Here is a 72,089-nt window from a genome sequence, read left to right as displayed (position 1 = left end):
TTTGACACCTTCCCTCGAGCAGCGCCGCTCGTTCCCAGACTATCCAGAGACCTTGAGTGCTGAGTAAGAGCCTTACACATTTCACTATCATCATCGCAGCCGTTAAGGCTGAGCAGTTGGTGGGTGTTGGGGAGATTTATCTGAGCGAACAGTGACTTTTCTGTTCGCTCCAACGTTTCCTCCGGGCCAAAATCTCACGTTGATCTTAGCTGTTGTATCGTCGTTGTCGGGTGGAAACCTTGCATGTCCCAAACCGTTTGTATTTATCATTTTAAAAAATGATTTAAACGGGGGTACGGTGGCGCAGTCAGTAGTGCTGTCGCCTCACAGCTAGAAGGTCCTGGGTTCGATTCCCGCCGGGGGACACTGTGGGTGCTGGGGGCGTGTTCCCTCCTCCGCGTCATCAGTGCCCACACCCTAGGTGGGTTTGGCAAAAGGGCCTTTCTGTGTGGAGTTTGCATGTTCTCCCCGTGTCTCCTAGGGTAGATACCCTCACAAAAACATGCAGTAATCCTGGTCTCTATAAAGCCTCCCCCTGGCCAGCCGGGGCGCCTGATGGAGGGGAATGGAACTGGTTGGAATAACGTGTTCCTTCCACGCGCTACGTCCAACCGGGGAAGCTCCCCCTGTCAGGTGATAAGAAGCGGCCTGCTCACTCCTCATGCATTGAAGGAAGCATGAGCTCAGTTCGGGGCTCTCCCCAGGTTGGCAGAGGGAGAGTAGAGCCCAGGATTACAGCTTAGGCAATTGGCACCGGGTGAAAAAATGGGTTACAAAAATCGTGGGATAAAAATTTAGTAAAAAAAAAAAAAATGATTTAAACTAGTGAAAACAGCCGATCTGCAAGCACACAACGCCTCGCACCGCGAGGCGTTGTGTGCTTGCAGATCGGCTGTTTTCACTACTTTTGTGTGGCGGCCTTGTATGATGAAGCAGGGCTTTACTTTGCAAAAAGAATTACGACTTTGAAACCTGGAGATACGAGGTTTCTGCCCGACAGTGACGATATGTGAATCGATGTGAACTCTCCACTCCAGACATATGTTTAGTATTTAGTCTTTTTTTCCAAGATGCAATGATGACAACGACCAGTATTTTAACTTAGTATTTGTTTTTAATCTTAAAACATCTCCTGGGGTTCTGTTTAGAGATGCTCCGATTGCAGTTTTTGGGGCCGATGCCGATCAACTGGAATCAGTATCTGCCGATACCGATATTCCAGATCACAGCGTCAAATCCATAAATTCTTCTATTTATTGTGTTACTGTAGCAGCATTTATATATGTAATGATTCTTCTTACAAAACATTGACATTGTACATTAAAGTGCCAGTTCACCTCTGGGACAAACAGATCTTATTTTATTGTTGTTTGGGACACGATCAACACAATCCTTATTGAGTTATTTTTTTGTGTTCAATCTGTGTTTTGAGATATTTTAGTATTTCAGCATGAATGATGATGCATTTTGCATCATATGAGCAAAAGTGTGACGTGTGACAACACGTCACACTTTTGCCCTGCTCATACTGTATCTCCACACACACTCCTTGCCTGCCAAACCACAACCTCCACCCATCAATTCTCACATGGCCTCTTCTAGCGCCACCTTGAGGCAGATTCTTGCAAAACACATTTTTGGACACTGCTCCTGCAGATTTTGCCCTAAAATCACACAAATCGGTACACAATATGTCTACACTCATGTCACCAACATGGATCTCTCCCATATAGCACCACCATTAGGCTGATCTTTTCAAACACATTTTTGGACACTGCTCCTACACATTTTGCTCTCAAATCACGCTGCGACCTGGCGGTCGCTTATCTCCCGAATAGGGAGTCTTACTGGTACAGTTGAAAATGTATTTTGGTGTTTTACACTTGGTTGCATGCTGAAAATAGCCGATCTACTGTACAGCTCACAACTAAATCACTTATTTAGCTCTTATTCAGTCAGCCTGTGCCATGATTTCCCATTCAACCCAGAGGAAACCCCCCCAGGCAGGTGCCAGTACTGCTCCCCTTTCGCCTACAATGTGAAAACATGGCACAGCGCCACAGGCTGACTAAATAAGCCATTTAAACGGTTGTTTCACCCTGTCGTAAATGTTTTAAACCTCAAACATCCGTAGGTGTCTGGGACAACCTTTACTTTTTGGATATAATCTGTGGTGTGGTGCAAAGTAACCACGTACATTACTTAAAGCTATACTGTGTAAGTTGCTCAACTAGTGGTCAGTAGCTCTATAGCAAACCGCGGTCGCGTCCGCGTCTTTCGGCCGTTTTTCGCCGCGGACCGGGCCTCACACCCCCCCGTCTGCCTCCACCTCACCTATCTTTAGAGGGATCCCTGGTTCCTGTGCGTTCAGGCATTCCGGAGAAACGGACTCCTTCACCCAAGTATATGCTGTTGTTTTGTTGAGGCAAGCTACTTCCTGAGAAGTCAGCAAGATGCGCTGTGATTGGCCGGCAGTGTATAACCCTCGCTGTGATTGGCCGGTAGTGTATGATGACGTAATTTTTCCGCGAAAACCGGACCCCGGCGAGGATCACAGAAAACATATAAAGAGAAGGCTTTAGAAGCTGAAAATAACGGAGTGGGTGTTCTAAAACTTTAGCGATTTAACAGTTAGGACAATTTTAAGATTTGTTTTATAAAAAAAGTTACACGGTAAAACTTTAAGTACAATTTTGAGGTATTTGTACTTTAGTAAGTAAGTCCATTTCCAATACTTTTACTTCTACTCCACTAAATCTCAGAGGCAAAATATTGTACGTTTACTCCACTACATTTATTTGAAAGTTTTAGTTACTAGTTACTTTGTAGATTGAGTATTATTATTACAAAACATAATAACCACAATAACTCTACCAGTATATACGTTTCAGCCATTTGAAAATAGACAATCTACAGGCATCTATTCGCTTCCATAGACAATGTGTCTGTGCCGCAATGTGACGCATTGTGAGCTTGTAGATCTACTATTTTCCAAAGACTTGTACGGTATGCGTTTATGTCATTTTATCGTCAGGCTTTTGGGAACACCCAGGATTGACTGTTTTTTTTTTTTTCTTCATTCAGTATTTAGATATTTGATGTTCATTTCCCCCCATTTTCCCCATTCCAGGACCTTCCTATACAAACCCATTGTAACTTCAAACTCTATTAATCTTTTGGGGAAATGAAAATTATTAAATACAATAAAAGATTATAAAAAATAAATGAAAAAAGTTATTGAAAAAACACGTATTCGGAGGGTGTCAGGAGTCACCAGAAAAAAAGGATGGGTGTTTTCATTGAATAATCATGGTTAAAATAGAGTTTGAAGTTATAATGGGTTTGTATAGGAAGGTCCTGCAAGGGGGAAAATGGTGGGAAATGAATATCAAATATCTAAATACTGAATGACGAAATTCAAAATCTGTCCTGGGTGTTCCCAAAAGCCTGATTAGACAATAAAATGACAATTGGTGTTTTTCAGATATTTAACCACTTGAACCGTCAATGCTTAATAAACTTGACCTTTTACTCTGTACTTAGTCTTTTTCCCCCCTTAAACCCCTTTGCCAATAATAGCCGATCTACAAGCTCCAGTTGTGAGCTAGTAGATCGGCTATTTTTGGCTACAGTTCTCAGAAAAGTCAGAATATGGACACTAGGGTTCAAGTTGTTGACATACAAAGGATTGGAAGATTTGGAGGACCCCCTGTAGTAACTCTGAGGACAACCTAGGGGTCCCGGACCCTCTGTTGAAGACCCCTGGTCTAGTGTGAATGAGTGCAGCATAAGCTGACATTTACTGAATGTGTTGCCCTGTGGTTCAAGAATAGAAGAACAGAAACACCATAAGGGAGGGCTTCTCTCTCTTGCTCTCAAGCGCAAAAAACTCTGTTATTATTTGAACTCAGAAACCGGTGCCAGCTGCTCAATAAACACAGATTGATACAAATATGGACACGGGGAGTAAAGCGAACAGATACTTTATCACACTAACCTGAAACATCTGTCATACTGTACATACCTTCCCCTAACAGACGGAGTAGAACACACTTCCATAGCGGTTCCTCTAAATACCTGATACCTGAGATGACGGAATGCAGAGGAGCCAGACGCTGATTTAGAACCAGAGGTCTCAATATGATGTAATGTCAGCTTTAAGCCAAATAGAACGGCAACGCATTAATACACAATATACCGGGAACGCATTAATACACAATCATTTATCATCGTTGTCAGGTGAAAACCCTATAGGCCTATGTCCAAAACCGTTCGTTTTGCATTTTTCATTTTAAGAATGATTTAAACAGCCGATTTAAACAGCCGATCTACTTTTGTGCAATGGCCTTGTACAATGAAGCAGGAGATACAAGGTTTCCACCCGACATCGACGATATGCTTCAACTATTGAAAAATAATAATAATATAAGTGTCTTCTAAATCCGTTTTTCAAAACATAGGTTTTTTGAAAAACCTATGTTTCTAAGTCAGTGGTGCTCCAACCTTTTCATGTCAAGGACCCCCAAAATGATATGTATTTGGCCACGGACCCCCATCTAAAAATATTTTTTCCAGGGACCCCCCAGAAGCAAAATTTTAGTTACAAATGTTGCTTTCAAAATTATTAAAATATTCAGAGATTTGCACAAATGTTCACGACTTTTCAAAAATAGCAGATCTAAAAGATTGCAGCACGGCACTCGGTGCCGCACTGTGAGCTTGTAGATCTGCTATTTTTCAATGTTTAAAGCATTAAATAATTCTATGCCTAAATGGGTTAATTCCACCACGCATGAATGCATGCAATGCAATGCATTTTTTTATTCCACTTGCGTGTACTTGGGGCTAAACATGAGCTATGTTTTTCCAAGCCCCTGGCTTTAGAGTCTTTGGAGAATAAAGCCAGACACCAATCAATCCGCAGAATTTCGAGGAAACCTGAATTGCAGTTTTTATAATTTCCTGAGAAAGAAAAAAATGTTACAAGCACGGAGCGGTTTGACTTTGAAAAAATGCAAGTTCACCAGAAAGCATAACTCTTTATCACGGAGGCAGGGTAAAAAATGTTTCCTTTGATGTTTTTCTGTTGCTGTGATTTAAAGTTACCTTTAAAAAAAAGTGAGGCTTTTCTGCCGCGTGGCCTCGAGGGCCGTTCGACCCCGGTTCTCAGGTTACCTCATTGCAGAAGCAAAATGCATCAAAATGCAGGCTAAAACATGGAACCAAGTCAACAGAGAGAAATATGTATTCTTACTGGACACCATAGACTGTAAAATTTATGGACAAAGCGAAGCCATTGGTTTCTATGCAGCGTAAATGACACATTTTGGGTCCTTGGCATGGGTGTCGCCATCATAGATTGTAAAAGCACCAGAGGATGCTATTGGCTGCCAACAGTCACGTGCAACCGCAGAGATACATGGGAGAATGTGGTTGGAGACTCCCGAAATACAGCACACGAAGAAGAACACAGCCGGCTGGTATCAGTTTAGTTGGCCACGCCCCTCGCAACTTTATCATCAATTTTAACATAAATGGGATCTTATTTTTACAAAACGCATATCATCGTGATTGAAAGGCAATGTTTAACTAGCGATGGGAACCATAAAGTATTTATGAAAATGTTAATTAAGGTTAGGGTTACGAAAGGGAAAATGAATGGGGTCCAATGGAGAACAATTATTTTTGCGATCGGCCGGGGGAGAAAACAGCGCAACTAGCGGCCAATCATAGGAAGTTTTAGTTCCGTATTGGAATCATTTTAAATCGGCGGAACTATGCCCCTGCTGGACACAGATTATCTGTCTGTTTTTCTCATCCCAATCCCGAGCCATTCGGAAACCCTGCATTCATACGTATTATTTGCGCACCGGTGCAGTGCCTGACACTGAAACCCAGCATAACGCAGGTTGTTATACAGTAGATGCTCTAAGTAGGGACTTCCCGATCACGTTTATTTCCCCCCGATCCCGATCTCGATCACATATTTTTGCTCCCGACTCGATCCCGGTCCTTCCCGATCCGATCTTTTGGCAATGCATTAAGGAAAACGAAAAGAAAAAACTTTTTTTGTTTTTTTTTATTTAAATAACAGTATCCATTACATCCAAGATTCATTTTTCACTTAGTGCAGCATTGTATGAAAACAAATTAAAAATAAAGCAAATCAGCTTATATCTTTATTAAATATATAAAGACAAGATGTTTCCCGATCTTTTTCTCCCGATTCCGATCTTTTGAAATCGGCCCCGATCTCCCCGATTTCCGATCTCCCGATCCGATCGGGACATCCCTAGCCTCTACAAAAGCATGTCCTAAGGCTGTTTGGTACAAAACACTGATGTTGGCCTAAAAAACAATAACCAAAGGTATGACACCCCCACATCTTCAAAGCCTGATGCAACACTACAACCCGTCCCGCTCACTCACAATTTACAATGTACAATTTAGGGATTTAGCATTTCGGATCCAAATATTGTACTTTTACTCCACTACATTTATTTGAAAACTTTAGTTGCTAGTTACTTTGCAGATATAATATTGTAAATTGTATATACAATTATAATATTATAAACCATACATTAACTGCTTTAGCCCTATTTATAGGCTATTTGAAAATGTGTCGCGATGCGACACGTTGTGAGCTTGTAGATCTGCTATTTTCAAACATTTTGTACTTTTACTTTTGGTACTTTAAGTACATTTTCATGCCAATACTTTTCTACTTTTACTCAAGTACATTTTGAACTCCGGACTCCGCAACCTGGCACACAGCCTATTGGTGTATGTGTTGAACAGGTCGGGCAACCATGCATGAATTAAAAAAAAAACATTCTTGGAAAACTTAGCTCTTGGCTCTGCACTGTTCCTGCCCCCCCCCCCTCCTCCCCCCTCCCCCACCACACACACACACACACACACTAGCAGACCTTTTGTTGTGACTCATTGTGTGAGTGGATGTCTGTTAATGATGTCTGATGCTTAAAGACTGCACAAAGTGTTTGACTGCAGCCTACTGCTTTGCCCAAGTCACAGGAGGACACACACACACACACACACACACATGATGCAAACATGCGCGCACACCCATTCAGAGGAAAGAACACATTAGATCAGGGACGTACTGGCCATTAGGAAAAGGGGGACAACTCCTGAAAGGCCGGTCCATTCCCGGACGGTCCAGGCCGGCCATTAAAAAAAAATGGCCGGCCCACAAAGTAAATATAACTGTAATTGGCCCACTGGCTTGTCTCTCATGATCTGAAATGGCCGATTTTTGAGTAACAGCAACGTTATGGAGAGAGATCTCTCTCTCTACAGCGCTGAGTAGCAGCAGCCCACAGAGCCATCACATTGGCCCCACTGGCTTGTCTATCATCTGAATACCGGCCCACTACTCCCTAGCTTCCTTGACTACTCCTGGACAGTCTACAACACTCTTTAGGCCCTTTTCCACCGGCAGCGATAACGATGACGATAGCCATAAAATATCACAGCGATAATTATGCCTTCACATTGATGTCCGATAAAGTTAACGGACATCAATGTGAAGAGGCGCCAATTAACAGCCGCTCGCGCAGAGCGCACCTCGAGCTGTTTGTCAGAGACCCAGTTCCATATCACTGTGATCGTAACCACATCGTTGTTGATCCTAACGATGTAGTTGTCGGCTATCGTTGTCTTTATCGGTGTTGGGTGGATGCTACCGATCCACTTCAATTGAAAACCCACTTTTTTAAAATCGTTATCGTCATCGTTATCGCTGCCGGTGGAAAAGAGCCTTAAATTAGCACGATGAGACCTAAAATCACAGTAACCGGTTAGTATTTGGGGCCTCGCAGCGTGTCCGGAAGGCGAGAAAATCTGGCGCGTGGCCGATGGCTGTGCAACAACAAGGGCCTCTCCAAGTCCTTTTCCCGGGCTGAATCAGGGGCCAGCACGTCCCTGCATTAGATGTTTATAGGACATTAGTGCTTTTAAATGAAAGAATAAAGCAATTATAAAGAACATGTCAAGTTGTCTCCAGCTGAGATAGGAGACATGATGGAGTCCAACACAGTCATGATGAAGATCCTTTAAACCTCAACTCCCAAAGCAACAGGTTTGAGATACTTTTACTCTACTCGAGTTAGGGATGGGACGATATGAAAAGCTCATATCACGATTATTGTGACCAAAGACATTGCGATTTACGATATTATCGCGATAATCAAAATCCCAACATCCATTATCCTGGTGCGGGTCGTTTGACCAAAAATAGCAGATCTACAAGCTTGTTGCGACACGTTGTGAGCTTGTAGATCGGTTTGGGAGAGAGTGAAAAAAAAAGTTATTTCCAGGTCTGTTTTACCAATTGTAGATGGTTCAAATGGTATGCAGCTCAGCAAATAAAAGGTGAATTGATCTCAATGCATGACGGAGGACGATTTCAAGATAAATTAAATCTCCACGATACGATTATCGTGAGTGTTTTTTATCACGATAAACGATAATAGAGATTATCGTACCATCCGTAACTTGAGTATGTCTATTTTTTATTTTATTTTTTGCGGGTGGGTGGGTGTGGAGGCAAAAAATTTAATATGATATGTATTCATATATTACTCTTGATTCCAAGTAATAAGTAATATAATATTATTCCTTTTTTAATATGTTAAAGCTATACTGTGTAAGTTGCTCAACAAGTGGTCAGTAGCGGTATTGCTTTTTTCGGCCGTTTTTCGCCCGGAGTCGCCGCGGACCACCGGAGCGGGGCCGCAAACCACCGCGACCGATACGAATCCGTGGAGGGGTAGAACGTAATTTTCTGAACAAGATTTGGGGAGTAAGAGGTTAAGAATCCTTCACCATCGTAAACACAGCTGCTGAGGGAGGCTACTTCCTGAAGAGACGGCAAGCACGCTGTGATTGGCCGGTAGTGTATCATGTGTGTATGATCCGCGATGTGATTGGCCAACGTATACACAACGTATAAGGATGATGCAGATGACGTAATTTTGCCGCGAAATTCTCCCCCCCCCCTCACGGCTCATAGAAAACATATAAAGAGAAGGCTTTAGAAGCTGAAATTAACGGAGTGGATGTTCTAAAACTTTAGCGATTTTACAGTTCGCTAAATTTTAAGATTTGTTTTATAAAAAAATTACATGGTATAATTTTAATAGTACTCTCCTGAGTAATATTGCCCAACACTACCCCCAGTTATTATGCCATCAACAGTAAGTTATTTATTCTGTCTTATGCAAGAGGAGGCTAATGCAGTTCACTGAGATAAGAGCACCAATCTACCATTCATGTTTATAAAACTCTGATAAGGTTAAAGGTTTGTATATACAACCATTAAGAGGCCTATCTCGAACATGAAATGTAATGGGTGGTTTATCAAAAACAAATAAAATGCTTCTATAAATCCAAATGCCCTTTAAAAATAAAACTCTGGTCATGTTTGTTGATCACTGGTTCAGTGCTACAGGAAAAAAGACTAATTTATACTTACAGTATGTATTTATGTAAACCAGGGGTCTTCAACAGGGGGTCCGGGACTCCTAGGGGGTCCTCAGAGTTACTACAGGGGGTCCTCCAAATTTTTTGTGTGATGGAAACCTTTTTCCCCCTCCTTTTATATATTAACCACTTGAATCCTAGTGTCCATATTCGGAGAACAAAATTAGCAGATCTACAAGCTCACAACGCCTCGCAGTTTGAGGCGTTGTGATCTTGTAGATCGGCTATTTTCGGCAAAGAATTTTGGTGTAGAGGGGAAAAAGAGCAGACTAAGTACAGAGTGAAAGGTCAAGTTTTTAAAGTATTGACGGTTCAAGTGGTTAAATATCTGAAAAGACAAATTGACATGAATCCAAAATACACTGATGATTGTGCTGTCAAAAGATGAAACTATATGGTATCTATGAAAAGCTTGTAGGGGGTCCCTGCTTCATCTCTCTCTCTACTAAGCGGTCCTTGGCCTGAAAACGTTGAAGAGCCCTGATGTAAACTATATGTATTTTATATATGCATATACATATTTTATTTATACAAAGGATAATCTCTCAAGAACAAATTAAAAGGAACTTTGTTTTGACGATAGTTAGAAATACTACCATGATGAGTTTTTGTGTATCAAGGGCTGGAGTAACTCTATGGAATAGTCTGAGTGAGGAACTAAAGCAATGTCCAAGCATCAAGCGGTTTAAAGGGTTGTATAAATGTATGCTGTTCACAAGATACAGGGAGGTTGGGAATGGATAAGTGATTGGTTATTTGAGTTATTTGAGTGAGTCTACATTGGGTAGCAGGATTAATTACTGTATTATGGGATATAATATCATGTTATACTATATAGAAAGGGTATTAGAAAGTCTAGTTTTTGAGGAAGGTGTACATTGTATGTATGTATGCGTGTATGTAGTATGTGGATGTGGATATACATGTGGATATACATGTGGATATACATGTGCATGTGCATGTGTGTATGTGGGTGTACTGTGTGTATATTAGGTATGTAGGTATGTACAGTAGGTATGTGTTTAAATATAGGATATATAACTTGATATATATTTATATATATATATATATATTTATTTGTATATACAATTGAGAATTTTTAAGTTTATTTTGAATTAAGTCAGGTACAAAAGGGGGTGGGAGTTTATACGTTTTTACTTCTCACTCCTTTTCGGATATGTTATTATTTTTTGTTTTTTTCGTGTTTTTACTTGCTATGTTTTCATTTTATATTCTTTATTTGTTGTCTTTATGTTTGGAAGTGCAAAATTGTACTTTTTTTGATTTGACAAATTCGAAATAAATATGACTAAACTAAACTAAACGATAGCTAGCTACTTGAGCATACCGTCTGTTGGCTGTGGATACCTCCTATGTCCAAAAAGCCTTTCAAGATTCAAATCCAGAAATAACAAAAGTAGCAGATCTACAAGCTCAAAACAAGTGGTTTCGAGCTTGCAGACCGAGTAGGACGTTAATTTACACAAAATGTTTGAATATGGAGATGGTAAGAGGTTTCTGCCCTGACAACAACACTATATTCTTGACAAATCTGTCCTTTCCCTTCAAAAACACAGCCGTGTTATAAATGAGGCTCAATAATCTAACAAACTAACCACTTACACCATGTATGTACTTCATTGAGAGGGGCACCCTCCAGGGGTCTCTACTTGGGCCCCCTTCTATTTTCTCATCCAACACCAAGTCTCCCTGACACAAATAGCCAAATGTACAAACTCACTGTGAGCATACAGATCAGCTATTTTCAAACATTTTGTACTTTTACTTGTTGTACTTTAAGTACATTTTGATGCCAACACTTTCATACTTTTACTCAAGTACATTTTGACTTCCGGACTTTTACTTGTAACCGACTATTTATATAATGCAGTAGGCCTATCGATACTTTTACTTAAAGGGGGCGTGACACGGCCAAAACAGCTAATTATGGCTATCAAATGAGCCATGTACTGAAAGTAGTACTTTCTGTACAGTAACGGCAATACATTATTTTGATTGGGCTAATATGGGCGGAGGGGCGGAGACTCGCGGAGTCGAGTATCCATATCATTATCTTTTGAAACTGCCCCAAAAAAAGCTGTCCGAGGCGTGTTTCCGACTTTCTAAACCAACTTTAAAACTATCAGTTCTAGGGGTAAAAATTATACACCATTCGCTATAAAATGGTAAAAAAGTACATGCCTTCTTCAAAAAAAGGTGTCAGAGATTCGTTACGAGGGTCAACACGCTTCTCCCCGTCTAAGGGACGGTTTTGTCGGCCATACCCTGCTGTGTCTTCCGCTAAACCTGACTGGAGGACCTGGCCGGGACGCGAGTTTCTAAATTCTAGGCGCACTGGGGGAAAACCGCGCCCGCACGGCTGAACTGGAGGTAGGGAGGCGAGTTTCTAAACTCTAGGCGCACTGGGGGAAACACCGGAGCAAGCTTAGAACGAGCGTCCAGCCATCTCCTCCTCCTCGGCAGCTTTGAGCCCTTTTAGCAGACATATGTCCTGCTGTCTCGGAGGACTGAGGTCCGTGGCTCATACACTCTGTGTGTGTAGCCTGTGTGTGTGTGTGTACACACACAATAGCTCTCGCAAATAGCCGTGCGGTGCAGCGCTAGCGGCTAGCCACGCTACACGCTGACAACAAGGTTGTGCGCGGCACCGCACGACGGACAAAGTATGCATTGCGCGGCACCGCACGACGGACGAAGTATACATTCACTACCAACTGATACGGCCCCGCCTCCTTCTCAGACTGTTTGAAGAAACACCACGTGACCTACTGTATCATAATGTTAATTTTCGTCCGGTGTCGCCAGTCCTTTAAGTAAAATATCTGAGTATACTTTTTTCCACCACTGCTAAAAGGAAGGAAGGAAGAAGGCAGTCAAACAGGGTCAGTGGAGTGAAGCAAGAAAAAAAAAGAAAAAAAAAGAAAAACACCTGACAATCACTACTGCCACCTGCTGGTCTCACACCTGTCTGCCTGTCAGTCCATCCCCTTTGTTCTGGACAGATTCTATGCATTCCATGCCATGAATGGCATTCCATTCACTGCTGTCCAGCGTGCAGTGCAGTGCAGGATCACACACACACACACACACACACACACACACACACACACACACACACACACACACACACACACACACACACACACACACACACACACACACACACACACACACACACACACACACACACACATATAAGTATAAGAGAAATGGAGAGAGAAGCCACATGTGTGTGAGAGTTATATTAGTGTCTGAAGCCAGGTTCCTTTCAGAGCAGGTCTGGTGCCATGGCATTGGTCTGAAATCTCATTGTTCCTACAATCCCATTAGTCAGAATCTGGTGATGTTAACCTGGTGAAAAATACTATGCCTAAACCTAAACCTAACCCTGACCTCAGCAAAACTATGCCTAAACCTAACCCTAAACCTAACCTCAGTAAAACTATGCCTAAACCCAACCCTAACCTCAGTAAAACTATGCCTCAACCTAACCCAAACCCTAACCCCTAACCTCAGTAAAACTATGCCTAAAACTAACCCTCAAACCTAACCCTAACTAAATTCGGACTAATGAGATTTCGGACTTATGGGCAGTCCTCCCTGTTATCAGGGACATGCAGAGAAAGTTAAAGAGGCATGGCATGACATTTCTAAAAAGGACCTTTTCGTGAATATATCGAAAATAGCAGACCTCCAAGCTCATAACGCGTCGCGCTGCGACGCATCGTGAGCTTGGAGGTCGGCTATTTCCGATGCTTGATTTCTACACAAAGGGGTACATTTTTTCAACATAAGATGCTGCATTCAAGTTCAGGAGAGTTTGGACAAGGCAATTCTCTTGAATGCTGCCTTCCGGTATGGCATGGAAAGAGGGCATTTGCATTTCTTTCACCATAGTAAAAACTGCACCCTGGAGAGGGCACTTTTTACAGATAGATAAAAGGGCAGGGGCTCAACCCCCCTTTGATGTCTATGTGTGCAGGTGCCTGATGGGGAGGGTAGTCTCTAGAGCAGGGGTCTTCAACGGGTCTTTAGAGGGGTGCCACCAGATGTTTGTGTGATAGGATTTGCTTTTCTTTTTGAGCGGTGGTAAACCGCTCCATAGAGTCAAATCCTAGTCTGAAGACGTTATGCAAGCACGACCACCGCTCACTTCACATTGGGTGTGATTTTTTTTCCTTCATGAACCACTTTAACCCTATAGCACCCATTCTCCATTCTCAAACGTTTTTGTCAAGGACCCCCAAATGTATCTGTTTTGGCCATGGACAAACCTTAGTTTGACCCCTCACATGCTACTTAAAGCAGATGTTTGGGGGGTATTCCTTATAGTATAGTGTATAGTAAGTGAATGAGACACACACTTTCAGCACCTTTCAAAAAATCCCCTAGGGATTTTGCAAATGGAATCATGGATTTTCTGATTTGTTATACTCTGAAGTGTTCAAAAATGTATAGTTTTAAAAATCCCCCGAAAATTTGAACGAACCTTTCGTGTTTGGACATATTGAACTGGACTGGAAATTGCAAGTGTGGTTGCCGTGAAGTGAGTCACACTTGCAAATTAATTTTGTCCTACCATTTAAATTCTCCCCATTCAAGTCAACGGGGAAATTAAATTCAGGGAGGGAGCGAGCACAGCAGGGAGGGAGCGAGCACAGCAGTATGTATAGGACAGAAGTGGGCACTCTTTTCTGGTGCCATGCAGATGGAAAACGAGGATAGGAGCTCCTCGGGCGAACGGAGAGGCGTACGTGTGAAACTGTGGAATGGACGTGCCGGGAGGGGCGTACGTAGACTACGTACGTGTGAAACAGATACCATCGGCTCCTCTGGAAAACAAACGTTGCATTTCATAGGCGCCGCCGGTGCAGTTCTGCACGTACGCCCCCTCCCAGCCCACCCGGCCATCCCAGCCCTTCCAGCTTTGGAGGGTGATTTTGGCTGGATGGGGTGGGGTGGGGGGTTTGGATAACCTATTTAGACCCGGGAACACATCTGTGCCACTTTAGATTTTAACCACTTTATTTTATACTTTAGCTATTGAAAAATAGCAGATACAGAAGCTCATAGCGCGGCACTTTTGAAAAAAAAACATGAACATTTGCGCAAATCTTTGAATATATATTTTTTAAAGCAAACATTTATAACTCAAACCTTTGCTTCTGGGGGGCGGTCCCTGGAGCAACATATTGTGAGATGGGGGTCCACGGGCCAAATACATATAATTTTGAGGAGTCCTTGGCATGACAAAGTTTGAGATCATAGAAACATACGTAGATTTTTTTTCAAATACCTTAGAACAGGGGTTCCCAAACTTTCTTGGCTCAGGGCACCCCTATAAATATTATTTTCATCTGAGGCACCCCTACAATATATTCATAATTGTCACTCCCAACACCTTATATGTATGCCTTATTTTAGCGATTATGTTAAGAGGAAAACGTTGAGATAATAGCCATTTTGGTTAGAACTGACTGAAAATAACTTTGTACTTCAAGTTTAAAATGTAACTAAATATGCTTTTAAGTCTCCAAATAAATTCCAAATATTATCAAATTATCTCGCGGGACCCCTGAACTACCCAGGGTGCCCCGTCACCGACTTTGAAAACCCCTGCCTTGTGCTGCACTCACACTGAGAGAAGCCAAGCTTATGGTTTGCTTAGTAATTCAATGTATTCTCTATGCAAACCAGCTTTGAAAAAAAAAATTCCAAGCTTTTTTTCCGGCTTGGAAATTTTAAAAGCTGGTTTGCATAGAGAATACATTGAATTACCAAGCAAACCATTAGCTTGGCTTCTCTCAGTGTGAATGCAGCATTAGAAGGATTTAGAAGACATGTGTAGTGTCGGCCACAGGTCTAAGTGGGATAAAGAAAGCGACTGATGGAGGAGTTGAGTGGGGGGGCTTGTGCTGACACTCTGACGACGGGCGAGGTCTCACGTCTCGCTGGCAACGCCGAGAGGCGACGGCGGCCAACAAACGTACGACGACATCCAGGGACATGCTGGGACCCTGATTCAGCCCGGGAAAAAGAGTTGGAGAGGCCCTCATTGGGCGCTATAGAGAGAGATCTCTCTCTATAGCGCTGCTGCTATTCAAAGATTTGCCATTTCAGATCATGACAAGTGACAAGCCAGTGGGCCAATTACTGTACACAAGTTATATTTCGTCGTTGTCGGGTGGAAACCTTGTATGTCCAAAACCGTTTGTTTTGTATTTATCATTTTAAAAATGATTTAAAATAGTGAAAACAGCCGATCTACAAGCACACAACGCCTCGCGGTGCGAGGCGTTGTGTGCTTGTAGATCTGCTGTTTTCACTACTTTTGTGCGACGGCCTTGTATGATGAAGCAGGGCTTTGCGAAAAAATTTACAAATTTGAAACTTGGAGATACGAGGTTTCTGCCCGACAGTGACGATTTACTTTGTTTGCCGCCCAGCCCCCAAAATGGAACGAATGCCGACATGTATTTATTTTTTTGTTCCTAATGGCCGGCCTGGACCGGCCGCGAATGAACCGGCCGTTCGGGAGTTGTCCCGCTTTTCCCAATGGCCAGCACGTCCCTGACGACATCAGAGGGAAGCCAGCGATGAATGCCCACTGTGGAAGGACTGAATGTCATCATTCACATCTCTCTTTATCTGGGGCTCTTTGGAAGCCGAGCCCAAAGCCAAGGTTGTTCAAGGGAAGCTTGGCTTCACTGCTGCTGCTGCTGCTGCTGGGTCTATGCAATGTGTGTCTCTCAGGCACATGCACACATAGACATCAAAGGGGGCTTGAGCCCCTGCCCTTTTATCCGTCTGTAAAAAAAGAGCCCTCTCCAGACCATGAATGCAGTTTTTACTGTGGTGAAAGAAATGCAAATGCCCCCCTATCCATGCCGTACCTGAAGGCAGCATTCAAGAGAATTTCCTTGTCCAAACTTTCGTGAACTTGAATGCAACATCTTATGTTGAAAGAATTGCCCTCTCAATGCGTCGTATTTGCAATATATTCACCAAAAGGCCATTTTAGCAATTTCAGCCACTGCCTCTCTAACATTCTCTGCATGTCCCTGACAGACCTGCCCTTAAAGGAAAATGGCTTCAGACACGAAACTCTCACAAATGCAAATGCCCTCTTTCCATGCCATAGCATTCAAGAGAATTTGTCCAAACTCTCCTGAACTTGAATGCATGCATCTAATGTTGAAAGAATAGCCCTATCTGTGAAGGAATCCATGCCGTTACACCACATCTCCAGTATTGACCAGTATACCACACTGAACTAAGCATAATCGATATGCTTAGTTCAGTGTGGTATCGAGCACTGAAAATAGCCGACCTCCAAGCTCACGTGTCGCAGCGTGACGCGTTGGCAGCGCGAAGCAAGCGTTGTGAACTTGGAGGTCTGCTATTTTCGATATTTCCACCAAAATACCTTTTTACAAATTTCAGCCCCTGCCTCTCTAACATTCTTTGCAAGTCCCTTGTGTGTCTGTGTCAGCCTGTCTGTCTGTCTGTCTGTCTGTCTGTCTGTCTGTCTGCTCTGCCAGGCTTATCCCGTTCACCAACGGTGGGGGCTCCTTTTCTCCCCAGAGCCCCTTCCTTGAAATAGGCTAATTGAGTTCAGCTGACTTCCTCGAATGCAACGGCCCTTACAAAAGTTAATCACCCGGGAAAGCCTCTTATGCTTCATATTAAAAAAGAATTGCAAAAAAAGTAGCTGATCTGCAAGCTCACGAGGCGCTGCGATATGATACCCTGCAAGCTTAGTAGATCTGCTATTTTTGCCACGCAACACAGTGGTACAGAGAAGTGTAAATGAGGCTTTAGTGACACTTAGGTCTTAATTTTGCGTGGCAAGAGTGGCGGCAAATCCAGACATTCCATCTGCACGGGAATTACATCAGTCAGGGTGACGCACCTGTCTTCTCACTGAGGTAAATCCTGCTCTAATACAGAGCTCTCTGATTCATCATCAACCAGTCACGGAGACTCACTTATCATCCCAATTATTGTGACGCTCATGACAAGACCTTCAAACTATAAACACAGATTCCTGGAGAGCATACATTAACTCATCTGGTGCCGATCCCGAACTAGTTCGGCTTTATTTCAATCCAATACAATCTTTTTTTTATTAATTCACTTACCCCGAGCTGCTTGTAGAGTCGTGGGTGGTCCTGGCTCGCTAGCCGCTAGCCAGCTAGCCGTTCTACTCTGTCCGACGATATATTCCATTAAAAATGGTTTAAAATACATTTTTGAGCTCCCCAATGTTCACCCGATGTTCGGCGCCGCTTCCGATGAGTACACGAGTGTGCCGATCCCGAAGTAGTTCGGCTTTATTTAATTAAATGAATAAAATGATAAGAGGCCTTCTGAAGCCTGGCTTGATTTTTGTAGCTACTAGCCGAAAGCTAACAACGTCCCGGCCGGCCATAATTTGCGAACGCAATCGCCAATCTCCGCCTAATCCAATGAAAGACCGCATCTTTAAAGGCTTATATCTCTTTTTTGTGTTTTAGGGAAGCGGCGCGAGGTTTATTTACGGCGAAATCGCCCAAAAATGATCTTTTAGATGACAAAATGGGAATAGCCATTCTGTTAGCATCTTCATCCGGGACATTTCCATGCCGTGCATGAACGTGAGCACGTCAGGTCCTGGAAGCTGAAGTCCTGGAAGCTAAAGCGCTCGCCTATGAGAGATGCGCTGGCATTCTTTGGCCCCTAGAGGGCGTTGGCACTCAAAGAGTTAACATAAATGATCACAACTGTTGATCCACAAATTAAAAGTGAACTAAATGAACCCTACTTGATCATACTATAGCGTCCCCCCAGAATATGGATGCTGGGATTCAAGTGGTTAAACGTCAAGTATAAAGTCATATTCAGTTAGTTCTGATGGAAACAGACATTTCTCTGTGACATACCATATCTCAGGGGGAAAGATGTGCATGCAACTAGGTTATTTACAGGGGTGCCCTCAGTCACACCGGACACCTAGGCTCCAATGTAGCCTGGCAGCACGTCACAGGTTCAAGTCCTGTTCCCGATGATCTTTGGTGCACGTATCTCCCCATCTCTCTCACCCTGCTTCCTGTCTCTACCATAAACTATAAATAAAGGCCCCAAAGCCCAAAATATATTTTAAAAAAGCGGAATGCCCTCCCACAAGCCATCAAAAAGTACGACTCCCTATCCTCCTTAAAACCACCATAAAAGACCATCTGTCTGCAAATTGCAACTGGACCAAGACAGGTCTTCTAGCTTGCCAAAATAAATTACCCTCTAACGTTTTTCTGTAAAGTAAATATAATTTTACTGTATGTCAGAATTAATTTAATACATCAGACGACAATGGAAACAAGTCCTCTCAGATTCACAGACAGACAGTGTAGTGTGTCTGTGTAAATGTTAGAATGATACAATGATAGCCACTCTAGTGAACCAAAGCCACGGTGGCACAATGGTTCAGATTGTGTAGATAGGCGTACCTTTATTATCCCAAGGGGGAAAATCAGTCGCCCGGAGGCAGCACAGCAGTTTAAGGATATTTACAAAGTTACAGAGAAGTATGAAAAGAAAGGAATTGTACAGTGTACAGTAAAAGAGCAAGGTACACCAAAAAAAGGTAACAAAGAATATATACATAAAGTGTCAATAACAGTCAATGCAAAGTGTAATAGCCATACTTAAAAAACAAATAGCAATATTTAAGCACAACTTATCAATACAGTGCCAAACAAAAGTGACGTTATCATGGGGCAAAGTCAGAAGAACCACAGACTGAGCCCATGAATGCATTGATTCCAGGACGGTTCCCATAGTTTGACTGTTCTGAGCTCCTTGCCAGTGTGTTCTCATAATCATCCTCTCTGTCGAGTGGAAATGTCTAAAAACTGTTACTTTACAGGATTCAAATTCAGAAGTAGCAAAAGTAGCAGATCTACAAGCTCAAAACAGGGCGCTTCACGCCTCGTTTTGAGCTTGTGGATCTATATGCTACTTCTGATGCTTTTTTGTGACACTGTAGGGCGTTCATTTTGGAGAAAAAAACACAAAAGGTTACAATATGGAGATAGGAGTTTTTTGTTCAACAGCGACGATATAAAGAGCTTGGCTGACATGACTGCCTGGCTGACGTACAGTACTCACTGTAAGTTTTAAGAGTCTTTAATAATGAATAGCAGCAGCAGTGGCCTATGTCCAAACAAGACAGACACATTTCGGAGTGTAGGCCTTCGTAAGTGTCAGTAGAACTAAACTGATTTACTGACACTGACGAAACGCGGCTGTTTTGTTTGGATATATAGGCCACTGCTGCTGCTATTCATTATTAATAAAGAGTGACTCTTAAAACTGCTGGCCTACTGGTCCAGGCGTATACCACTTAGGCTTTGCCACATAGCATGGATAGCACATAGCATGGCGGCGGCGACGGTTCGATTCCCGATCTTAAAAAGACTCTAAAGACTCTTAAAACTTACAATGAGTGTGGATTTAACTTCCCTCTATAGGGCAGGCCATATGTATTGTCTGAATCTGCACCCAATATACCCTTCAACCTGGTGTTATAGGAGAAAATAGGTTTTAAAAGAAAAATAATACAGTTGATTAGCAGCAGCGGCACATTTTTTCATGTGTGGTAGTCAGTTGTTTACTTGTGCCTGGGGTAAAATAATACTATCCACTGATAGTAATCATCATCATCAATTCATCATCAAGCCTGTTGCTGTCATGCACGCGCGCAAACCAGTCATGTTGCCATACCTTAGCTTTTGCTGAACTGACGCCTGTGCTATATATGCTATTTCTGGCCTTTTTATCTTGAAAAGTAACAATTTTGGACATATACTATGTATGCGGGTTCCACCTGGCAGATGCGGTATCGTATAATTCGTATTGTATATTGGTCTCTTCAGCAGGGGTTATGACCACACGGCTCCCTCAACGTAAAGCGCATTAAAAGGCAAAACAAACCGTTCAGACCTCAAAGTGACAGAGAAAGCTGGTAGGATGGGAGGGCTGGGGGGGGTCCGGCGTGCGTGTGGCCCTGACCGCGTACACTCATCCTTGGGATCTGGTGGTCTCTGCTAGTCTGCTCATCCCATGCTGTGTTGTATAGATCAGTGGTTCTCAACCTTTTCAGGCCGCGACCCCCAAAATAATCATATTTTAATGGGGACCCCCCCACCCTGACGAGCACTAAGAGTTGAGGCATTACATTTTGTATGGCACGGTTCTATTGTGAAAATAGCAGATCTACATGCTCACAACGCCTCGCAATGGTTTTTTCCCCCTTTTCGTTTCAGCCATTTTAGCGATTTTGATTTCAGTGAGTGGGGGCATGTGTACAAGTGGCTAAATATGTTTTGTTAAGACATAAGCCGGCAGGTTTTTACAGTAACACTACTAGCCCCCATTATTGTGTCTAAAAATACATATTTAGCCACTTCTATGCATGCCCCCACCCACTGAAATCAAGATCATTAAAATCGCTAAAACAATAGAAAGCAGTAAATGAAAGAAATTAACACTCATGTTTTCTTTTCTCCAATTACAACATTCTAAAGTATGAACCCTTGTTGTAAAAAAGTTGTCCTTTACAGTTCCAAAAATAGAAAGTATGCATTATGCAGAATGTCCCACATCACAAATTTTCAAATGTATAGCTATAAAAGATCATCTGAAAATAGGAGATCTTGTAATAGTAATCTTGAAATAGGAGAGCATGTAGATTATTTTCAAATGTCCAAAATAGTAGGGCTGAAGTGAGTAATATATGTTTTGTAATAATTATCAAAATATACAAAGTAACCAGTACTGTAAGACCCGCTAATCGGGAGATAAGCGACCGTCAGGTCGCATGTATGTTGTCTGCAAAAAGCAACCTCATGGTGGCGCTAGAAGAGGGGCACGTGAGATTTTGTGGTTTGGCAGCCAAGGAGTGGGTGTGCAAAGTTTGGCACGGATAGGGGCAACGATGCCAGAGATAAGAGTAGGGCCAAAAGTGTGACGTGATGGACAGACAGAGGTACTTACTGACTGACTGACTGACTGACGGAGGGACTGACAGACAGCCGGTGGAGGTTTTCATAGTGACTTCTATACTCCAGTATAGTAAAGTAAAAATACCAGTAAGACTCCCTAATCGGGAGATAAGCGACCGTCACGTCGCATACACAAACTTTAAAAGGCAGTCGTAGCCAGTCAGCCAGTCAGCCCGCATTGCGTGATTTTAGGCCAAAATCTGTAGGAGCAGTGTACAAAAATCCGTTTTGCAAAAATAGGCCTGATGGTGGCGCTAGAAGAGGGCAATGTGAGAAATGAGGCGGAGCGGAGGTTGTGATTTGCCATCCAAGGAGTGTGTGTGCAAAGTTTGGCATCGATAGGGCCAACGGTGCCAGAGATAAGAGTAAGGGCAAAAGTGTGACGTGACGTGACGGACAGAGGGACGGACAGCCGATGGAGCTTTTCATTGTAACTTAATACTGTACAGTACTTGAGTAAATGTACTTAATTACTTTACAACACTGCCATGGAGCTCGTAACCTCACGCCAAGACATCCCCATCGGACCAATAACATCCCCCTGCCATGAAAATGTAAAAAACGCTTCTGATTCACCCGCCTTTCTCCTCAACCGAGGCTCCTGTTTGTATAGCGCCGTGTTCAGGGACATGCTGGGCCCCTGATTCAGCCCGGGCAAAAGAGTTGGAGAGGCCCTCATTGCGCGCTATAGAGAGAGATCTCTCTCTATAGCGCTGCTGCTACTTTGCCATTTCAGATCATGACAAGTGACAAGCCAGTGGGCCAATTACATGAGTTATATTTCGTCGTTGTCGGGTGGAAACCTTGTATGTCCAAAACCGTTAGTTTTGTATTTATATCATTTTAAAAATGATTTAAACTAGTGAAAACAGCCGATCTACAAGCACACAACGCCTCGCACCGCGAGGCTGTCGCACACTACTTTTGTGCGACAGCCTTGTATGATGAAGCAGGGCTTTGCTTTGCGAAAAAAAAAATACAAATTTGAAACTTGGAGATACGAGGTTTCTGCCCGACAGTGACGATTTACTTTCCCCAAAATGGAACGAAGGCCGACATTTTATTTGTATTTTTTTCCTAATGGCCGGCCTGGACCGGGAATGAAGAGACGGCCGTTCGGGAGTTGTCCCGCTTTTCCCAATGGCCAGCACGTCCCTGCCTGTTTGTACTGCGCCGTGTTCCCATTTGAATATCAAAGCCTTGGAGACGGCGTCCGGGATGATTTTACACGACATTTATATTTGGGACTTTCTTTCTAGGAAAGGAATGTCACTGACTGGTTAAGTGTCACTTGACGAAGTGAGCGTGTCCGTGGACACAATGGCGTCTTTGTAACTCTCTCTCTATATCGCTCTTCCAGCACTCCGCTGCACTGATGAGACGATTAAAAGGAGATGGTGTTCATTTGCATCTGAGTGGGCAAGACAGCTCTCTGAAAGCATCACACGATGGCAATCTGGGAAATGGTTTACATCTATGTCCAAAGGACAGCCAAAGAAACCCAAGGCAATGTTGATTTGACAACAGATTTCGATTTAGTTTTAGTCAGTCTTTTGAATAAAATTCCATTTAGTTTGTCATATTTTAGTCATCTGAAAACTTTTAGTCTTAGTTTTAGTTGACTAAATATCCTAAGATTTTAGCCAACTAAATCTACAATTTCTTTAGTCAACTAAAATGTATTTTGACACTTGACAGGCCTTATAATGGCTTATTTTACACTTGGTTGCATGCTGAAAATAGCCGATCTACAAGCCAACAATGTGTCGCACTGCACACTGCTCCAAGGACTCACTTTATACTTTGATTGTCACTCTTCTCTGTGGTGTATAAAATGTACAACAGGTTCTGGACAGCCACAAGTTACACCTGGGAGATTAGAACTGAACTATGGACAGGTGCTCATGGAAGGAGCTAAGCGCCAACATCTGGCTTTGTCCAAAGTTTGTTCTGTTGTATGCCCTGGGTCACATTGGCCAGGCTTAGAGGGACACAAAGCGTGGCCTACATCTGGCCTACATCTTTGCACAAAGCGGCCAAAGTTTGTTGTACGCCCAGGGTCACATTGGCCAAGATGAAATTAGCTCATCAGAAATAAAACCACTCACTTCTTCACAATGTGTGATTTTTTGATGTCTTTTCCATTCCTTGTCATTGTGTATTAACTACTTAAACGCTTTATAGCCTACTTAGTTGACCCCAAGGGCACGATCTACAAGCTCACAATGTGCCGCGTTGTGAGCGTGTCTTTTGTGGCTCTTTTTCGCCAAATATTAAATAATTCCAAGTCTTAATGGTTTAAAAGCAAAGGCTCAGGGGGCACGGTGGCGCAGTCAGTAGTGCTGTCGCCTCACAGCTAGAAGGTCCTGGGTTCGATTCCCGCCGGGGGACACTGTGGGTGCTGGGGGCGTGTTCCCTCCTCCGCGTCATCAGTGCCCACACCCTAGGTGCTGTTGGCAAAAGGGCCTTTCTGTGTGGAGTTTGCATGTTCTCCCCATGTCTCCTGGTCTCTATAAAGCCTCCCCCTGGCCAGCCGGGGCGCCTGATGGAGGGGAATGGAACTGGTTGGAATAACGTGTTCCTTCCACGCGCTATGTCCAACCGGGGAAGCTCCCCCTGTCAGGTGATAAGAAGCGGCCTGCTCACTCCTCATGCATTGAAGGAAGCATGAGCTCAGTTCGGGGCCCTCCCCAGGTTGGCAGAGGGAGAGTAGAGCCCAGGATCACAGCTTAGGCAATTGGCACCGGGTGAAAAAATGGGTTACAAAAATCGTGGGATAAAAATTTTAAAAAATAAATAAATAAAAGCAAAGGCTCATTTTCCAAGCAGACTGGTAATAATCACCCTCTGTGTACATGGCTTGTTTTGTTATTTGGACCTCTCTAAAGGGAGGAACCCATAAATTAGTGCAAATTGTAAATCAGCAGAGAGAAGAAATCCTTTGGCTTCAACAGGCTCAAGGCTACTTCAATAGTTTCTCCTTCGCGGGGGCCTTTGTTTAAAAGCGTAAACCCTACCCTGAGGATACAAAACACACAAACCTGCTTGAACCGTGGTAATAATTCTCTGGTGCCAAAAGATTCAAAGGAAAAGCAGAGGCCATGAGTTGAAGGGACAATAATCTTCACCATGGATTTATGCACTGGCTCTTGTAGACAGTGTTAGCCAGTGAACCTCTGAAGGACACACAGGCCTGGCAGAGGAACTTTACTGGTTTAACCACTTATTAAACCCTAATAAACAGTACTTCATTGGTCAGAGTACCACAAGGCTGTCTTAGACTGTTACATGCCCCGCTCTAGGCAAAAATATCAGATCTACAAGCTCACAACGATTGTCTATTTTCACCTATTATGTCATGCTTACCTCCAAAGCCTGATCGACCCCTACAATCCCAACCGTTCACTCAGATCAGCTAACAGGGATGCTGACAGAACCCTCGCTAAAAACCCCAGGACAACGACCCACTCGTCCTAGACTCTTCTCCCTCTAGTCCGGGCATTTCGGGCAGTATTTTCATGGAATCGTGCACTTTATGATAGAAGCATGACATTTGGCACACAGTTAGAACATGCCATATGGAACATTTTTGGCTACAGGGCCATCGCAGATTTGTCTTGGGAAACTTGTGGGTGAAATATGCTTTAAGTAGCATGTGAGGGATCAAACTAGGTGTTTTTCTGGATTCTGAATCCAATGCAAGCATTTGTTTTGCATGAAAAACATTCCTTGGGTTAGCATCTGCTAAATGCCTAAATAGTAAATTGTACGCTCAGAATTAGGGATGTTAGAGTTCAGGTGGACAACTTGAACCCCAGCATCCCAATTCTGTGGATAACATTCATTGAGAATAGCCGATCTACAAGCTCTCTACAAGACGCCATCCAGGGAAAAGGCCCCTGGTATCATCTACACAAGATATGCAACACGGAAGGACCACATCACAAACAATGTCCTCTCGGCGGCCCTCACAGCTCACAGTCGTGAGCTGTCGTCGTTGTCTATCGTTGGCTATCGTCGTTGTCGGATGGAAACCATGTACGTCCAAAACCTTTCGTTTTTTATTTATCATTTTAAAAACTATTTAAACTAGTGAAAATAGCCAATCTACAAGCACTGCGAGGCGCTGTGTGCTTGCAGATCTGCTATTTTCACTAGTTTTGTGCGACAGTCTTGTATGATGAAGCAGGGCTTTACTTTGCAAAAAGACATGGATATACGAGGTTTCTGCCCAGTAATATCTTACTGTAACAAGGTCAGAGAGAGAAGGATGTGGCAGACTGGGCACTGCGTCACTCACTTGGAATTAGAGGCAAGCAAGCTGGCACAGAGGGAGCCATCACAACTTTACACAAGACACAGCTACTGTAGGAAAGGAAAGATGCACATACTGGAGCACGACAGCAGACAAAACAACACTGCAAGACACTGATGCAAGACAGGAGGGTGCGGAGGGCGGTGCATGACCTTGCAGTCTCTGCTGTGGTTTCCTTCTTTTTTTTGTCATATTTTTTATCGCACGATTTTGTAACCCATTTTCACCCAGTGCCAATTGCCTATGTAATCCTGGGCTCTGCTCTCCCTCTGCCGCGCCTGGGGAGACAACGGACAAACCTCATGCTTCCTTCAATGCATGGGTAGTCCAAGTTGTTTCTTTTCACCTGACAGGGGGGATTTCCCTGGGATGGACGTAGCACGTGGAAGGAACACGTTATTCCAACCAGTTAATCCTTTCCCCTCCATCAGGCGCCCCGGCTAGCCAGGGGGAGGCATTATAGAGACCAGGATTACTGCAGGTTTTTGTGAGGGTATCAACCCTAGGAGACACGGGGAGAACATGCAAACTCCACACAGAAAGGCCCTATCGCCAACCCCACCTAGGGTGTGGGCGCTGATGACGTGGAGGGAGGAACAAGCCCCCAGCGCCCACAGCGTCCGACGGGCGGGAATCGAACCTAGGACCTTCTAGCTGTGAGGCGAATCGCTAACCACTGTGCCACCGTGGCCCCTCTGCTGTGGTTTCTACAAGTACGAAGTGAGTCCAGAGTTGGTGTTGGCTATAGCTAGTCCACACTCTGTCATCCTCTCTCACCATTCACTTCACTTTTTCCTGCCAGTCCCGAGAATCAAACCGTGAACCTTCCATCTGACAACAAGCACGCTCCTCTGACTTTATAGGCAACCACTACCAGCTATTGTGAGGTGGTGAGAGCCTGCCCTGCGCCGCATAAATGGTACATGGTGCATTTATATAGCGCCTTTATCCAAGACGCTTTGCATAGATTGTGCATTACATTCACCCATTCACACACACATTCATACACTGATGGCAGAGGAAACCATGCAAGGCACCAACCTGCTCACCGGGAGCAACTAGGGGTTCAGAGTCTTGCTCAAGGACTCTTCCACACTAACTCTGGGGGAGCCCGGGATCGAACCGGGAACACTCTGTGTTCTAAGACGGCAACTCTACCCCTGAACCACTGCCACAAAAAATTAGCTGGCTGAGTTTTCAGCCACATGCACAACACAATCTTGTATTATTATAACATTAAAAACTGTGACAGTCTGTCATTTTTGGTTCAATCAATCCTAGCTTGAGTCCAGCTTTTTTCAGAATCAAGCATCACAATAAAAGAATGTCTCTGCTTGGCTCTTTATCTGCTTATGAAGAGCATACCTGGATCTTCTGGATTTTTGCAACACCGTCTGGCATCGATGCATGGTCCCATCGTGCTCCTACAGTCTCCCTCTCAGTACGTCATGCTTCCATCATGTGACGACGATGACTTGTGCGCTCAGGTGTTGGAGGAGGGCGGTGCATGGTGGAGGAGTGGGTGATGGTGGAGGGTGGTGGCAGTCTCTGCTGTGGTTTCTACACGTATGAACAAAAGAAAAACTGAAAATCATATACGGCACATACTGTACATACATACATACACATGGATGTAATATACCTCACTGGCCACTGCTGTTCATTTGAAAAGGGTCAAATGCGTTCTCTATGCCGCTAAAATGTGCAAAAGTATAGCAAGCTGCAGGATAATTTGGCAGTGATGTTGACATTATGGTCAATGTGGTGTCAACGTATGTATATCCATCCTATATTAAAATTGACTTAAGCGAGGACCGGCCGGCCAGTTGGTGGGCGGGCAGCTGGGCAGATCAAGTTGTGACGCTATAATGTCAGCCATAACCATATAAGGAGTTCCCAATGCAGCTACGCCCAAATATGGAGTGCGTTGTCCAACCTCAATGTGTCTTCATGGCATCAGGCGCAAACAAATCAGACAGCTCCATATATGAGCACGAAAGGGGGCATGCCCATATATGACCATATACTGATGACATCAGCGGACTCCATATATGGGCATAAAAGGGACATGGACTGACAGAAACAGAGATCGCTAAACTCTAGTATGCAAAAATCTCCCCCTGGCCTGAAGCAGTCCACGCCACCAACTCCATATTTGGGTAAAATTAACCATCTAGAATTCCATACATGGAGCTGGCTGACACATGGAAAGTCTAACACCATGAATTCCATACCGTATATGGATATATGGCTGGCTCATCGTGACATCACCGCGATGACACAGGCATCATTTCTACAGTAGCAGTCAGCATAAGAGGCAGCGCAGTCTCAGAACAACCACATTTATCACTAGAGGACCAGCTGCATTGACATTCTGACAGCTCTCCCCTACTCAGCATCCACATCCATAGCCTTTCTCTTGAGCTACAGTACTAGTTGCAATGTACTGTACTGTGTACCAGCTTCTTATTTGACACAGGATGGAGGGACTCAGGATTTGACTCTTGGACAGTGACCTCTCCAAGTGTCTATATTATGACACTAACAATTATGCTAGAGGCCCGGCCTGTGCAGATGAAGTGGCATTTCTAAACAAGAATTGACACAGTCAATATAAAATCTGTGTGCTCGTTTTAGTGTTAAAAAAAGTTTGAAAAAAAATGTTTTTCAAAAAAAAAAAAGTTTGAAAAAAAAAATTAGAAAAAAAAAAGTTTAGGTCCAAAAATGTGTTAAAAAATCGACCTGATGGTGGCGCTATATGGGACAGATCCATGTCGATGAGATAAGTGTAGACATACTGTGTAGCGATTTGTGTGATTTTAGGGCAAAAACTGCAGGAGCAGTATTCAAAAATGTGTTTTAAAAAAATTGGCGGGGGTCCCTGGAGCTGCGGGGGTCCCTGGAAGGGTGGAGGTTGTGGATTGGCAGGCAAGGATTGTGTGTGGAAAATTTCACATGGATAGGGGCAAAAAAGTGTGATGTGACGTGACAGACAGACTGACGGACAGACAGGCGGTGGAGGTTTGCATAGTAACTGCGACCTGACGGTCGCAATTATAATCATTAGTATTGTTTATTTTAATTATTATTATTAAGGAACTCTAGAAATCTCAGTTGGAACTGTTACCCCAGTGACCCGATGCTGGATAAGCGGTTGAAGATGGATGGATGGATGGATGGATTATTTTAGAGTAAGCTACTTTATTTACCATTATTGTGTACTCCGCCACATGGGGAGCAATCTTCAATTCAATCTTCAATTCAAAGAAGCTTTATTGGCATGAGAACTAGAGATGTTACCGATCAATCGGCAATGGATCGGATCGGGCCGATCAAAGCGTGATCGGCGATAATTGGTGGTTTAGATCAAAAGGTAAATTCACCGATCTGATCCGATCGGTGCATCCGATCAACCAGCCGATCAGTATGCCCACTTGAGGCCATTTTGGGGTATTGATTTCCACAGTGCTGAAGGAATAATTAGTTACTGCTATGATAATAAATACATAGTAATGCTGGTAAATAACTATAAGGCAAATATATAAATTAATTCATGAGTGAATTAATTAATTAAAGTTAAAACATTAACATTTAGAAAATATAAATAATATATAAATAATAATTTGATCGGATTGGTGATTGATCGGTATCGGGTGATCAAACTTTTGTGATCGGTGCTCGGTGATCGGTTCCAAAAAACCTGATCGGACCATCCCTAATGAGAACACAAACGTTTACACAGTGGTGGAAAAAGTACCTACATTTTTATAATTAAGTAAAAGTATCAATTCTGCAATGTAGAATCACTCTGTTACAAGTAAAAGTCCAGAATTACAAATGTACTTGAGTAAAAGTACAAATGTATTGGTATCCAAATGTACTTAAAGTACCAAAAGTAAAAGTACAAAATGTTTGAAAATAGCAGATCTACAAGCTCACAACGCGTCGCACCGCAATGCGTTGTGAGCTTGTAGATCGGCTATTTTCAAATAGCCTTGGTATAATTTGGGTCCCCATTTTATTTATTGTTTGCATTGTGAGCTTTTAGATCGGCTATTTATAAAATGTTTGCCTCTATCTTATATTATTTTACAATTAGGCTAATGTCTGGACATTTTTGATAGTATAGTTTTAGCTTGTTGATTACTTTGGTGCAATAATGGTATTTTTTTTTCTTTTCTTGGGGTAATAAAAAGGTAATTTTCTCAAGTACTGTACTTATAAGTACAATTTAAGGTACTTTTACTTTACTGGAGTATTTCCAATTTTCATTACTTTTACTTCTCAGAGGCAAATATTGTACTTATTCCACTACAATTATTTGAAAACTTTACTAGTTACTTTGAAAAGTATAGCCTACATAACCACTTCAGCCATGGCTATTTTCAAAGGATATTATTTGGTAACATGTGATACAGAATAATTGTTCATAATGAGTACTTTTACTTTTAGTCCTAAGTGTAGCCTATACTTTTACTCAAGTACATTTTGAATTCCGGACTTTTACTTGCAGTATAGATACTTTTACTTAAGTAAAACATTTGAGTATACTTTTCTCACCACTGTGTATGGAGAGACCACTCTGTGGGAGAGACGTAATACTATGAGAACGTGGAGCGCTCGGGAAAACGGCTGTTGTAAATCACTGATAATTAGTTTCTCCGCTTTGAAAATCAGACGTCTTTTTATGACTTAATGAGTTTATGACCCTCTGCCAGCCTCACTCTGCCTCAGAAGAGCAGCCAGAAACGGCAGTAGCTTTAGCATGTAGCTAAACGTAGCAGCTGCAGTGTAAAGACGTCACTATTCTGCGCCTGTGGGGGAACACGTTCTGTGGGGGAACCCTTTTTGGTGTATCACCTGACACGCTGTGCCACTATGGTCAGAGAGCGGCCCGGTGCTACGCTAAAACTCAGGCACCCATTGAATTCTGTGACCATGTACGGTCGCACAAAATGGATTCAAAACACACACTGTTAGTTCTATCGTCTGTTTTAAGACTTTCTACGCGGATTTCATTTGTGTTAACGCAGGGTAAAGTAGCATGCCTTCACCCATGAACAATGGTGGCGTCTGTGGACTTTTTAAAATATATATTTTTTCGCGACGTGGTAAATTATTTTAACGTGGACTCCAGGACAATGACGTGAATGCGTCTCTAGGCAACGTGAACGCGTCTAAGACGTGGGATGCGCACGTAATGACGTCACTGACCATGTGACACCGAGACAGCCAATGGGCAAAAAGTCGCGTAAAGGTAGTGCACTCACACACAGGAAAGTAAGTAATCTGTTTCACAGATTTAAAAAGGGATTCATCATAAGAGGTATGTGTTTTATTTTATTGTCTTTCTTTGAGAGTTACTGCTCCTACATCTGGCTTTGTGTGCATGTACTGTAATATGTCTGATTGTCTGTCCGTCCGTATGTATGTCTGTCTGTATGTCCTGCAAAGCCTGCCACTGGGACATCACTTCACACTGGGTGTGATTTTTAAAATTTCCCCGCTTAACTATAGGTAGGAATGACCACAACTATTCAACAATTAACAAACAAAACAGACAGACAGACAAACAAACTAACACACAAAACAGTCAATAGGCTTTTGTTCTTGAACCCATGCTCTTATTATTAATAGTACAGTAGGCCCGCCCACACACACACACACACACACACACACACACACACACACACTATCATATTGATAGTAGGGTTTACTATTGCCTGACTGCTAGCGTCCGACATCTCAACACCACACTGGGGGTGATGTGCGGACTGAAGTGTCAGGCTAGGTTTACTACAGTGTCTTATAGATATATCTGTAATCCACTCAAATTAAATACCACAACTGGTTACATTTCCACCTTACTTGGCTTACATATTAAATATATGTTCCTACTTCCTAACAGAAAGACAAAAAAACACAATAGGACTCACCAGCTGGTTGGACCTGTTCAGTGGGACAGACCTGGCATGGAAACCTATCCTACTTGAAGAAAACTAAACTCTTAAACTGTCCTCTTCTTGTTGGTCTGAAGGTTGCATTCACACAGTCACGTTCCACAGGTGTTTGTAGTGATGTGTTGATGTCTAGTGCTTATTTAGCTAGCTAGCATAACTGTCACGGGTTTAAAAAGACTGGTGTCATTTAAAACAAACTGAATTATTTAACTGAATAGTCAGCTCTCTCAGACAGCAGTACTGTCACTACTATTATGGTACCGTGTCACGTTGCTACATTTAGCAACAATGTTGCTGTTAAATAAAAGTCTGCAACACTGTGACTGACTGATGGTTTAACCTGCAGTGACTCTCTTTGGCCACCAGCGTCGCTGTCGGCTCCCTCCTCTCATCACCAGACCGGAAAAAGAAGACCGCAGAAGGTCAACAACAATCCAAGATGGCGGCGCGCTGTGTGCTGAGGTCCTTGTGGAGCAGTGTGTGCTCTGGGGGACCCCCGGGGGCCACAGGGGTCCCCTGGATGCTGTGTGGTCCTCACCCTAGGCTGTCAGTGTTCGGAGGAGCCGTGCAGAGCAGAGGCATCCGACAAGGTGAGGGCTTTTAAATCATTAAAACACTCTGTTGCTGCTGGCAGGTTAGCGTCCAGGCTAGGCTAGCGTTTAGCTAACTAACCCTTTGCAGTGGATCTCTACAATATTTTCGTGTCGAGTCAGTGTTATGTATTTTGCCTCCGATCCCCATTTGCAAAGGACCCCAATGTAAACAAGCCATTGTGCTTTCAAATGTGGTTTAAATCCTATTAGTAGACCTTGTATAGTTGTATCTGACAACTGTACTGTCCTGTATTGTGATGTTCTTTTCCTATTCAAACTTAAAAAAATACAAAATTCAATCAATCAATTATTTCGTCAATCATAAGAGTTGTCATAATTCCCCACTCCCCGAAAATAGCAGATCTACAAGCTTTTCTGATAATATCTTCCGCATAGTACTGTGTTTTATCTGTCTGTCATTCAATGTTATGAGTTTAAAAAAGGATATCAATTGAAACAAGCCATGTGCTTTCCTGAGCTTATCCTTTTAGTTGACCTTGTACCAGTGAACTGTACTGTCATGAAACTGTACCTTTTGATTGATTGATTGATTGATTGAAGAATTTATTAGAAGTTTGCAATAGAAAAAAGTACAGTTTCATGACAGTACAAATCACTGGTACAAGGTCAACTAAAAGGAGATCCTAGAAAGCCGAGGCTTATTTCCACAGGAACCACACTTTAAGTATCTCATATAACATTGAAAGACAGACGGATAGAACATAGTACTTTATCTAGGATAATATCAGTTTCAAAAGCATAACATCAAATACAAAAGGCAGAATACAAAGAAAAAGGGGGGGGGAGCATGGGGGCTTAGTCTATTTACAAGTCACGGGTAGCTGCTGTCTGAAGGTGACTTTTCATACCAATTTTGAAGGAGGCTAGGGATTTGCTCTCCTTTAGGGCTTGTGGAAGGGCGTTCCACATGTTGATGGTATAGCAGGAGAACGAGTTAGCGCCTTGTTTAGTGTTAAATCTACGCTGATGATGATTAGTGGAGCTGCCTCTGGTGTTATGATCGTGAACATCCTTGACCTTTAAGAAGTAGTTTGTCAGGTACATGGGAATCTTGGAGGTGTAGTGTATCTTGTACACCAGGCCCATTGCAAGATGCTGTACTCTGTCAGCTACTTTGAGCCACCCCACGCTTTCGTGGTGATGCTCGGTAAGGTGGGTCAGAGGAGGGAGACCAAGCACAACCCTAATTAGTTTGTTTTGGGCTGTTTGGAGCTTTAGCTTTAAGGCAGCTGGGGCGTCGCGATACCAGACAAGGACTCCGTAATCAATGAGGGGCCCAATAAGAGCACCTCCTAGTGTCTTTCAGGATTTAATATTGATCAGTGGGGCAACTCTTTGCAAGAAGCGAATTCGTTGATTGACTTTATTGATTACCTTGGTGGTCATTTTTTCACTGGATAGGTTAGCCTCCAGGATGCAACCCAGGTAGCAGATGTGGTTTTTTCTTTCTATCACAGTGTCACCTACTTTAATTGTGAAGTTCTCAACTAGGCTAAGTTTCTGACTAGATCCAAAGAGGATACATTCAGTTTTGCCTAGGTGAATTGAGAGTCTGTTGTCATTGAGCCAGGTGCAGATCTTGTTAAGTTCACAGTTAAGGGCCTTTTCAACCTGCAAAATGTCTCTGCCTGAGACTAGGAGAGCCGAGTCATCCGCGAACAGAAACAGATTGCAGTCACAAGCAGATGACATGTCGTTTACGTATATTAAGAACAACAGTGGTCCTAGTATACTCCCTTGAGGTACTCCACAGTTTACTGGGAGGGGGGGGGACAGGGTTCCGTTGACTTCCACCATCTGTTCCCTCCCCACCAAGTAAGAGTGCATCCATCTCACTGCTGTGCTATCAAGACCAATAGCTTTGAGTTTTTCGATCAGAATAGAATGATCGACGGTGTCAAATGCCTTCTGGAGGTCCAGCATGACCATGCCGCAATATTTGCCATCGTGAATTTCACGTTTGATGTAATCATTCAAATAGATGAGGCATGTATCTGTGGAATGGGACTCTCTGAAGCCAGACTGGAACTCGTAGATCAGTTTATTCTCTTCAAGATATTTAGCCACCTGTTCATAGACAATTTTTTTTCTATGCAAACCTCAATCAATCAATCAATTTGAGCTTGTACTTTTAGAATAATACAGAATTATAATAATGATAATTAATGATAAAACTTTTAAATGTTTTGTTATTTTTGCTGGGGACCCCCTGGAACTCCCTCAAATTTCCATTGTAGGCTATAGCAAAGCTGCAGTTTGCTATTGAGTAAATGTGTGTTTCTTGGTGCCCAGAGTGAGTAATAATTTATTGTCTCTTCTTACAGTGGTGGAGAAGCAAGAGGGACAAACAACAACTGTAAGTGATTTTTAAAAACATATTGATAATCATGCACATTATTATGAATGTATGTGCCTTAAACCTGTCTGTTTTAGCTGTTGTTTGGTAACATGGCATCATGTCATGATATGTGGTGACTAGGGATGGGAGGATATGAAAATTTCATTTCACTATTATTGTGACAATTTACGATATTATCGCGATAATCAACATCCATTATCCTGGGGCGGAACATTTGCCAAAAAATATCCGATCTACAAGCTCACAACGCGGCGCGTTATGACGCGTTGTGAGCTTGTAGATTGGAAATTTTTTGGCAAAGACATGATAGAGAGTGAAAAAAAAGACTCTATCAAGTACCTTTTACCAATTATAGAGGGTTTAAGTGGTACTGGATATGCAGCTCAGCAAATAAAAGGTGAATTGATCCCAGTGCATGATGGAGGACGATATCACAATCTATAAAATCTCCACGATACGATTATCGCGAGTGTTTTTATCACGATAAACGATAATATCACTTATCGACCCATCCCTAGTTGTGACAACACACATCTGTGACTGCAGACAAAATAAATGAGAAGGCATGTAGCTAAGCAACATTCAAGAGCAAATTTGTGGAATTATCAAGCTACATTCCACCACCTTATAACAAAGCATTATTGTATTTCTTTAGCTTGCTAGGCTTTGTAGTGGTGTGATGGTTTTCATGCAAATGTTTATTGTAGCACTTTGAGATTAACCCAAAATGTTAAGTGCATTATGAATAAAATATTTTTTGTTGTTGTTGTTTGATGTGCTTTCTTCCAGATTGAGGGAGTGACGGTGGAGGCTCCTCCAGCACCAGAACCTCCCAACCCTGCTGCCAAGTGTCCCATTTACCGCTGGAACCTGCAGAACAAATATGATTATACAGTGAGTATAGACCCGTTATATACAGCACAAATATGATTATACTGTGAGTATAGACCTGTAATGTACAACACAAATATGATTATACTGTGAGTATAGACGTCTTATATCACTGCACAAATAAATGCTATCTAGCTTCATGTATAGTCATTGAGTGCAGGGGGAGTGTTACAGTAGTGCTATGGGTTTAGGTGGAGTCTGAAGAGGTGAGTCTTCAGTCCACGGCGGAAGCTAGGGAGTGATTCTGTAGTTCTAAGTGCGACAACAGGGAATGAATGTCCTACTCGATCACGCTACAGCGTCACACAAAAGCATCCAAAGTTTTGAGATTGTAGATCTGCTGCTTTTTTATTTTTTGAATTTGAATCCTGAAAAGTCCGTTTTGATTTAGCTATTGAACGCTTTAGCTATTGAAAAATAGTAGACATACAATACTCACAGGCAGCGCGGCACCGAGTACAGCGCTGCAAGCTTGTAGATCTGCCTTCCTTTTATTTTTAGCTTGAAATTTGTGCAAGTCTTCGAATATTTGACCCGATTCTTTAAATGTCTTCTAAATCAGTGTTTCTCAACCACTGTGCCTGGGGACCTTTGGCGTGCCCCTGAGAAGGGTCAAGTGTGCCCCTTGAAACTGTTTGAAAGCCAGTATTGTATTTATCATTTTAAAAATGATTTAAACTAGTGAAAACAGCAGATCTACAAGCACACAACGCCTCACACCGCGAGGCGTTGTGTGCTTGTAGATCTGCTGTTTTCACTACTGTTGTGCGACAGCCTTGTATGATGAAGCAGGGCTTTACTTCGCGAAGAAACTTACAAATTTGAAACTTGGAGATACAAGGTTCCTTCCCGACAGTGACGATATTTACACCCCCGTATTATGTTGGTGTGCCCATGGATTCTTGGGACATGAAAAGTGTGCCCATGCAGAAAAAAGGTTGAGAAACACTGTTCTAAATCCTTCTTCTAAATCAGTGGTTCTCAAACCTTTTCATGGCAAGGACAGTGTTTTGACTTTGACCTCCTCCTTTGCTGTCCTCCTCCCTCCCAGGACGTGCTGCTGCTGCGTCAGTTCATCAGGTCAGACGGAGGCATGCTGCCCAAGAGGATCACTGGTCTGTGTCCAGAGGAGCACAAGAAGGTGGCCATCTGTGTGCAGATGGCCCACAGAGCAGGTCAGTTTGATATAGTCGGAGGGCGGAGGCCTTAAGGTTTTTTCGTGCTAATCAGTCTAAAAGCGCCACAGATGTAGCCCAGGGCATGCTCTAATGATTTAGCTAGGGCGCCCGAGTCGGCAACCTTCGGGGTCGCCACAGCGGTCAAATCAAGTTGGGCTCCCATCGACTTTATGTACAGGAGGAAAATACCCAGAAAAACATTTTTTTCTGGGTATTTAAGTAGGATCTGAGGGGTCTAACTAGGGGTTTGTCATGATGCTGAATCCATTGCAAGCATTTGTTTTGCACAAAAAACATTCCTTGGGCTACGAATGGCCCCAGAAAACGCCCACAAAACAGCATGCCCTGGGCTACATCTGTGCAACATGTGGCACTTTTAGACTGATTAGCACGAAATAACCATTAAGGCCCCTGACTAATAGAGGATCACTGGTCTGTGTGCAGATGGCTCACAGAGCAGGCCAGTTTGGTCAGGTCTGCTTGTAGATTTGCTAATTTTTAATTTGAATCCTGAAAAGTACCAGTTTTGGACATATGAGGTTTCCACCCGACTGAGACCGTATACTATAGCTTTCTGTATCTGTAAGTTTGAACCTACAGTACAGTATTAAAAAGGCACAAATGGAACATAATAGAAACCAAACCAGTCCTTCTGTTGCACTTCTTTACGAGGTCATTTGTGATGGTCCTTAAAAGCAGTTCATTGTACTTCAAATGTTTTGTTTTTTCTTTCCTCCCAGGTCTACTTCCTGACCACAGGCCCAGTCTTCCAGAGGGTTTCATCCCCAAGCCTAAACCACAGCTCAACAGGTGATTATCTTTGTCATGTAGATTCAATGTGCACATTATTCATGTTTTGATATTATACTGTTTAGACTGATGTTAGGTTCTTTATTTACCTATGATCCTAGATTTCTGAGACACTAGTGGCGTTTCCATAAACTTATTCGAATTAGGGAAGCGTATTATCAGAAATACGCATTAAGACAAAGCGAATTTAGCATGTTTCCATTTGCGGGTGTCATTCGAATTAGCGACGTCGCAAGAGTTGATCGGGCTGATTTTTATCAGACCGAACCTGAGCACTGCACCGTCTGCACGTCTGACTGCTGTGACTCGGTCTCTGTCTAGTAGTGGGAAGAAGGTGTTATCATCATGGCCCCAAATAACTTTTAAATCTTACGAAAATTGGCAAGAGTTCCTCTCAATACATAAAGCTACCGGTTCACCGGGAAAACCGCGGTCGCGTCGCTGCAGTTGCACAGTGCAAGTTTTAGCGTCCTCTGGAAGGTCAGGTGGCCGATCTGCAAGCTCTCAACGCGGCGCGGAGACGTGGATGCGAGCTGCTGCTGTGCCTGTGAGCTTGTAGATTGGGCACGTCAGGCACGCAACACCGTGGGATGAGGAAGGGTTCGCTCGCCACCGATGGCTTGAGGTGAAAACGGGTGAAATGCGATTCTTGGGAGATCCTGCCTGGGTCCGTCTGACCGACCTGCTGTAAACACTTCCCGCGGGCTTGCACACAGTGCACATAGCTGGGATGGGGCTGAATTTTTCAGACCGAGAGACGTGAGGGCACTGCTGTGACTCGCTGCACACGCATCCCGATTCCCGACCCAGAGCCAGTCGCGATGCACCGCCGCGGAGAAAGTGCGGCCGGCGGGAGCACAGAGCAAGCGACCCCGGCCGGGGCGCCCCGAGTCCCCGAGCCGAGGCGGCCGCCCCCCCGCCTGGTTGAGTCCTCCGGGCAGACTGCATCCTGCAGCGTCGCAGATGCGAGCTTGTACGGCCACTTTTTCCACGCGCAACGCGGTGTGATGACGAAGGGTCACTCCGTGTGTAACAACCGGTTTGTTTTGTGGGCTAACGCTATACAATGGACGTTAATTAAGCGACGGGGGAAAGTGTTATAGGAGGACGATATGGACCAGAACGTCATATTCTATTCGCATTTATTGTCTGACCCGTTTCCATTCACTTAGTTTATTCGATTAAGCCTCAAAATCCTCCTCCTCCAAGCGTATTATCTTTTTTGCGGATAATGAAAGTTTATTCGCAAATTGAAGTGTTTCCATAAAAAGATTTTGCGATTAAGCCGTTAATGCGCAAAAAGTAGCTTTATGGAAACGCCACTATAGTCTCTATGCATTGATTGATTGATTGATTGATTGAATCATTTATTTGGACACATCATGAATAACAATGACAAGTACAAACAACACAACATTGCAGCACAGTCCGTTTACACATCCAGTCCAAAAAGGAACATCCCAATAAGACGTTTACGGCCTTGTTTACGTTGGAAGTCTTAATCACTTCATTGCAAAGTAGAACAAGAACACCATTTAATGTCATTATAAAATACAATTATGTACGGAGTAAAAACTACATTTAATGCAATAATCAAATATAAATAAAATGTATAGGTGGTGGGTGTTCATTGACATGTATTATTACCTTGTGTTTACGAGTGTCTGCTAAATTGTGTCTGTGTGAGGGGGAGAGAGTTTAAATTAGCACGCTGCGGTCGTGTTTGAACTCCTGATTAATTTCAGCTGCTGTTTTTCTGTTGTCTGACTCTTCTTTTGTTTTCTTTTGAACCGGGCAGATACATGACGCGCTGGTCCATCAACACGGTGAAGCCCATCTTTAAGAAGGGTCTGAAGTGGTGTAAGAAGAGGATGCCCATCAGCCACCCTGCGCTGAAGAACAATGTGCGCTACGGCGTCCAACACGTCAAGTTCAACCACTGATGACGGGCCGACCGCGATGCCTCTCCTATCAACGTAGAGCATGGACCACCTCTCCTGTCAACCTCTCCTATGGACAAACTGAGTGGGACCAGAACGCAACAAGCCTCTGTCTTGTGATGGCGGACAATTCCTCCTACGCAGAACTTAAAGCCAGATTGATTTATAACTGTACTTTAAACGTGTGCAACCCGAAAATATCCAATCCTACAAGCTGGACACGAGTATAAGTGAAGCCATCACATTCTAGGGACATACAACTCTATGGTTCTCAGAGGGGGGTCTGGGGACCCCCAGGGGTCCTTGAAGAGGGTTCTAGGGGGTGCACAGCAAAATGTGTTAATGTTGCATTAAAAATAATAATAATACAACTTAAATTGTGGACAGATTCGGAATAATCTTTTCAGGTGGGGATCAGTGGCCAGATCAATTTGACGCTTCCCGCCATGTTTGAGAACCACTGCTCTAAGGCAGGGGTCTTCAACAGGGGGTCCGGGACCCCTAGGGGGTCCTCAGAGTTACTACAGCGGGTCCTCCAAATCTTTGTGTGATAGAAACCTTTTTTTCTCCTTTTCTATGTTAACCACTTGAACCCAAACGTCCATATTCTGAGAACTTTAGCCAAAAATAGCAGATCTACAGCGCGAGGCGTTGTTAGCTTGTAGATCGGCTATTTTCGGCAAAGAGCTTTGGTGTATAGGGGAAAAAGAACATACTAAGTACAGAGCGAAAGGTCAAGTTTATTAACACTTATGTTGCTATGATTTTTTCTCTTCAATGTCCCACGTTGCCATGGTTACCATAGACTTCCATGTAATTGCGCAATTGTGTAAAAAGTGCACGCCCATGCCTAGCTGATGCACCACGTGTGTGCACACTGTTCACAGCTTTCAAACAAAAAAATCCGCTTGGAAATCCGTTCAGGCATTCATGATTTATGGGCCATTATGTTTTCTTCAGATGTAAACAAACATGGCTGCCATGTTTGAAAGAATGGGTTGGTATGGGGGTTAAACATGCAATTTCGCGATCGCGATCATGCCTAATACATTTCTGGAGGTCCAAAAAAAAAATTTGAAAATCTTTTTTTTGAAAAAAAAAAAAAGAAAAAAAATCAAAAACGGCCCAAACTCGGGAAACTCGGGGTTGGCACAGCGGTAGTACCTTTTCAAACATGGGAAACTCGGGGTTGGCACCAGATGTGTTAAGTATTGACGGTTCAAGTGGTTAAATATCCGAAAACACAAATTGACATGAATCCAAAATACACTGATGATTGAGCTGTCATGTTTATGAAACCATATGGAATCTATGAAAAGGTTGTGAGGGTCCCTGCTTCATCTCTCTCTCAACTAAGGGGTCCTTGGCCTGAAAACGTTGAAGACCAATGCTCTAAGGGGTCGTGTCCACCAAGTCTTTCTCTTTCCATGATCGCAGCGTATGTCTATGTTGTGGGTTGTTTTCAATGGGAACGCTGCGTATTTACGTTACGAAGCTGGAAACGTCATCGGGGTGAAGACAGGACGAGCGTCCGTTCTGTCTCACATCTGGCGTTTCTATCTGGTGAGCCTTTTAAAAAGAGAGCCGGGGAGCATTGGAGGATAAACGCTTCGGTGGACACACGATGACATAGCCTTCTATGCTTTCAAGAAACAAACAAAGATTGGAAGCGGTTCTGTGAGTCTGTATTTATTCTTGTTTTTGTTTTGTTTATTAAGCATCCCCACACGGAGTGAGTCATTTTGATCGCCGTCCACGTTTATTTAGTCTGTATAAAAAAGATTTGTTAAAAGCCCTCGAACAGGGACTCTGCGACCGCTCATGATCGTCTCGGTCGGGTGGAAACCTCGTATGTCCAAAACTTTTCGGGATTCAAAGTCTAAAATGGAAAATAGTAGCAGATCTACAAGCTCAAAACACGCCGCCTTGTGTCGCATGTTTCGAGCTTGTGGATCTGCTACTTGTGATGCTTTTGTGTGACGCTGTAGTATGATCACGTAGCCAGGCATTGACACTAAGGCTTGCCCACCTGCCCCCGGCAGTTAAATAAAACTTTCGGGCAGAGTAATTTCACAGTCTTCTGCCCTTAAAATAAGAGCCCTGTTTACCTCTAATGTGCTGTTTTCACTGTTGCTACACTTAAACATATAAAATAGGTGTGAACCCATGTCATATTCAATCATATAGCTATGTAGGTATTTGGATAAAAATGTAGGTGTGCTTTTTTTTCCCGCACAGCCCCAGAAAGTAAAACTAAATGAGTGTTAAATTGAACAGTAATTCAAATTTGACCTATCATTTTATAATGGACGATTCGATTTACTTTTCGGGCAAGTGGGCATGACCTTTGGGCAAGGAGAACATGACCTGTACTTGCCCGACGGGCAAGTGCCTCTGAGACCTTAGTGTCAACCCCTGACGTAGCGGTAGCGCATGAGTGTTAATTTACGTAAAGAAAAGGGTAGAATACGGAGATGAGAACAGGGTTCACACGGTCATGAAATTATTGGAAATATTTTGAAATTAGAAAAATATTTTTCCAGTACTGGAAAAGTTTTGGAATTTATCAAGGGTCCTGGAAGGTTCTGGAAAAAAAGAGCTATGCATTGTCTTTTTTGTTAATACCTCTGAAAAGACAAATTAAACATTGGCCAAATTGTCAAATATTCGAGGCAGAAATTGTGAAAATAGCCGATCTACATGCTCACAACGCCTCGCATTGCGAGGCGTTGTGAGCATGTAGATCGGCTATTTTCACAATAGAAACGTGTTATACAAAATTCCTCAACTCTTAGTGCTCGTCAGGGTGGGGGGGGGGGTCCCCAGTTAAAAGATGATTATTTCGAGGGTCACTGCCTGAAAAGGTTGAGAACCACTGGCATACTGAGCGTTGTTGAGCCGAATTATTGTTATATAGTCCTGGAAATCGGGTTAAATATTCTGGAAAGGTTTTGGAAATGCATTGGCAAAAATTTGTGGGAACCCTGTGAGAGGTTTCTTCGGCGACAGCGGCGATACGCGAGCTGCCAGTGGGTCAGTGTGCTACGCTGTCCTGGTAGGTGGTATGTTGGCTGTGTATACTCCGGGCCAAACCCAGATGTGCAAATAAAACGTATCCGTTTACTCTGCCTCTCTCCAAATGTGTTTACTGGACGACTGCATGGGAATATGCGCTCGCTCGCAGCAAAGCAGACCACAAGTTGTATCGTGGCTTGTTTCTGCCTGGTCCCTCTTTTTATTTGGGTTATGAATGACAACAAACTGAATGAAACCTCTTGAATAAACTCCAATCTTGGCTGCTCTGAAAAGGCTAGGGTGGAAATTTGCTTTGCATGCGGGAGGAATGGCTTCTTCAACATGGGGCTCGGGTTATCCCCCCCAGGGGTCTTTGAGGGGGTCCCCAGCTAAATGATTGATAGTTAGGAACCAAATGGACCCTTTTGAGTCTGTTGAGCCCCGTTTTCACTGAGCAAAACTTCTGGGAGTTTTTTCAAAAATGACGGCAATTTTGAAATTCACGCCATGTGAAAACGGCCACTTATTTTGTGTCCCGGCAGTTTTGGGGGCCGAAATTTGACGGGAAAATACCTAGTAATTTTTGCTTAAAGTACCGTGACAATACAAATTTTCCTCCAGTGAAAACGCATGCCGTGAATTTGCCGTTTTTTTGACAACCAGGTGCATGAAAGGAGCCAGTTAACAGTTTAAAACATTGTATCTGGGATTGAAAACAACCTGAATGTAAAGGAATATATAGAAATAAAGTAGGTCTACAGCTTCACCTTGAATAGGGGATTAATTATTTAGGCTAGAATCGCATTGACAAACACAGCAGAAGTCTATTTCTTTCGTTCTCTGGTCATCCATCGTTTATGGTGTCGCGTGAAGAAAAAAAACAGCTAATAATCTACAAGCCCACAAGTGCAACACGTTGCATCATGCAGCGATCCTTTCTGAACCTTCTGAGCTTGCTCATGGTTCAAACTTATTTGTATTCTATAGCCTATTTTTAATTAAACTGTGTGGGTTTTGATACAAGTCCGGTCTGGAGAACGTGATACGGGGATGCGATGCGCTCGTAATGTTGTGATGAAAGCTGGAATCTTTACCAACTCAAAGAGCTGCATCATTAGTTAATAGTTTCTCCTCGTTGCATGATTAAAAGTGTTTTACAGAGCAGCGAGCATCGAGTCTGCATGGTCATCCATCGTTTACAGTGACGCGTGGAAAAAAAAGCGAAATCTACAAGCCCACAAGCCACAAGTGCATGGGGGGAGCGTTTCGCTGATAAGAGCGAGATTTCCCCCAACAGGTTGCATAACGCATGAGCGATCCTTTCTGAACCTTGTGTTGTTGCATGAAGAATATTTTGTTAAATCCATTTGTAGCGTTCAGGGTGAGAGAAGAGACGCATCAAACCGAACTGGGGAGACTGTTTTTTGCAGGTCTTTCAGCCCGCGTGTGTTTTTTGCAGGTCTTTCAGTCCGTGTGTTGCCATGTCTGCTAATTATAAGCGACTCTGGGCTTGATTTCCGTAAAGTTGCTTGTATGTATTGATAGTGGCTGGTTGCGGTTTATTTGTTGTGAGCTTGTAGATTGGCAATTTTCAAGTAGCTGATGCGGCGATGCGTATAGTTTTAAAGTGCTTGTGTGGCTAGATAATATCACTTTTTGGGTCTTATTTCTGTACACCTGGTTGCTTATTTCTCTCGCAAAATCTGGCAACACTGGATTTCATGCCGTCACAATCGCTTGGTGAAAACGAGCGATACCAGTATTTTTGCTGCCGATGAGGGCATGTGAAAACACCCAAAAAACTAAACTCCCGGCAAGTTATGCTAATTATAATTATTTATTTTGCCGGGAAAACTGCAATGAAAACATGCCTTTACTCGGGGTACAAATGGACCCTTGGAGTTAATAATACATGTTATTTATGTCACACTTTACATTTGAAACTCTCCAATCTCTAATTTCTACTGTATGAATGAAAGACATTTGCATCAAATCAATACATAAAAAAGGGAGGAAGTTGTTTTTAAAAACATGGTTGCAAAAAGTGTAAAACCTGAATAGCTGCTAACCATATGCTTTATTGAAGCAATAAGCCTCAAGAGGCGAGTGGTTACCTGGTATTTTACACCGGCTGAGAGGCGCAGGGAGACAAGAGGTGCAGCTGAGTGTCTCCAACCCTCTCAGCCGGTGTAAAATACAGGTAACCACAAGCCTCGCGTGGCTTATTGCTTTTCTAAAATATTACAATATGGCAACATGAAAAATCATAGACATGTATCAATTAAAACTGTTCTATGTCACTAATAATTCACTATAAGGGCTGCTCTGCAAGAAGTAGTCCCCAGCTAAAATAGTCGGGGGGGCGCAACTGAGATTCAGACATATGCGGCTATCTCGGGGTAGAAGTTGCCAACCTATTCAGAACTAATCTTTAACCCCTTGTGATGGGTTCTAACCTGGTTGGCATCTCTGAAAATGATTTTTAGGTAATTTTATCACTGTATACTTAAAAGTGGTAAAATCGGATTTTGCTCATATAATGTTGAGCAGATTTGCAAATGTAATTGTACTGCTAATGGTGTAATGTATAAAATACAGATAGAAGTTGCAAACCTATTCAGAACTAATCTATGAGGGGCCGTTTGGGCCAGAAATTGTGAAACACTTTTACACACACTAATGAGACAGTCTTATACGTACTACTGAAATGCTTTTACATTCAATATTGAGACACTTTGACACACGCTGTTGAGACACTCTTACATATACTAATGAAATGTTATACGCTCAATATTGAAACACTCTTACACTCACTACTGAAACACTCGTACATACATACATACTTTGTAAATCTATGCGCGTTCATATATGAAACCGTATACATACTCAAGTGAACACTTCCGCATGCATATGAGAAAAACATACACATACATATATACTTCTGTGCCATATACACATACATACAAAATTCTTGCACACATACAAGTTAAACGTTTATACATATATATCTGAAACACTCACACATTCACCCATGAAAACGCTGCATATATATTGCTGAACACTTGTACATTTACTACTGAATTTCTTGTATTTCACATGTGTTCATACGAGTAGCTTCAGTAGTATGTATGCATGAATTCAATATTATGTACACAAATCATTTCAATATAATGTATGAAAGAGTTCCACATGTATTCATAAAATACATTTCAGTCATATATATATAAGTCATTTCAATAGTATATATACATTATTTTAATAGCATGTATATATATAATTTAACTATTATGTATAAATAATCTCACATTTAACCATACAAACTTTTCACTAGCACATATGCAAGAATTTTCACTAGTATATATACATTATTTTAATAGCATGTATATATATCATTTAACTATTATGTATAAATAATCTCACATGTAATCACACAACTTTTCACTAGCACATATGCAAGAATTTCACTATCACAGGAAGGCAATTTCATCCTCACAGGAAGGTGCCAAAGTCATGTGACTTTCCTGGCTGCAGACTATGGCTGCAGACCACAGCTCCATCAGATGTAAACAACAGTTGCTACAGACATGGAGGTAGGTGAGGGCAAATCTATTATTATTATTATAGAATGATAGAATTTATTTAATAAACTAACGTTTTGTAAAGTGTTTTTTATCAGTTGTGTCTTAAGGGTTTTGGTTTTTATTTTATGTAAAGAGAGTTTACTGTTAGCTAGCGAAATTAGCATTTTAGCTAAGTCTAGTTGCAGAGTTGGCTTAGCCTGCAGTGTTTACAAGCCATGGCTCTATCTGTCTACTATGGGGTCCCTCAGCATCGGCCGAGGGACCCCCCGGGGACCCCTGGAGCTCCGCCTGGTGGCAACGCCTGGTGGCGCCCCCCCGGTACTGCAGCGCACATAAAAACCCATAACTCGGGCTAGGAGCGACCGTTCGAGACGGGACTGGTACCCACGCGTCTGGCTCAGGGCCCCGGAGCCGGCCGTGGCAGAGTGCCACCCGGCGGCCGAACGTCGGTACTGCAGGCAGGTAAAAAAGGCCGTAACTAGGCCCCCGAGCCACCGGGAGAGACGGGGCCAGCTGCGGGGGGGTCCCCGGGGGTCCCGCACCCCGGGGAACCCCCGCGTTTCCCCGCGCCACCCGAAAAAAATAGGCTGAAATACCCCAAAGTAGTCGATCTACGAGCTCCGGCTCCACTCCGCGGGTATCTCGGAGGGGGTCCCCGGCCTCCCGCCCTGAGCGCCCTGGCCCCGCCGCGCCGCCCGGAGGCCCCCTGGGCCCGAAACAACGCCAAAGGATATATGGAATATAGCACATCTACAAGCTCAAAACGTGTCGCGGATGTGAGGCATTGGGCGCGTGGGTACCTGGCTCGAGCGCGAGGCCCACACAGTGGTGCGGCCTTTTCAGATTTCAAGCTTGGGGAGCTACTTCAAGAAGGTGATTTTTGGCATTGTTTCGGGCCCAGGGGGACCCCTGGGCGGCGCGGCGGGGCCAGGGCGCTCAGGGCGGGGACCCCCTCCGAGATGCGGGGGTCCGGGGACCCCCGGCAGGGCCCGCGGAGTGGAGCTGGAGCTCGTAGATCGGCTACTTTTGGGTATTTCAGCCTATTTTCTACGGGCGCCGCGGGGAAACGCAGGGGTTCCCCGGGGTGGGGGACCCCTCGGGGACCCCCCCGCAGCCGGCCCCGTCTCTCCCGGTGGCTCGGGGGCAGAGTTACGGCCTTTTTTACCTGCCTGCAGTACCGGCGTTCGGCTGCCAGGTGGCGCTCTGCCACGGCCGGCTCCGGAACCCCGAGCCAGACGCGTGGGTACCAGTCCCGTCTCGAACGGTCGCTCCTAGCCCGAGTTATGGGTTTTTATGTGCGCTGCAGTACCGGGGGGCCGCCACCAGGCGGTGCTGTCACGTTTGCCCCGGTCCCGTGACCCATGGAGGGGGTCCGCACGGTCAAAGTCCCGAATTTCCCATGAAAGTGCCGCTCTTATTTTTGGGCCCTTTCGGAGCCCCTTTGGGCGGCGCCCGCGGGGGTCCCCGGAGCTCCAGGGGGTCCCCGGGGTGGGGGACCCCTCGGGTCCCCCACGCAGCCAGCCCCGTCTCTCCCGGTGGCTTGGGGGCAGAGTTACAGCCTTTTTTACCCGCCTGCAGTACCGGCGTTCGGCCGCCGGGTGGCGCTCTGCCACGGCCGGCTCCGGGGCCCCGAGCCAGACGCGTGGGTACCGGTCCCGTCTCGTACGGTCGCTCCTAGCCCGAGTTATGGGTTTTTATGTGCGCTGCAGTACCGGGGGGCCCCTTTGCGGCGGCGCCAGGGGGTCCGCGGGGGTCCCCGGAGCTCCAGGGGTCCCCGGGGGGTCCCTCGGCCGATGCTGAGGGACCCCATAGTAGACAGATAGAGCCATGGCTTGTAAACACTGCAGGCTAAGCCAACTCTGCAACTAGACTTAGCTAAAATGCTAATTTCGCTAGCTAACAGTAAACTCTCTTTACATAAAATAAAAACCAAAACCCTTAAGACACAACTGATAAAAAACACTTTACAAAACGTTAGTTTATTAAATAAATTCTATCATTCTATAATAATAATAATAGATTTGCCCTCACCTACCTCCATGTCTGTAGCAACTGTTGTTTACATCTGATGGAGCTGTGGTCTGCAGCCATAGTCTGCAGCCAGGAAAGTCACATGACTTTGGCACCTTCCTGTGAGGATGAAATTGCCTTCCTGTGATAGTGAAATTCTTGCATATGTGCTAGTGAAAAGTTGTGTGATTACATGTGAGATTATTTATACATAATAGTTAAATGATATATATACATGCTATTAAAATAATGTATATATACTAGTGAAAATTCTTGCATATGTGCTAGTGAAAAGTTGTATGATTAAATGTGAGATTATTTATACATAATAGTTAAATTATATATATACATGCTATTAAAATAATGTATATATACTATTGAAATGACTTATATATATATGACTGAAATGTATTTTATGAATACATGTGGAACTCTTTCATACATTATATTGAAATGATTTGTGTACATAATATTGAATTCATGCATACATACTACTGAAGCTACTCGTATGAACACATGTGAAATACAAGAAATTCAGTAGTAAATGTACAAGTGTTCAGCAATATATATGCAGCGTTTTCATGGGTGAATGTGTGAGTGTTTCAGATATATATGTATAAACGTTTAACTTGTATGTGTGCAAGAATTTTGTATGTATGTGTATATGGCACAGAAGTATATATGTATGTGTATGTTTTTCTCATATGCATGCGGAAGTGTTCACTTGAGTATGTATACGGTTTCATATATGAACGCGCATAGATTTACAAAGTATGTATGTATGTACGAGTGTTTCAGTAGTGAGTGTAAGAGTGTTTCAATATTGAGCGTATAACATTTCATTAGTATATGTAAGAGTGTCTCAACAGCGTGTGTCAAAGTGTCTCAATATTGAATGTAAAAGCATTTCAGTAGTACGTATAAGACTGTCTCATTAGTGTGTGTAAAAGTGTTTCACAATTTCTGGCCCAAACGGCCCCTCATACTAATCTTTAACCCCTTGTGATGTGATCTAGCCTGGTTGGCATCTCTGAAAAAGATTTTTAGGTAATTTTATCACTGTATACTTAAAAGTGGTAAAATCGGATTTTGCTCCTATAATGTTGACCAGATTTGCAAATGTAATTGTATGGTGTAATGTATAAAATACAGGTAGAAGTTGCCAACCTATTCAGAACTAATCTTTAACCCCTTGTGATGTGATCTAGCCTGGTTGGCATCTCTGAAAAAGATTTTTAGGTCATTTTATCACTGTATACTTAAAAGTGGTAAAATCGGATTTTGCTCCTATAATGTTGAGCAGATTTGCAAATGTAATTGTATGGTGTAATGTATAAAATACAGGTAGAAGTTGCCAACCTATTCAGAACTAATCTTCAACCCCTTGTGATGTGATCTAGCCTGGTTGGCATCTCTGAAAAAGATTTTTAGGTCATTTTATCACTGTATACTTAAAAGTGGTAAAATCTGATTTTGCTCCTATAATGTTGAGCAGATTTGCAAATGTAATTGTACTGCTAATGGTGTAATGTATAAAATACAGGTAGAAGTTGCCAACCTATTCAGAACTAATCTTTAACCCCTTGTGATGGGTTCTAACCTGGTTGGCATCTCTGAAAATGATTTTTAGGTCATTTTATCACTGTATACTTAAAAGTGGTAAAATCGGATTTTGCTGCTATAATGTTGAGCTGATTTGCTAATGTAATTGTACTGCTAATGTGGTAATGTACAGGTAGCAAAGCTGATATTAGTTGATGGTGGCTAAAGTGATGATGAATATTTTTTGGAGGGGTGGGATGGAGGATATGGCTGATCCTGTGTGTGCAGTCACACCTGGTTGTCAAGGAGCCAAATCTGATATTGACTTGACCTAAGATAACACCTCTGGGTAAAAGCACACATTAAGTATTAATGTTTAAACCCTTGTCATGTATTCTAGCCTGGTTGTAATCTCACAAATCAGTAATGACAAGTTATTTTAAATTTGCTGCAATAATGTTGAGTAAGTTGCATTATGTACTACTAATGTGGTAATGCAATGAAAATGCAGGTAGCAAAGCTCATATTAGTTGATGCTGGCAAGAGTAAAGATTAATACTAGTAAGACGCCTCAGCGCAACATGCGAGGTCGCACCAATTCTTGGCCATCTGGCCAGTGATGTATATCGGACCATTTACCCATATATGGAGACCCCTGCACGATAGTCAACAATGTTATGTCAAAACATGCCCATATATGGGCATTAATAAAATATGGGCATTCCCAGATGTCCTTAATATTGATGACATTGGGACAGGGATCTCCATATATGGGCATAAAATGTATGTTAATTAGTAAAGCCAAGCAGGGCCTTGTCAAGTTAGGGCCTGGGTTTGATGACTGGGGATCATAAGGCATGAGGGGGACCGTAACAGGACATCATCTGGGAATGCCCTTAGTGTATTATGGACATTTTATTTATTTTATCCTTTATTAATATGTATATCCATATACATAAATGGACTTAATATTAACGTTCTCGGGGAAGGTAGGGTGTAAATCAGAGTAAAGCAGGCTCTTGGCTAGTTAGGGCCTGGGATTGATGACATCAGAAATCTCCATATATGGGCATACAAGGGATTTTGTTTCTGGGAATGAACTAATGTGGTTTTATTTTAGTATATCCTTTATTAGCCCATACATGGAGATCCCTATCTGAACCAGCCACACAGATATGGGCCATGCCTTTGCCATCTGGCCAGTGATATATATCGATGACATCAGGGATCTTCATATATGGGCATAAAAGTGATAACTGTTACTCGCTATCAGAGGCGCATCATTCTCTGCAGAGACACAGATGTGCTGGTGTTAATTCTTATGTTTGCATACCAACTGAAACAAGAAATGTGGATACATGAAAAAGTTCAAGAAATCAAAATGTCAAGTGAGATATTATAAGCCAAGGTCTGTTAGCATTTAATGTTCTCACTGCCAGTTCACTATAGGAAAAAAGAGACCTCTTTAGGCCAGATGCTTGGAACCTACAGTTTGTGGATGCAAGGCAAGTGGAAACCAGTACAGGGCATCGTGTTTGTCGTAAAAGAGGGATTTACTGTAGTGGAGCATATGGATGTGCCCGTGCAGCTTGGTACAAAAACTAATTTGACAAATTAAGAAATAGACCTTAAGTAGTGCCTCAAAAGTTCACCAAAATCGTATGTTATTACAAGCATTTTACTGTTATTACATGATTGTATTATTATTATTATTTTCAAATTATTTGACCATACCAGAGTGCTTCTTGTTTACTGATTACACATATTTCCATTATTAGATAATACCCAGGACGGTACAGTTTGCCATAAGCATTGAGTGTTGTCATGTTATATTCAATTGTATTGTCATATTGTCTATTTAGCATGACACATTTTCAATGTTGTAAATGTTCTTATTCTTAGTCTTGCTGTTATTCTTTGACCTGCTATTTATCCATTTTGGTGTGATGTGTGTTTTGAATTGTGTAATTTCTTGTATACTCAAAATGGACAAAAACGCCATTAAAGAAGTTGCCTTTTACCATAATATTTACAAATCTATTGCAATACCATTCAAAATAACTTTCCATATTGTTCTTTTATCTATGTCCTTCAATATAACATGGAAAGAAATACATTTAAAAGTAAAGAATTAATCAAATGCATATGATGTTTAATCGGATTATTTGACTATAGCATGAAATGGGCATTCAAATATTGAAGGGCTTATAAAAGTTACCAGAAAATGAATTCAAAATGCCAACCACCTTAAAACATCTTCTATGGGTACCTTCTAACACAAAAAAAAGGTTGTCAGCTTCTACCCAAACATAGCCGCAAAACTCATTTCTGAAGCACTTTTCAGTTTTGGCCCCTTGACTAAAATAAAGTATTGTTCCCGGCCAGGCTGCAGAAACAACACGCCTGTTAATTGCAATCAAGTTCTCTAGTCTAGCTTCACAACGCTTGTGGAAAGAAATAACACACCTGGGTTTGATATACACTGATTAATGGTGTGGGTTATAGTCTCACATACCACAGCAATTAAAGGAAAACCAGCCAATCAGAATCAAGGAATGGAACTAGCCGTTTTAGAATAAATTAAAAAAAAGTATTAAGTCCTTGATGGCATCAACAGACTGGAGCTCTTAGCTAGGAATCCGTTGTGACCGTTAAATTAAGCAGTAGTAGTGAGTCAAAAAAATGTGCGCTCCATGAAGCCTTGAATTCATGGGGATTCTTATTTTTTTGTCGCATTCCTGGGCCAATAATTTAATGACCGGTGGAGAGTTTATCTGTTCGGAAACTCCAGGAGTCTTCTGCTCAGCAAGAGTCTCCTACTGAGCAGATATCAAGTTTTACAATGTTTAGACGGAGAACCACTGTTCTGTTCTATAGCATGAAGGGCAGGTCCAGGTTCCTGGATCCGTCTCCTATGTAGAGGTATCCGTGCTGGGGGGTTGTGTTCTATAGCAGGGGTTTTCAAAGCGGGTGACGGGGCACCCTGGGGTACCCTGATGCCAGTCCAGGGGTGCCACGAGATCATTTGATAATATTTGGAATTCATCGATATCACTACATCAATACCACTTCACTATGCTTTAATAGCAAAACATACCTGATTAGCACTGTACTTGATAGGTTCTTTTTCTATCTACGACAACTCTCTTCACCAAAAATAGCCGATCTACAAGCTCACAACGCGCCACGTTGTGACGCATTGTGACGCATTGTGACGCGTTGTGAGCTTGTAGATCGGCTATTTTTGGTGAACCTTCTCCCCAGAATAGGCATGCTGAGGTTCAAGTGGTTAAACGTCAAGTAGGCCTATAACATTGTTTTCAGTCAGTTCTGATGGAAACATTTCTCCAATATGATGTAAGATTCTAAAAATGAACAGTGTAAAGGGCTTTGCACACAGGACCGTTCTTTCCGTTTGCTGCACGATTAAAACGCATTGGATTTGGTGTGCAAGGCTGTGCGGAATCCACACTGCGGATCCGAAGAGGAGTCATAAAAGGAGTAGGTGAGTTTTTACCACACAAATCGAACTGGGTTCGATCGGGGGAAAAAACGCACAGCCGCAGCCACCTGCCGCGTGGCGAATTCGGAGCCGGTGTGCATGAGGTCATAGAGAGTCATTGTTTTATTTTAAAAAATGGAATGGTCGTTTTTTTCCGTGTGAGAAAGATGTGTCTGTGTGCAAAGGGCTTTACTCAGGGGTGCTATGGATGAAAAAGTTATTTACAGGGGTGCCCTGAGTCAAAAAAGTTTGTTCTATAGCATGAAGGGCAGGTCCAGGTTCCTGGATCCGTCTCCTATGTAGAGGTATCCGTGCTGGGGGGTGTTGGGCACGTGGTAGAAGGTGAGGCCCAGCCAGCGCAGGCTGCGGATCAAACAAACGCTGCTGCCGTGCTCGTACTGGAGGCTCCACGACCCTGGAATCCAACCAAACACAACAAGAAACACAAAACAGTTTAGACGCTTAGCAGACGCTCTTAACCTGGAACCACTTCAACCATTATTTTATGCTTTAACTATAAAAAAATAGCAGATCTACAAGCTTGTAGATCTGCTCGCAGCGCGGCACTCGGTGCCACGCTGTGAGCTTGTATATCTGCAGTAATAGCAATACCGGTAATGCTTTCAGAGCAATTTACAGTAAGCAAGGTAAATACAAGATACATCAAATGCATTGTCAAATGCATTTTGTAATCGAGGATCACAGGTAAACCAAGATCATCATTCTTAACAGTATAATATAAAAACATGAACTGTACATTGAAACTATACAAACTATAGGATGTCAGGTCAACAAATTAAACTGATCTAAATTACATCTTAGTCTTTGCTTAATCCTGCAAGGGCGTCAAGGCTGGGGTAAGTGCTACGGGCTAATATCTGAAGAGGTGAGTCTTTAGATCACGGTGGAAGATTGGGAGTGCAGTCCGCAGTTCTAATTGCAATGGGAAGTTGTGTTCCAAGATAAAATACGATGCTTTATCAATACTGAAATCATTCCTTTGCCGTTATCCTTCCCAGTTTAACCACACTGACCCTAGCGTCCCTATATTATCGAGCATGTCCTTACAGGCCCTATTAATCTTTCAAGAACAGAGAGTGCTGTTTTTCATTTGACCATGGGTTCCCAGATTGCAGGCCTCTATGCTTAATTCATACACTTGCCATTAAAATGATCATTCGGGTGATTGACTTCTTAATTGACCAAATGCATAAACTTGTACATATTTGTCAAAACGATGAAACGGAAACACAAAACCTGAGAGCTTGGGCCTATATTTCATGTGGTCCTTAGAGTGTGTAAACTGAGTACTACGTGTCAGTTGCACAGCGAAAAAAGTCGATCTACAAGCTCACGAGTCACAACATGTCACGTGGCGACACGTAGCGAGCCTGTAGATCGGTTATTTCAGTGGTGTGCGAGTGACATGTCGGGCCTTACTAAAGTGTTTAATAAATGTTTGGTAGAGTTCACAGTTGGAAAAAGTTGCCCTACAAATTATACGCATTGACCCCCAGACCCCCGTAAAATGGTATAACGGCTGCATAATGCATAAATCTTGTGGCTGCACTAAACGTTAATAGTTGGCCAATAGATTAGTCATTCATGGAGCAGTATGCAGGGACATGCTGGGCCCCTGATTCAGACCGGGAAAAAGAGGTGGAGAGGCCCTCATTGCGTGCTATAGAGAGAGATCTCTCTCTATAGCGCTGCTGCTACTCAAAGATTTGCCATTTAAGATCATGACAAGTGACAAGCCACTGATGGGCCAATTACATGAGTTATATTTCGTCGTTGTCAGGTGGAAACCTTGTATGTCCAAAACCGTTTGTTTTGTATTTATCATTTTAAAAATGATTTAAACTAGTGAAAACAGCCGATCTACAAGCACACAACGCCTCGCACCGCGAGGCGTTGTGTGCTTGTAGATCTGCTGTTTTCACTACTTTTGTGCAACGGCCTTGTATGATGAAGCAGGGCTTTGCTTTGCGAAAAAATCCACAAATTTGAAACTTGGAGATACGAGGTTTCTGCCCGAGAGAGACAATTTACTTTGTTGGCCGCCCAGCCCCAAAAATGTTATGTTTAATATTCTTTCCTAATGGCCGGCCTGGACGGCCGTTTGGGAGTTGTCCCGCTTTTCCCAATGGCCAGCACGTCCCTGGCAGTATGTGTGCAGCAGGGTGGCCCAGTTTCTGCACACAGCTGGCTGCCGCTGGCCTGCAGCCAGACAGAGACAGACCAGAGCTCACTGTGACCACATGGACTCTAGTTCTCAGAGTCAGTCGGCACCGCTGATTCCACTCATTTTGGATTCCATAGAAGCCAGCATTTCTTCCATGAAAGCATGTTGCGCATGCAGCGGAAACAGCCTGGTCTACGATCTGCGACGCATTGAGAGCCGGATGGGTAAATCAATGGTAAATGGTGCATTTATATAGCGCTTTTATCCAAGGCGCTTTACAGAGGTTGTGCATTACATTCACCCATTCACACACACATTCATTACGTTCACCCATTCACACACGCACATTCATACGCCGATGGCAGAGGAAACCATGCAAGGCACCAACCTGCTCACCGGGAGCAACTAGGGGTTCAGAGTCTTCGACACCAACTCTGGGGGAGCCCGGATTTGAACTGGGAACCCTTCGTGCTCTAATGACGGTTTCTCTACCCCTGAGCTATGCAGCCCCGATTGGAACTGCAAGGTTTCCAGTTCGATCCCGGGCTCCCCCAGAGTTTGTGTCCAAAAGTCCTTGAGCAAGACTCTGAACCCCTAGTTGCTCCCGGTGAGCAGGTTGGTGCCTTGCATGGTTTTCATGGTGTATGAACGCTATATACTATAAATGCACCATTTACCATTTATGATTTGACTTACTCGATTGTTTAGATCTACAAGCTCACGTGAGCTTGTAGATCAGCTATTTTTTTGGCACAGAGGATTGGTGTAGAGGGAAAAAGAAGAGCAGACTAGTAGGTATTGACAGTTCAAGTGGTTAAATGTATGAAAATACACATTAATCTAACACACACTGATGATATTTTGCTGTCAAACAAGTGTAAGTTCTACGCAACCGTTGCCCCGATCGATGCCAAATTTTGCACACACACTCCTTGCCTGCCAAACCACAACCTCAATTCTCACATGAACCTCTTCTAGCGCCACCATGAGGCCGATTCTTGCAAAACACATTTTTGGACACTGCTCCTACAAATTTTGACCTAAAATCACGCAAATCGGTACAGACTTGGTCTACACGCATGTCTTCAACATGGATCTGTCCCATATAGTGCCAACATCTTTTTTTCAAACACATTTTTGGACACTTCTCCTACAGATTTTGCCCTAAAATCACGCAAATTGGTACACAGTATGTCTATACTCATGTCATCAACATGGATCTCTCCCATATAGCGCCACCATCAGGCCGATTTTTTCAAACACTTTTTTGGACACTGCTCCTACAGATTTTGCTCTCAAATCATGCTGCTACCTGACGGTCGCTTATCTCCCGAATGGGAGTCTTACTGGTGAATCTGTGCTGTCAAACAAGTCTAAGTTGTATAAGGAATCGATGAACATCAATGAACAATTTTATACAATATGTTGGGAGTCCCTGCTTCATCTCTCTCTCTCTCAGCTAAGGGGTCCTTGGCCTGAAAACGTCAAAGACCCCTGGTTTAGGAATCAGCGCGTGGGAGTGCTCCTTTCACGCTGTCTCACAAACCACACATGAAGACACATACATCCAACTTTCTTCTTTTCAGCCGTGAGATTTTCCATGCTGACCAGGCCCGGAGCAGAGACTCCTGACACTCACACATCTCAGCCTGTCTGCACCGTTGAAGCTGGATGGAAATTGAGCTTTTTTTCCTTCTTGCATCCAGGGACGTGCTGGCCATTGGGAAAAGCGGGACAACTCCCGGCCGGTTCATTCCCGGCCAGTCCAGGCCGGCCATTAGGAAAAAATGTAAAATAAAATGTCGGCCTTCGTTCCATTTTGGGGGCTGAGCGGCCAACAAAGTAAATCGTCACTGTCGGGCAGAAACCTTGTATCTCCAAGTTTCAAATTTGTACATTTTTTCGCAAAGCAAAGCCCTGCTTCATCATACAAGGCTGTCGCAACAAAAGTAGTGAAAACAGCAGATCTACAAGCACACAACGCCTCGCAGGGCGAGGCGTTGTGTGCTTGTAGATCGGCTGTTTTCACTAGTTTAAATCATTTTTAAAATGATAAATACAAAACAAACGGTTTTGGACATACAAGGTTTCCAGCCGACAACGACGAAATATAACTCATGTAATTGGCCCACTGGCTTGTCACTTGTCATGATCTGAAATGGCAAATCTTTGAGTAGCAGCAGCGCTATAGAGAGAGATCTCTCTCCATAGCGCGCAATGAGGGCCCCTCCAACTCTTTTTCCCGGGCTGAATCAGGGGCCCAGCACGTCCCTGCTTGCAACCTTTGAAATCCAGTCCTCAACTGGATCAGCCCTATGCCAGAAGAATCCCTGAGATATTCCCTTTAAACAATACTATTGTGTTTTTTGATTTATAAAGTCGAGTCTGTTTTCTTTGACCGCACAAACCCGAGAACAAAAGCTTGGATCCGCTGCTATGAAAACATGAGAGGTTTGATTGATTGGTTTAACCGCACAGGGCAGTTGTTCTGGCCAGGGGCGTCAATTGGGTATGGCAGGGGTATGCAGCTGCCATACCCTGGGTCCAGGGGGAAAATAAAAGTAACTTGTAAAATAACTACAAATGCAAAATTTAACAAAATGGTCACTTTAACAAGATATTATAATTAGCCTATATTCTCCACACTTGTATTCTCCCCATCTTGACAAAATGGTATATTCCCAGGTTCCGCAGGTCAGCTGCACAGGTGCAATGCATTAGTGTTAATTGTGGCACGTTTACTAACATGCCAAGTTTTGCTGCACTTGAACAACCGTTCCAGGCTGCCATATCCAGCCCAAGAAACCATAGAAACGGGGGGGGGGGGGGGGGGGGGGGGGGGGGGATGCACTTCTTAAAATAAATGTATCAATCCTGGGGGCGCCCGCTGGCCTGGTGGCCAAGGCGCATACCACATACTAGGCTATAACGCCTGCTAGCGTCGCTGGTTCGATTCCCGATCCGGACGACCTTTGCCACATGTCATTCCCCACCTCTCTCTCCGTTTCCTGTCAGTCTACTGTCCTATCGAATAAAGGCATAAAAAGCCCAAAAACAAATCTTAAAATAAAAAATAAAAAAATGTATCAATCCTGTTGCTAAGGTATGGCAACATGTCTTGCACGCAGGCCTTCGCGCGCGTGCAAGACACCAGTCATGTAGCCATACCTTAGCTTTTTCTGAACTGACGCCACTGGTTCTGGCGATAGTTTTTGATTTCACCGTTGTTTCACAACAACAGCCTCCGCTGTCTCTCTGTCCAGCTCTGCTGCAGCCTTTTATCCACAGAGGGCCAACGAGGAGGGATCGTTATCGAGGAGGGAGGGAGGGAGGGGGGGAGGGGGGGCAAACATTCTGCAAGCATTCTTGAGAAGCTTGCTGTTAAAACCGTAAGACCCGCAACGCATCCGAACCTGCCTTAACCATTATTTTATGCTTTAGCTATTGAAAAAATTGCAGATCCGCAAGGTCGCGGCCTTCTCTACAAGGTCACAGCTGCGAGCTTGTAGATCTGCTATTTTTTCTTTAGCAGAGTCTTTGAATATTGACCTTCTATAAATGTCCTCTAAATCCCTCTTCGAAATCAGTGGTGCTCAAACTTTTTCATGTCAAGAACCTCCAAAATTACATGTATTTGGCCGTGGATCCCCATCTCAAAATATGTTGTTCCGGGACATTTGAGTTACAAAAGTTTGCTTTGAAAAATATATATTCAAAGATTTGCAAAAGTTAAAAAAAAAGTTTAAAAAGTTCTACAAGATCTACAAGCTCACAGCGCGGCACTCGGTGGCGCGCTGTGAGCTTGTAGATCTGCTATTTTTCAATAGCTAAAGCATGAAACAATTCCAGGTCTTTCTGGGCTAAAACCGTAAGCCGCTAATATGATGTAGTTTGTGAAGTGTGTCTTTGTCACACCACTGCTAGCGGTGTGGAGCCAAACACCCAGAAAGTCATAAATCAGGGAAAGTGGAAACGGTTCCTGCCAACTCCCTGCAAAGCCTGATGGATGGCTGTGTGGAAGAGGAGGGGGTCCGGGGGTCCGGGGCAGGAAGGCACCTGTCCTCTGACTGCCTGGAGGAGATCCACTGGACCAACACTCTCCCAGGGGACCTGCCCTGTTACCATTATTTTACCTACCCTCCTAATATGTGAGCAGGCCGTGGTTTTTCGATAACCTTCTTCATTTATTTTTAAATATTATTTGGGAAAATGGAAAAAATGAAATACAAAAAATAATTATTAAAAATAAATGAAAAAGGTTATCGGCCTGCTCACGTATTAGTTGAAAGTGGAATATCCCTTTAAGTCCTCTCTGTCCTTCCCAGCTAAAGCCTATCCTTCACAGTAAAAGGTGCCACTGGGACAGCTGTGTAGTGTAATACGCTGGACGGGCCTGGAGAAACTGCAGACGTGCACATGAACTCAAAAGGAGTGCACGCAGCACACGCCCTCTTAAATCACACAGCTGTTGCGTGTTTCTAGGCACAGGCCACTGAATATAGTAAAAAAGAAATATCCACAAATGTGCGTTTTCGCATAGAGCGTTCTCGCTGTAGTACTGATCTGCTGTAGTGTACACTGCAAAAATCACCAGCCACACACAGCCAAACATTATACAGCAATTATGTATGGGTGTAATCATAAGCTACCATTCTTTTCCTCCAGATATGGGGGCTATCATATTATTTACAGAGAAAAAAACAGAGGCCAACTTTACGTCCTCTCCTTCACATTTTTGATTGCTCGGATCTCAGATTCAGATTAACTTTATCATCACTTAGATGCACTGTTTACGCTCGGAAGCTACAATACAATAAAAACATATCAACCTACCTACAGTAAAAGTACATAATAAACAAACACATGGCAATATTATCAGTCCAAGAAATTGCAGAGTGCAAAGAGTTATTGGTTATTGCACTTTAACTTTGCATTTAATATTCTGATGGCCTGTGGGGGGAAAAAACTATTCCTCAGCCCGATCGTGCTTGCTAGAATCCCTTGTATCTTTGTATCCCTTCACCCTTTTGTCTTTATATTACATTATTGAGTCCATTCTCTCCTTTTTGGGGGTTCTTTTTTTCCCTCTCTGTCTCTCTCTCTCTCTCTCTCTCTCTCTCTCTCTCTCCTCCCAGTGAAATATGTGATGCCGGGCACGTTCTGTGAAACATGTTGAATGAAGAGCTCAGTGCCAGAGGCAGCGGTAGGTGGGCTTGGAATCCTAGACGTGGAGACGGGAGCGCAGGGCCCTGCAACGCTCCAGAGGTTAGAGCTGGTTGCTCTGCCAGCCATAGCAGCGTTCCTTCTGCACGACACAGTCACAGTGGGGGGAAAAGAGCCGTTTGAGAACAAGTTGAGGGAGAATTCTTCTGGCAACGTTCTGACTCTGAGGATATTTAGTCCATGTTCATTCCATCTGCAACATGGTACATGTTGCCTCTGTCAGTGGAAAACTCATATGTCCAAAAATTTCAAAAGTGGCAAAAGTACATCACACTCAAAATTGTGTCACTATTCAGCGCGTTTCCAGCTTATATGTCTGCTACTTTTGATAACTTTGTTTGGCGCTGTAGTATGTTCAAGTTGGAAGGGCAACACAGTTTAAGTTTAATTATGACACCACATAACAATAACATACTGTATTTCCAACAGAGTTTGAGTGGCCATAATATGCTGTAATGACATGATAAACATTCTGTGGATCATTAACGCTATAACCCCATCAAACTCACAGACTCCTAGACATAAACAAAACCATATTATTTCCAATGCCTGAACATCTATTTGAGCTTTTGTATTTATCTTTTGGGCCATTGTTCTCTGAGACAGATGATCGTGCAGTCATTGCGAGCTGGCAAGATTTTAGGTATAGACCACATGCTCCTAAGGTATAGGGCTGCACAAAACCATACAGGATATGCTGCATGAACAGGAGGAAGGATAATGGGCAGGAGATAAATTGCACGCAGATGTGAGGGGACTTAAATTAATCGACTACATTTAAAGAACAATTTTATTTTACAAACAAAATCCTCTCTCTCTCGTGTATGCCAGTGTGCCAGTGGTGATTACTCTCTCCCGACCGTGCCAACGGTGGCACCGTGCCTATGGCTGCCTTCCCCTGATATTATTGAGCCAGTGTTAATGGCAGATGATGGCACAGAGCCCACAGCTGCTTTATATATCAGTGGTTCTCGACCTTTACAGGAGGCGACCCCCCAAATAATCATATTTTAACTGGGGACCCCCCCACCCTGACGAGCACTGAGATTTTTTTAACACGGTTCTATTGTGAAAATAGCAGATCTACATGCTCACAATGCTCACAAAGCCTCACGTTCACAATTTCTACCTCTAATATTTGGCAATTTGGCCAATATTTGATTTGTCATTTAACTTGACAAAGATTTGTTTTTGGGCTTTTTGCCTTTATTGGATAGGACAGTAGACTGACAGGAAATGGGGGAGAGACAGGGAGTGACATGCGGCAAAGGTCACCTGGATCGGGAATCGAACCGGTGACACCGACAGGCATTGATGCCAAAATGGCAATGCCTATATGGTATGCGTCTGGTCCACTAGGCCACCAGGCGCCCGTCATTTAACTTGTTAATTTGGCATTTAAAAAGTCACTTTAGAAATGTACAGATAGTATAGTAGTAAACAAACCAACACCTTATGTTGGTTTGTTTACTGTCGAGTGAGAAAACAATGTTGCACATTAAGTTAATCATCTGGGGACCCCCCCCCAAAAAATAATAATAATAATAATAATTTGGGGACCCCCCTGGGGGTCCCAACCCACAGGTTGAGAACCCCTGCTTTATATGAGGTGTGTATGACTATTATCCAAAACAGGCCTTTTCACTGGACAGACAACAGAGAGAGAGAGAGTTAAAACATCCTTCCAGGAAAGGATAGGCCATGTGATAATTATTTCCTCTCCAAAGAATCCGATGACTCGGATGGAAACCTGAATCATTCACACCGATGATGATGATGATGAGGATGATGATGATGAGGATGAGTGCCAGCCAGGCAGTAACACAGCTTATATACGTGTAATGTTGCACGGCTGCTGGGACTTACTGGCGCACGGCGGTTAATCTTTTTATCACACGCGTAGGGATGGGACGATGCGCGATATTATCGTTTATCGTGATAAAAAAACACTCACGATAATCGCATCGTGGAGATTGAATTTATCGTGATATCGTCCTCCGTCATGCACTGGGATCAATTCACCTTTTATTTGCCGAGCTGCATTTCCGGTACCACTTAAACCCTCTATAATTGGTAAAAGGTACTTATAATATACGTACTTGATAGTCTTTTTTTCACTCTATCAGATGTCTTTGCCAAAAAATAGCCGATCTACAAGCTCACAACGCGTCACGTTGTGATGCGTTGTGAGCTTGTAGATCTGCTATTTTTTTGGCAAATGTTCCGCCCCAGGATAATGGAGTTTGATTATCGTGATAATATCGTAAATCGCGATTTCTTTTGTCACAATAATCGTGATATGAAATTTTCATATCGTCCCATTCCTACAAACGCGTTGCCTGATGATGCCTCATTTACGTTTGAGATATTTACTTGGAAAGCTTGGATACACTCCCAGATGACAGTGTAGGAGGACGGGTGCATAATAATGACTAAACTAAATGTCTGAAACCAATTAAAGCAGCTGCTGTTCCACCCAACTTTCACGAGCCATTATTTGTGAAATATCGTTGTTGTGGCGAAATGAGACCAACAGATTAAGTCATCCCACACTAACGTAAGAGACAGCATGGGATGAAGAGCTGTGTTGTCCTATAGTTAACTTGCTCGGAGCAAAATAATCACTGACAGATTGTGTATTACAAGGAATGGACAGGCCTGGAGTGCTTGCAATAAGCTATATCTTATATGGCAGTGTCAGACATCTCAAGAGCTATCAAAATCACCTACTGTATGGCAGGGGTTCCCAAACTTTTTTTGTCTCAGGGCACCCCATAAATATTATTTTAATCCGAGGCACCCCTACATTATAATTTTCACTTCCAGAACCTTATAGCATATCGTCGTTGTTGGGTGGAAACCATGTATGTCCAAAACCGTTAATTTTGTATTATCATCTATAAAATGTACTAAACTAGCGAAAACAGCAGATCTACAAGCACACAACGTGTGCTTGTAGATCTGCTGTTTTCACTAGTTTTATGCAACACTCTTTACCAAAAGACGTACACATTTGAAACTTGGAGATACAAGGTTTCTGCCCGACAGTGACGATATTTTAGTGATTATGTTGTGAGGAAAACATTGAGATAATAGCCATTTTGGTTAGAACTGACTGAAAATAACTTTGTACTTTGTACTATTTTTTCAATTGTACTAATAAATTCCAACTATTATCAAATGATCTTGCGGCACCCCTGGACTGCCGTCGCGGCACCCCAGGGTGCCCCGTCACCCACTTTGAAAACCCCTGCTGTATGGTGCCGAAACATGGACAATGAATAATGAGATTCGGGATTGTCTTGACAGAACCATAGACTGTAAAATATGGACAAAGCAAAGCCATTGGTTTCTATGCAGCGCAAATGACGCATTTTGGGTCCTTGGCATGGGTGTCACCATTATAGATTGTAAAAGCACCAGGATGGGGTCCAATCTTTTTGCGATCGGCCGGGGGGAGAAACAGCGCAACTAGCGGCCAATCATAGGAAGTTTTAGTTCCGTATTGGAATCATTTTAAATCGGCGGAACTATGCCCCTGGACGGAACATACACAAAGACTCCTCATGCGTGTCCAGAACAATTCATGGAGGAACCATCCGAATAAACTCCGATTTATGGAGGCATCCCTCCCATCTCAGTTGTGGTGGCACAAAGAAGACCCCGCGTTGCAGGACAAAAAAGCAAAAGACCGGGTCATCAGGTCATCTCAGATATTTTTCCTTGGAGAGACTACCCTGCCCATCAAGGGGAACTAGACCACTCACATTTCCAGATGTTCTGAGTAGGGACACAGGACTGACTGTGAATGAGATGAGACCATTGGAAGCTTGTGTCGCAGATCTCGAGGACACTCGAATGACGATGATGATGATTGTGTAGAGGGTTTGCTTAGTTTAATCTTAACTCATAAAGCACCATTATACAGGTATTCGTCTGGCGTGTTTAGCTCAGCATTAACTTGACATTACTAGTATTGACCCTATTCAAAAGCATATCGTCGCTGTCGGGTGGAAACCTCATATCTCCAAGTTTCACATTTGTATGTTCTTCCGCAAAGTAAAGCCCTTCTTCATCATACAAGGCCGTCGCACAAAAGCAGTGAAAACAGCAGATCTACAAGCACACAACGCCTCGCGGTGCGAGGCGTTGTGTGCTTGTAGATCGGCTGTTTTCACTAGTTTAAATCATTTTTTAAATGATAAATGCAAAACGAACGGTTTTGGACATACAGGGTTTTCACCCGACAACGACGATATCTTGGTTTGATTTCCAAGGAGGAAGCCATTGGATTGTCCTTCTGTCAGTTAATTTCACATCAAATTGCACTAACTCTTTTTATACATGTTTTTATTGTTTGTTTTAGTTTTATTGTCACTCTGTGTGTCACTGCCAGCCCCTACTGTTAAGTCTTGGGCAGGGTGTAGACATTTAATAACCACATGCATATCGGACATTTCACAATTAAACCTTACATGCTTCATTGACCGGGATCCCCCAGGGGTCTATCCTTGATTCCATAACTTTTTTCTGAGCAGTGCTCCTGGAAGAAGTTAAGCGCCAACATCTGGCTTTGTCTGGGCTCTGAAGCGTGGCCTACATCTGGCCTACATCTTGGCATCTCAAGTGCTCAAAGTTTGTTGTATGCCCAGGTTCACATTGGCCAAGCTTTGCGAGGCGCTTAATGAAATGACAGTGTTTTTTTTTGTCCACTCTACGGTAGTCTACACCAAATCTCTTTACCGGAAATAGCCGTTGTACCAGGCCACAATGTGTCGAATTGTGACCTGTGGTGAGCTTGTAGATCAGCTTTTTTTTATTTTTATTTTTTTTGCAGAATGTTTGCCTACTGTGACACACCCAGAACAAGGTGGTTCACTCACCTTTAGGGATGTCATCGGCCAGTGTTTCCAGGAAGTCCATAGAAGGGCGGAAGTCAGCCATCTGCAGGATGGACTTCCTGTTGGGGTTGGTGGGCGGGGTGAAATGGAGGAAGTTGTGCAGCTTGCCCGCCTCCGCATGGGACAGACCTGGTGGGGGGAGAAGTAACAAAGTATATATATTTGAGTATCTGTACTTTACCTTTCAGGCTGCAACCCCCAACATAATGATATTTGAACTGGGGACTCCCCAACCTGACGAGCACTTGGAGTTCTAAGAGTTGAGGCATTACATTTTGTTTAACATGGTTCTATTGTAAAAAGTAATGCTCACAACGCCTCACAAGTTCGCAATGTGCCTGCCTCTAATATTTGACAATTTAGCCAGTGTTTAATTTTTCATTTTATAGCTATTAAAAAGCGCTTAAAAGTCCTTAAATTGTCACTTTAGAAATGTGCAGATACCCTCTATGCACTTAAACTGTATGTTGGTTTGTTTACCGTTGAGTGAGAAAACAATGTTGCACATTTTGAATACTTTAATGACTTTCATTCACTCCACAACATTTCAAAGAAATAGCCTAGTGCTCATTTTTGGCCTGGTTGCTTAATATTTTGGGCTTGTTTTCATAGACCTGGTTGCTTATTTCTCTCGCAAAACCTGGCAACACAGACAGACAGACACCCACGTCATGCAGTGCAGAGTAAAGTCCATGACGTCACTCTGTGGTTTTATAGGATAAAGTTTTTTCTGACACATGCTCATGTTGCACATCACATCACATGACCACAGAGGAAAACCACTGTGTCCTTCTGTCTGTTAACAGTGTCTGTAGAAACCACAGTGTTCCTGTGAGCAGAGCTCTGTTCAGTGGAACACTCTCACTCAACGCTTCTGTCAAGGAGAATAGTCCACACACAGTATGGCTGGTGTCCATATGGGAAAAAATATCACATATCTAGATACTTCTCAAATATCTCGATATCAATGGCCATGTGGTTAAGGTGCTAACAACATGCTTGCATGCTTGTTGTAAATCGCTCTGGATTAAGAGTGTCTCTAAATGACTAGATTGTAAATTGTAATCTGAGTTCCCAGAAGTTCTCTCATACAAACAGGAGGGAGGGAGGGGCGAGAAACAGTCTCTCCCCAGCTCCCTCCAAGGAGCAGAAAGCCCCAAAACAAATCTATAACCTTTACATCGTATTGTGACTATAACAGCACATTTCACAGATAACATGCAAAAGATAATTAATATTGTAAATTGATATTTCCGACAGATTGCTTATTATAAATTGGGTATTTTTAAGTCCTTAAAAGCAGGAAAAGACAACAATTATGCTGATATTCTAACCCCAAACTAGTCAGTCCTATATCATGATATCGATATACGGCTCTAGACCAGTGGACGTGGTTCCCAAACCTTTTAGCTCGAGACCCAAAAGAGAAGTCAGGGTTCTTACAAGGGATGTCCCTATACCAATTTTTTGCTGACCAAGTACAAGTACGAGTACTTAATTTGAGTACTTGCTGATACCGAATACTGTAAGTTAAGTTTCTGTACAAGTGCTTAAATAGTGTGTGGCGCTCCAAAGAAAATGCTTTAAATACTGATGTTGTCATGCCTAGAGTGAGAGAAGGTGAAAACACTGTTCATTAGTTGAACTAACATACACAAAACTGTGTCTTAGGACTTTTGATATGTTGTTCCCAACATATTTATGAAACAAAATGGTATCTGGCGCTGCCGTGAGCAATATCGGACGAGTACAAGTAGAGCAAAATAGGCCGGTATCGGGGCGAGTACCAATTCTGGTATCGGTATCCAGGGACATGCTGGGCCCCTGATTCAGCCCGGGAAAAAGAGTTGTAGAGGCCCTCATTGCGCGCTATAGAGAGAGATCTCTCTCTATAGCGCTGCTGCTACTCAAAGATTTGCCATTTCAGATCATGACAAGTGACAAGCCAGAGGGACAATTACTTGAGTTATATTTCGTCATTGTCGGGTGGAAACCTTGTATGTCCAAAACCATTTTAAAAATGATTTAAACTAGTGAAAACAGACGATCTGCTTGTAGATCTGCTGTTTCCACTACTTTTGTGGGACAGCCTTGTATGATGAAGCAGGGCTTTGCTTTGCGAAAAAAATTACAAATTTGAAACTTGGAGATACGAGGTTTCTGCCCGACAGTGACGATTTACTTTGTTGGCCGCCCAGCCCCCAAAATGGAACGAAGGCTGACATTTTATTTTTTCCTAATGGCCGGCCTGGACCGGCCGGGAATGAACCGGCCGTTCGGGAGTTGTCCCGCTTTTCCCAATGGCCAGCACGTCCCTGTCGGTATCGGGACATCCCTAGTTCTTACCATTAAAGCTGCGGTTGGTCTGCACCAGCCCGTGGGGGTTCTGGATGAAAGCACCTCGAGGAACTATGGACGCCTCCGCCTGGATCTGATGGACCGTCACCGCCAGCCTGGTCTCCTCCTTCACCTTGATCTGCAGGAGAGGAAGAGACAAGGAGAACATGCATGGGTTCTCTGTTGATCTGCGGGAGAGGACAAGACAGAGGTTTTACTATGGTTTAGTGATGAAAAGTGATGAGTCATCACTTTTCACACTTCTGTGGGGGCCGTTTTGAGCCCAAGGAATGTTTTTTCGTGCAAAACAGATGCTTGCAATGGATTCAGAATCATGAAAAAACCCTAGTATAACCCCTCATATGCTACTTAAAGCAGATTATTTTTTTGCCTTTTTCCCCCTGTATAGTAAAGTTAATGGGTCTCCAACTCTAGCGGCTGATAACACCAATTTAGCTGTGTCTCAGAAAGGGTTATCGTAACCAAAATATAATCGACAGATATAGAGGTTTTCAAAAAATGCATGGTAACCTTTGCCACCTTTCGGATACCAACATCTCGTATGGCCCATGGACTATGTGTAAAGTGTCTTGAGACAACTTGTTGTGATTTGACACTGTAATAACATTGAATTGAGCTGAAAACTAGACTGCATTCTGTCGAGGTGCCAACTTGTGCCTTGTGGCCATGTATGGTCTACTTGTGCGCCAGCAGAGCGCGCAAGTGTACTGCTGTCTGTTTGTATGTGGGTGGGCAAGTTGGCACTCTGTCGAGGTTCCAACTTGCGCCTTGTTATTGTTACAGAATACTGGTCCCTCATTGGCTTTTAATGATGACGTGCAGTCTGTGATTGGCTGGTGCCATGGCATTGGTCCGAAGGTTCATTAGTCCGAAGGTTCATTAGTCCGAAGTTTCATTTGTCCGAATTTGTTAAGAATACTATGCCTAACTCTAACCCTAACATCAGTAACCCTACCTAAATTCAGACTAATGAACCTTCAGACTAATGAACCTTCGGACTTATGGGCAGTCCCCGATTGGCTACGGGCGTAAACACACACAGATACCCGGGACGCCACCGAACGCAGTACTTGAGCACTGAGGAACGCCACAGGCACAACACCAGAGGGTTTGACTGATGTTATTCCCCCCAGATTCGGAACAAACAAGGGGATGAATTCATTATGACACTGAAAAGCAAAATGCTCTTCTAACCACCAGACATCAAAAGGTGTGACTCCTAGTCCTACCCTCCTTCAAACTGCCATAAAAGAGCACCTGTCAGCTATTTGTAAACGGAACTATCGACAAGTCTTGTCGACTGCAATTGGAGACAACAGAACACCACAAAGCCTTTTTAAATCTATTTCCAGATATCGTCTTTGTCGGGTGGAAACCTCATGTCAAGAAACTGTTAATTTTCAGGGTTCAAATTCAAAAACAGCAAAAGTAGCAGATCTACAAGCTCAAAACGTGTCGCTTCGCACCGCGTTTCAAGCTTGTTGATCTGCTACTTTTGATGTGAACAAGTAGGACGTTCATTTGCGACAAAATGCAAAAAACTTAAAATGTGGAGGTAAGAGGTTTCTGTCCTGATTGATTGATTGATTGATTGATTGATTGAAGACTTTATTAGCAGTTTGCAAAGGAAAAGGTACAGTTTCATGACAATATACAGTTCACTGGTACAAGGTCAACTAAAAGGATTCCTCAAAAAGCTTTTGGGCTTGTTTCAAAAATATATTTAAAAATAAATAGTCGTAAAACACAATGCAAAATAGATGGTATTTACAAGGAGGAGTTAAGAAGAGGCTTTTACCAGTTTCGAGGAGCAGCCGCCTCTACGTGGCTTTTCAGTGCCGTTTTAAAGGCAGTTTAGGGATTTACACTCCTTTAAGGCCTTCGGTAGGGCGTTACACATTTTAGCGGCATAGGCTATCGTCGGACGGTGTCGTCCCAAAAGATAAACTGTTTTCATGTGACGCATCTCCAACGTGTCACGACTCGGAACACCTTCTCCTCATGGACTCACCGTGACCTCCTCCTCCTCCTCCTCTGTAGCGTCTCCTCCTCCGGTCCTCCTGGTCTCCAGGGTGGTCTGGTAGGAGTGCGAGGGGTCCCCGGTGAAGCGGCCCCGCGCCGCTCGGCTCACGTCCTCCATCAAGGCGTCCGTGGCAGGGGGGAGCAGGTGCCAGTCCATGCAGTTGAAGCTGGAGGGGGCACGCACGCGCACACACACACACACACACACACACACACACACACACACACACACACACACACACACACACACACACACACACACACAATAAACAATATTAGTGCAGTCAGATAATTAGGAAAACAGCCAGTTACAAAGTGCATGTAAAGGGCAGAACATTTTTACGTACATGTCAAACACAGCAGACAACAATCATGGGTAAAGGAAACAACGCCTCCTCCAAATTGAGCAGCTTCCTATAATAGCCTTTCACTGAGCAGTAGTCGGGGGCGTTAGGGATATTTCGTGCTAATCAGTCTAAAAGCGCCACATTTTGCACAGATGTAGCCCAGGGCATCATTAGAGCATGCTCTGGGCTACGCTTGGCACTTTAAAGGGGGTTCCACACGGTATGCTAGTAATTCATTTTCAATGAGAGGCGGGCGGCTTTTTCTGCCGCGCAGCGAAGTTTTGGGGCGGCGAGGCGAGCGGGCGCAGTCCCGTGAAATCCACCGCGAGCGTGCTCGTTTGTGCATGCGTACGCGGGCGGTGAGAGATGGATTGTGTTCATCTTTGTGAAATACCGCGCTGCGTTTACTCACTGAGCAAGTGTGTTTGTGTCTCACTGCGGTGCGGGTGCGGCCACTGCTGATCCTAGCGGCAGCCCCGACGGCAACCGCGCACCGTGTGGAACCCCCTTTAGACTAATTAACAGGAAATTACCATGTTATCTCCCTAACGCTCCCTAATGACATCAGGGTTGTTACAATAGCTGAAATGTTAGAGAACACAGAATCAACGTTAAACAGGCTAAACATGCTCGGCTTCACAGTAGAATGCTTTATAGCAGATGCGTCCCTAAATGTTCACAATGGAATAGATGGGGTCAAACTAAATGCAATGTCAACTCCTACAATTCCAAGTGCTCGTCACGGTGGGGGGTCCCCAGTTCAAATATGAATATTTTGGGGGTCACGGCCAGAAAAGGTTGAGAACCACTGCTTTATAGCATGATGGAGGACCTGAAGATGGAAGACATGCACGCACGCACGCACGCACGCACGCACGCACGCACACACGCACACGCACACGCGCACACGCGCACACACACACACACACACACACACACACACACACACACACAATGGGCAGACGTGTGATAACTGTGAATAATAACACCAGTTATCATAACATTACCTGTAGAGGTACTTAGTGTGGTGCATCTCGTCCTGTCCCTTCCCCTGGGCGATGAAGTAGTCAGCCTTCAGCCCCAGGATCTTCCCCCAGAACAGGACCCTGTTGAACTTGTAGTTCTTCCTCAGGATGACCATGGAGGTCTGCAGAGCAGCCCTCTGCTCTGTGGTCAGAGTGTGACCGCTGCCGGACACCAGCTCCAGGGCATAGTACAACGACTGAGAGTCCATAATGATTAGATAGATAAAATAGATACCTTTATTATCCCAAGGGGTCAGTTGCCCAGCAGTTAGTTAAGGTTACTAGAAGAAAGTAGGCTACTGTTGGCTACAGCGAAAGAACAAAGAATTAGGAAGAAGAATCAACGATACAGAGCAATTGTAAGCATGAGTAATAAAACAAATATAGGCTATATAAAGTTTCAGCCTATCTATGCTAGTATAAAGTATACTGCTATGGATCCTCTGCTAACATAATGCTAGCCACCAGCCAGTGATACAATGCTTGCAACTCCGGTTGCTGGGCTTGTTGCTAATGTAAACAAACCTCCTGTCGTCATAGCAACGATCAACAGGCAGCCCTGAATGGGGCATTTTTTCCCCCCTTCTTTGGAGGCCGTAGCTTTTAAGGTTCCTTCCACAAAATCCTCTCCAGAAAAACAAATTAAGAAATGTAAACTGAGAGCTGTCTTGGTTATAAGACACTTCCTATAGGGCTATTGCTAAATACACCCTGTAGTCTGTACACACCTCATTTATTGTAGCTG

At 43.3% G+C, this 72,089-nt stretch overlaps 2 protein-coding genes across 2 annotated transcripts; one reads left to right on the top strand and one right to left on the bottom strand.

The window, feature by feature from the left end:
* The first annotated feature begins 32,274 nt into the window (after positions 1-32,274).
* mrps18a (mitochondrial ribosomal protein S18A) lies at positions 32,275-40,158 on the top strand. The gene is made up of 6 exons (XM_080744467.1): positions 32,275-32,431; positions 34,780-34,811; positions 35,604-35,708; positions 36,757-36,880; positions 37,624-37,693; positions 39,492-40,158. The coding sequence occupies exons 1-6, from the start codon at positions 32,281-32,283 to the stop codon at positions 39,634-39,636; spliced, it is 627 nt and encodes a 208-aa protein (XP_080600593.1). The 5' UTR covers positions 32,275-32,280; the 3' UTR covers positions 39,637-40,158.
* A 13,379-nt stretch (positions 40,159-53,537) lies between these two features.
* rsph9 (radial spoke head component 9) lies at positions 53,538-71,553 on the bottom strand (the record flags this gene model as incomplete). The annotated part of the gene is made up of 5 exons (XM_080744690.1): positions 53,538-53,698; positions 65,575-65,721; positions 67,939-68,068; positions 69,962-70,139; positions 71,327-71,553. 5 exons carry the CDS (start codon positions 71,551-71,553, stop codon positions 53,538-53,540), a joined length of 843 nt encoding a protein of 280 aa, XP_080600816.1.
* Positions 71,554-72,089: the final 536 nt, after the last annotated feature.

The sequence above is a fragment of the Nannobrachium achirus genome (assembly GCF_963921795.1).
Source record: "Nannobrachium achirus genome assembly, chromosome: 16".
In the NCBI taxonomy this organism is placed as follows: Eukaryota; Metazoa; Chordata; class Actinopteri; order Myctophiformes; family Myctophidae; genus Nannobrachium; species Nannobrachium achirus.
Note: the sequence above shows the minus strand (reverse complement) of the source record. Positions and strands in the feature narration are given on the sequence as shown.

Excerpts from the sequence above, each read along its gene's own strand:
- mrps18a (XM_080744467.1), top strand. The coding sequence starts at position 32,281 with ATGGCGGCGCGCTGTGTGCTGAGGTCCTTGTGGAGCAGTGTGTGCTCT. Across the intron at positions 32,432-34,779 it reads GAGCAGAGGCATCCGACAAG|TGGTGGAGAAGCAAGAGGGA; the intron begins GTGAGGGCTTTT and ends CTCTTCTTACAG. Across the intron at positions 35,709-36,756 it reads AGAACAAATATGATTATACA|GACGTGCTGCTGCTGCGTCA; the intron begins GTGAGTATAGAC and ends CCTCCCTCCCAG.